The sequence below is a fragment of the Drosophila santomea genome, chromosome 2L (genome assembly GCF_016746245.2).
Source record: "Drosophila santomea strain STO CAGO 1482 chromosome 2L, Prin_Dsan_1.1, whole genome shotgun sequence".
In the NCBI taxonomy this organism is placed as follows: Eukaryota; Metazoa; Arthropoda; class Insecta; order Diptera; family Drosophilidae; genus Drosophila; species Drosophila santomea.
The window spans coordinates 24,956,105-25,028,193 of record NC_053016.2 but is presented as its reverse complement, the minus strand read 5'-3'; the positions used below and the strand labels follow the sequence as shown (position 1 = coordinate 25,028,193).

General features: G+C 41.4%; 1 protein-coding gene across 1 annotated transcript; it reads left to right on the top strand.

Annotated features, from left to right (window-relative positions):
* Window positions 1–23,882: 23,882 nt before the first annotated feature.
* LOC122756501 (uncharacterized protein K02A2.6-like) lies at window positions 23,883–31,917 on the top strand. Its single transcript, XM_044006321.1, has 3 exons — window positions 23,883–23,910; window positions 24,003–24,541; window positions 29,122–31,917. The coding sequence occupies exons 1-3, from the start codon at window positions 23,883–23,885 to the stop codon at window positions 31,915–31,917; spliced, it is 3,363 nt and encodes a 1,120-aa protein (XP_043862256.1).
* Window positions 31,918–72,089: the final 40,172 nt, after the last annotated feature.

Genomic DNA, 72,089 nt, shown 5'->3' with positions numbered 1-72,089 from the left:
CAACTTTGCTGCTTCCAAAAGGCCACGACTTTGTCTGATATTATGTTGGTTGAATTGGTGTGATCTTCCTAGAATCGCAGATGCGCTGGTGAAATCGGACGCGTTAGCCAAATAGATTCTTCGAATTATGCTTGGTGGGAAATTATGTAGACGAGCTTGCTTATTGTAATTTATAACCAGATAAGCAAAATAGACGATAGGAAAGAATTTTTGTTAAATATAATAACCTCGAAAATATATAAGCCCAAATTGAGATTAATAGAAACTTAAAAACCGTATACCACGCAAATGAATTTAATAAAGTGGAAGTAGAAACCACAAATTACACATGATTACATTCCTGCTGTTAGGTATTTTAATTTTAATTATAATATATACCAAATTACATACCAAATGCCCGTTAAAAATTGTTGGCAGCAGGGCAGATAACTTTGAAACACTAAAGAACACATACAAGAAATAAAAAAGGCAAAGAATATATAAAAAGTAATAATTTTAAAAAACAAAACAAAAATAAATAATTAAAATGAAAACCCAAAAATATTTACTATTTCTCTTTTCATATAATGTCCGAAGTAATAGAGAAAACTCTATCAGGAAACCCTTGTTTATAGAAAGGGCAGTACATACCCATGTTTGACGTTACTGCAGCCCATTATTTGCTCAAAGATTAAGAAATGTATAGTTTTATCAACGTTACCATACCTGTGTGTTAAAGAAATCATTGAGGACAAAACATCTATCTATCTAGCAATCACGATTTAATTAGTACGCCTACATAGTTAATTTTTTCGCCGTTTTCAAAGATATCAATTGTGAGGAGTTGAAACTCCGCACAAATGCGGATGGTGATCGCATGAGGAGGGCCTGCCGTTGCCAGTTACGCAACAAAACAAAGCGTAGTAACGGCAGTGCGAAGCCCGGAGAAAAAGAGTTTGGAGACTCTGGGCTGGAGAAAGAGAGTTTGGAGACTCTAGAGGAAGAGAGTTTGGAGACTCGGGAAATGGAGAGAGAGAGGGTGGAGACTCCGGACTTACTGAGAAGAGAGTTTGGAGAGTCAGCAGGCTCAAAGGCAAATAACGGGACACATCGAACTTTGGACCGGGCCAACGGTAAAATCGTGGACTTTGGATCCGTAGACTGGAGACCAAAGGGGTGAACCGTTAGAGGAGGCCTATATAAAGAGGCCGAACGCTGAAAGCGAGACAGTCAGTCGAGGAGAACAAGTGTACGAATTAACAACGTGAAATCGAAGTCAGCAGAGGAGCTACAGCCGTGGTAGTCAACAAGGAGCAAGATCGCTACGTCAAGACGTTCGGGACGAGAAGGTCTCCGAATTGAGACGCAGGTAGCTGAGGTCCAGTACGACGAAGCACGAGTAGCCCAGAAGCGCCCAACAGGCGAAGCCAAACCAAGGAGGGCCCAGGATAAGCGGCAGGGATTGTGGTGTAGACCCGGAGAACTCTGCAGGAGACCGCGAACTTGAACCAGGCGATCGCCTAGGTGTGTTCGTGCGATCCGAACAGGCGTGATACCGGCGCCACCAGTCCGAACCAGACGTGGGTTGACGTGTTGCTGTTCCACAGGCGTTTGCCTTGGGGATCCCAGCCGTTAGCCGCCGTGAGTCTGCGTAAGACGAAAATTCTCAGCCCAAGCGACGAGCGCCCAACAACGAAGGTCCGCCACATTCAGGACGACAGGAGCGGCGAGACAGCGGAACGAGGCCGGAGAACAAACCGTCCAGCACCAAGGCCGGATAATCAGATTCCTTTGTAAGACTAAGCACAAAATAAAGATCCAAGAACGAAACTGCGAGTGTTATTACTGGTAACCGGGTGATCACGTTATTCTATAAATTTGGTGGGACGAACGCGCAAACTCTTCTGAGCTAGCCGCACGTATTACGTAGCGAGCAGGCAAACAAAGTTAGTTCGTTACAAAATGAATTGGCAGACAATGATAAAAGAGCTAAAAGAGACCTTATATTAAAGTAAATGTTTCAACCATCTACGATAGCCCAATCACTTTTGAAGTTGCTGAAAAGATATTCACGATCTTCCATTCCAGCTGTATTAGAGCTAAAGAAGTGGAGGATGAAGAAAGATGACAGTGCGGCGCGATTCAAATTTCAGTATAGTAGAATAGAAATAAATCACAATGACAGACACTGCTGCAATGTCCAGGAAATATGGGCGACAGATTTCGTTCACAATCACACAATCTGACGGAAAAAAAGGTTTATCTAAATATATTCCTAACAGCCCTTCGCCTAACAGATATAACAAAAGGATATCAAGAAATGTAAGCTGCCGAAGTTATAAAAACAAAAATAATTGGTCCGTTAACATACAAAGTTGAAAATGAAAGGACAATTAGCGGAATTATTAGTGTACGAAAATCATTAATGTATTAAAAGCCAATCACCTGATGTCATTAAGGTAAAGCTACGATAAACACGACAGCACGGCAGAAAAAGAAAACCTACTTAGGTTGCTTGAAGCAGTCTACATAGATTCAAATAATGCAGCTAAGTTTTCCACTACGGAAAAGATATCCGATCAATGATAAAGAATTGTAAGTACGATAAGCTTAAACTATATGAAAAGCAGGAAATTTAAACACGATGAACAGCGTGATTAAAAAATACATACACTGCTGCACAGAAATTACCTGCAAGTCGAATTGCGTCTCTTTCTAAAACAATAAAGATCAGTATCGGGGAAGTAATAACCGAGGCAATTACCAAAACAGAGCTAACGGTCAATGAAATTACAATAACTATAACAATTATAGAGACTGAGGTGGTTATCGTGGCGGAAATAGAATAACAATAGAAATACAGGTATAAAGGTAACCAAAACATAATTATGGATATAACAAAAATAACGTCCGAAATATTCAGACGGAAAACCAAGAGACCCCCTTGAAACAGTAAGGCTATATATAAAATCAATCTCAATAGATAATTAACTAAAACAACAAGGGAGAACGAGTTACCGCCTCAGCATTTACCCTCGGCGGTCCCCCGCCGAAACCCCCTCGACAGCCGGCGGTTTAGACGACACCTAATACTTTATAGCGGCCACTAAAAACGCTGACCTAGCCATGCTACACATACAGAATCGCAATCGGTCGCATCAGCAGAATTGTAATAAACAAATTGTAACAAACCAAACTGTGAAAGAACAAGGAAACAAATAAAATATCATTCTGGACTTAAAGCTCAACCAACTTAGACGTCTTATTCTACTGGCGCAGCCGGTAGGATCCAGGCTGAAGGACGGGTTCAGAAGGAAATGAGAAGGCCGAGAAATTGAAGGATTCGTGGAAACCAAGGATGATAAGGAGTAATCATGTCAGTGTAAGAAAAGGCAAGTGAGTAGAGGCAAATAAAGTAAATAAAAATTATTTAAGCAATGGGAACAGTAAAAACAAGTAAAAACAAGAGAGAACGCTATAGTCGAGTTCCCAACTATCTGATACCCGTTACTCAGCTAGTGGAAGTGCGAAGGAGAGTCTTCAACACTGACAGTTTTTAGCGGTTTGTGGGCGTTAGAGTCGGCGTGGTAAAAAGTTTTTTGTCAAATTGATAGAAATTTACAAGACTAATACAAAAAGGAAAAAATATCAAAACATTTTTCAAAAGTGTGGGCGTGGCAGCTTTGGGCGTTAGAGTGGGCGTGGCAACATGAATCGACAAACTTGCGCTGCTTCTATGTCTCTGGAGTCTGTATGCTTATTCTCAACTTTCTAGCCTGAGATCGCGACGTTCATACGGACGGACAGATGGACGGACAGACGGACAGGGCCAGATCGGCTCGGCTATTGATCCTGATCAAGAATATTTATACTTTATATGGTCTGTACAGGTATTCCTGCACTTGCAAAGAATATTTTACATTTATTCTACCTTTGTTTTACCGAGATTTGATGACCGTTTCCATAGAGACCATTACCAAGAGCATTTGTATCTTTTGCGCCATTGTGCGGCGGGTGCACGCTTCAGAATCCGGCTCTAGCTCTTCGGCGTTGGGGGTGTTGGTCTTGCTTTTGCAGATACCTTTTCGGTACAGACAATAATGAATAACATTGAGAATTGATCGTGCTTGCGACAAAAATGAGGTAGTATACAAAATCGGAGGAAGAAAATAAATATATTCGGAAGAAGACCGATCTAGAAGAGGAGGAAAATAATGAGAAATTTGTTGGTAGCGAAAGGGTGTAATTGTGTCCGCAAATTGCCCTACCCTACCTGCGACCACTTTCCTTAAGAGCATGGCTTTGGTGGCCTATTTTTGTGCCCTAGGTCCGGAAAAACATCAGTCGAGTTCAGTATTTAAATTTTTAGATATTTATTCCCTTTTTCACTTTTGGGACTACAAACTAATAACAATGTGCATAGGACCTAATAATAAGTACATAATAAGTGGAAATAAATTCGATTTGCGTAAGCTATCTATATCTAGATTTACGTAAGTGAAAGAAAAATAGAAAATTTAAAAAAATAAGGTAGAGCTATAATTAAGTAGATGCTTAAATACACCACCTCGTGGTGTAGTGGATAGCGCAACTACCTGCTAACCACGGGGTCGTGGGTTCAAACCCCACCCATGACGAGAGCATGGCCACACAAAAACTTCCTCTCTGAAATGCTTTTTTAACTTATTACAACAATTTTCGGCAACTTCCACTTGCCCCAACGCCCCACCCCCCTCCTCACTACATGGGAGAAAAAACGGGGGCACCCACATAGTACCAAGCGCACCCTGTGTTTTTCTGCGAACAGCAACAACACCCAGCAGGGCGAGCGCGTTACCAGACTGTTCGCGTTTTCTACGAATAACAACACAACACCGTAGACGCCAATCCCCGATGGCGACAGGTGGCAGCCCCACCACTGGGATAAGCCGCATCTGGCCAATCACCAGATCGGTCGAAAAACTTACAACGATTACTGAAACTAAAACGAGAAGTTTAAACATAAAACGGATTTAGATGGAAAGCTCTCGCAGTTCCCGAGAGGAATAAAAAAGAATTAAAAAAAAAAAAGAGATGATTAATTATTGCCTATACTTTTAAAACTATTTATTTAAATTTTTCTTGTTTAAGTTTTTATTCAGCGTCGCTCTTCTTTACGTTATTCTTGTTTCATAAATTAGTTCTCAATTCAGTTTGTTTAATCAGTAAATGGCAAATGTAAAAAGGACGTTCGGGGGTAAATTCGGTTTGACTATAATTAATATGTACAGTTAACTTCAGAAATGTCATATTTTTGTTCCCGGTGTATTATGCATCTAAAGAATACATCTGGCGGTAAACACTATTCAAAATATACTGGATGCAAAGTTTTAACTCCAAAATATCTTCACAAAAAATATATATGTACATATATAAATTTTAAATAAATTTACTTATTTATATTTGTTTATTTAGTTTCCATGTTTTACTCGGTGTATAATTTATAATTTAATTTGGGGGTTTGGAGGAGAAAACGTGGAGAGCGAGAGGGTGACGTCACGATCTGGACAAGGACGGCAAGTCAACGGTAGGCGTCGACGTACCAGGGAAAGGAGAATAACGATACAAGCTGGACTTTGGACCGGGTCAACGCTAAAGCCGTAGACTTTGGAGCCGGAGACTAAAAACACAAGGAATAAACCGTTAAAGAAGGCCTATATATGCAGGCCGAACGCTGGAAACTGGACAGTCAGGGAGAACGAGTATACAAGTCAACAACGAAAAGAAACAAAGTCAGCAGAGGAACTACAGCCGTGATAGTCAACACGGTCCGCAACACTCCGGATGACAATAGCCCAGCACTTGTTCACCCTAGTCTGGGAACGGTGACCCATGTGGCCGCGGCAGTACCAGGCGAGGGTCCAACACTACGACGGGAGAGCAGAGACGTCCGGATAATCACATCACATTATAAAGCTAGGCCCGAATAAATACCAAAGAAACAAAAACTGCAAGTGTTGTTATTGGTAACCGGGTGATCACGTTTTAATATAAATTTGGTGGGACGAACACACGAAATTTACTGAGCTAGCCGCACGTATTCCGTAGAGAGCAGACCAATAAAATCAGTTCGTTACAATGCTCAATCAGCTGTTCTTACAAACTCCGGCTAAACTCGAATGTATAACTTCAAAAATTCAAATTAATTAATGTTCAGTTTTGTAAGTGTTTCTCCTTTGCTAAGGGTTTAGTTAAGACATCTTCCAAGTTATACGTTGTAAGGACATATTCGATCTTGATCTTCTTTTCTGCTACTTGTTCTCGGACAAAATCGAATCGAATGTCGATGTGTTCACTTTGTTTATGAACCATATGGTTGGTGGCAATAGCAATTGCCGCTTTGTTGTCCCATTTCCGAAAGAATGCTACGTTGGAAAGCAATCTCTTTGGCGCCCTGGCACATGGCAATGTGCCACCACGCTCTGCTTGTAACGTATCACATCCGAGAATAAAGCCAGGCATGGTGTTCGATGGGTATCGAGCGCACGCGAGCGATGGTCCGGCTGCTGCTTGTCGGTAAAAGGGGGTGGTGGTCTTGCTGCGATCCCATATTTGCCTATTTCTGATTATAATACTTATTTTCGTGTGCTAGACAAGCTAACCTGATCCGGAAGTAGGAGAATTCACATTACAGACAACTAGAAGAGGAAAACATGTTCAAATGGTTCACGCCAAACCGATCTCGGCCAGCCTCCGATGTTGTTGGAGGCCTTCGCTGACCCGCCATGCCAATGGCCATCTCATCAACATAATTTTCCCTGATGGCCCCTTCTGAAACCTAATCTATTCGCAAGGGCCTCATGCTAGCTGCGGCAAAAACTTAGAGAATTACCACATTATAAATTGGATTTTATTACTAGTACATATAAACATTCTTAAAGCTAGGCATATAAGATAAATAGGAACGAAAGTGTAAAAAGATGAATTTTGGATATAATTAAATTATTGGTTTTGGAATGCATGAAAAGTGAGGATAAAAAATATACAAAAAAAATTTACAAGAAAATTACAAGATAATAATATGCATGAATTTAAATAGTAACTGTTTCGGATTTCGCTCAGTGTATTTATGTTTATTTCTTTTGCATTTCCTTTATGATTCTTTACGTTAGTATTTATCTGAGCGTTTCAAGGGAAAAAACAATAGGGACATCTTCGTGAATGTCTTTAGGGCTAAACTCACGTTAATTTGGCCAATATAATCAATATGGTTTTCTTTGGTGACTCACCCTTTTCTCTTGTAACTTCCATCGGAGAAAGCGCTATCGGCGACGGCAGCTATTTCTTTGGGAGTAAAGCTTTTCTTTTTGATTATAAAATATAAAAATATTGATTATTTCACACACATTCTTATGAGGTATCCCTGTTATTTTTTTTTTTCTCTGTTAAAGTTGGGACTTTTTTTTTCCGTGTGACTTACAAATGTAACACAAACATAACACAAATCAAAGAAATCCGACACTCCTCCCCACATTAATTTGCACATTACTTTTTCACAATAATAAAAATTCTTAACCTAATTTACAAAAACATAATTATCTTTTTTTTCCCGTAGTTAGGTTTTTTTTTTTCCTTTTCTTTTTCTTTGATCTTTTTACTTTCTTTTAAATTGCCCTAAATGCGGGTCTTATATTAGTTATTAGTTTTAAATGGCGTTCAGCGCATTTGCGAGCGGATCGGAATTTTTCTTTCGATTTTCAATATTTATAAATAATGCTGCTGGTGAAGCGCGCGAGCCAACTGACTAAAATCCACTAATCGCGGCTACTTCTTCCGCGGTCGGTTGGCCTTCCTTGGTCGCAGATTTTTGCTCTGCCCTTTTTGGGTAGCTGCAGCCGAAGATTCGTTGTCCGCTTTGCCTTTTTATTTCTTTTGTGCCCTTACTAAAAAACTACATTTGCTAGCGCTGCCTGGCTGCCGCGCTTCTTCCTTCCGGATCAGTTTGCTGGTTATATTTTGTTCTTCTTAAAACCCACAGCTCTCCGCCGGTTCAAACTGTTTGCCAATCTGGTTCGCCTCTGGGACTTGCACTTATTTGGCTCAAATTGCCCACACACACCAAACGAACTTTCTCCGCCGATCTTAAACTTGAGAATGGCTGCTGATGACGCCAGAATAAGACGGCAACCTAGCATCTGCCAGATTTGTAGAGATTTTTCTCTCTCAGGGAAATCTGACAATTGGCCCTGTAAGACACGTGACCCTGCCGCTAATCCCTTCACGCATTATGCAGGTGGTGCACGCCTCGCAATATGACACCTAGATGGCGTTGCAGTTTTAGCTCTGTGGCGACACTGATATATTGGTAGCGTCACCTACAAAATACTAGATTTAAGCGATACGGTAACCTTTTACATTTAAGCGTCATTCTCTCGATACGACTTGATACGCGCGCATTGTGTGTGCCTTATTATAATAAAGCTTTGTAATAAAAGATATATGTACGCAAGCGAAGTAAATGGCGAAACTAACATCGCCAAAGTGGTGACCCCGACTAGCGCAAATTGTGCGAGAATCTGAAAACAATATTTCGTACTATTGTGAAATTCAAGTGCACGCACACCCACACACATACGTTGACCCAAGTCAATGCGCAACAGCCGTTATAATTTGCGAAATTTACAACCAAGACGCCTAAATTTCGACGACGAAAGCGATCAAGAGAATCTGTCCACCGCCATGCCGGACCCGAACCCTGATTTCTCCGCTCAAATTCGAGAACTCCAACAACAGCTCGAGGCACTTTGGACAAACGTTCCTGCGAACAGAGATGAGACGCCGCGCACGCACACACGTGTTACCGTGCATTTGCCAAAATTCACACACAACAACCCGCACCTGTGGTTTGCTCAAGTGGAGCGATCATTCCGTTTGCACCACATTGTCGACGACACTGACAAGTTCGACTTGGTGACACTGCATTTGGAAGAAGATGTGGTTTTGGCTGTGGAGGATTTGGTCACTCGTCCACCGTCAGACAACAAATACGCAGCAATCAAAACTCGCTTGCTGCAGAAGTTCGCTGAATCGCCCGAGTCAAAACTGCGACGACTACTTCAAGGAGGAGGTGCCACCGGATTAAAGCCTTCGGAAATCTTGGCAAATATGCGACGCTTGGCCCCGGATCCTGGCAGCGAAAACATCATTCACACCCTATTCCTGGCTGAGATGCCAGCCTCCATTCGTCCGCTGCTCACCGTATGGGATGAGTCGGACTTGGACAAGCTTGCGAAGATTGCAGACAAAATGCTCGAAGCCGTTAGCACGAACGCCTCGTTTGCCATCGGCACATCTTCAACTGCTGTTCCTCCAGCAAATCCGGCTATCTGCGCAGTTGCCCCTGCAGATCCTTTGAAAGAACTTTCTGACAATTTACGTTCGCTCATGCAAGATGTCACGGCATTGAAAAAGGATGTCAAGCGCATCCAATCACACAACCGATCACGCAGTTCATCTCGTGGCGCCAGACCAGCGGACAATTCCGGTCAACAGACTTCAGGAGCACAGGAAAATCTTTGTTTTTACCACAAGCGCTTTGGTGACAACGCAAATAAATGCCGACCACCATGCGCACGCTCCACGTCGTTAAACTAGAGGAGCTGCCGCCTGACGCGCTGGTCAGCGGCAGCCAGGACAGCAGCAGCGATCCATCAGTTCAGTCAGCTGTTCCACGGGAGCAGCGTTTGCACGTCACCGATCGTACCTCCAACATCAGATACCTCATCGATTCTGGATCTGTGGTTTCAGTTGTACCTCGCACGCTGGTTAAACAGAAAACCACCCAAGCCGATCTGACGCTATACGCAGCAAACCAGACCATCATTCACACCTATGGTAGGTACATAACTAATCTGGACTTGGATCTCAGACGCAACTTCACCTGGCCATTCATCATTGCGGACGTACACACACCTATAATTGGAGCAGACTTTTTAGCCGAATTCCAGCTTCTTATTGATCTCAAAAACAGATGCCTTATTGACTCGGTCACAGGACTGTCAACAACCGCGCGCCTAGCACAGGCGAATCAAACATCCGTTTCCACTGTGCAGGGAATTTCTAAATTTCGAGACCTTCTGCAAGAGTTTGTGGAAGTCACTAAACCGTCATCGAAGCATACAAAGCAACATGATGTACAACACCATATCGAAACATATGGGACCACCGTTTCTGACCGACCACGACGCTTATCTGGAGATAAACTTGCAACTGCGAAAAAGGAAATCAACTTTCTGATTGAGCAAGGCATATGTCGTCCCTCCAAAAGTCCTTGGTCCAGCCCACTCCACATGGTCACCAAAAAAGATGGTGGCTGGAGGGCATGCGGCGATTATCGTAAGCTCAACCCGATTACGATACCAGATCGCTATCCGATTGCACACATTCACGACTTCACCGAACAGCTACATGGTGGGAAAATCTTCTCAACGCTTGATTTGGTAAAGGCGTACTACCAAATTCCCATGGCGGAAGAAGGCATCCAGAAGACGGCCGTATGCACCCCTTTTGGACTCATAGAATTCCAGTACATGCCTTTCGGGTTAAAAAATGCGACACAGACGTTCCAGCGTTTTATGGACAATATTTTTCGCGGCATGGACTTTGTATATTGCTACATAGACGATATACTTATAACTTCGAAATCGATCTCCGATCACGAAGAACATCTTCGAGCAGTGTTATCAGTCCTGCAGAAACACGGGCTAAGCATCAATCTGAGCAAATGTCAACTAGCGCAAACGCAAGATAATTTTCTCAGCTACACGATTAACGAACACGGCATCAAACCACCGTCCAGTCGCATCGATGCCATCCTCAATTATGCTCGTCCTGAAACTATCAGCCAACTAGGCCGTTTCTTAGGCGTTATAAACTACTATCGCAGATGCCTACCTCGATCATCGCACACTCAGGCACCGCTGTCCGCGCTGCTAAGAAATGTAAAGAAGAACGAACAACGACAAATCGTCTGGACTACAGAACTCATTTCAGCCTTCGAGAGTTGCAAGCAGAGCATAGCAGACGCAGCGCTCTTATCATTTCCTGCACCGAAATCTGAACTACAGCTGGTTTGTGACGCATCGGACCTCGCAATCGGAGCAGTTCTGGAACAACGCACTAGTCATGACTGGCAACCTCTAGGATTTTTCTCCAAGAAGCTCACCGACACTGAGAGAAATTACTCCACGTACGACCGAGAGCTACTTGCCATATACGAGGCAATCAAATATTTCAGACACCTCGTCGATGCACGCATTTTTGTGATAAAGACTGATCACAAGCCATTGGTTTACGCATTCCAACAGCGCCCTGAAAAAGCATCACCTCGACAGCTGCGGCATTTAAATTATATTTCGCAATTCTCGACGACCATCCTTCACATAAAAGGAACAGAAAATATTGTCGCAGACGCTTTTTCGAGGCTTTGCACTATCACGATGCCCACAGCGATCACTGCGGCGCAACTCGAGGAGGAGCAAGCCTCGGATTTTGAGTTGACACGCATCTTGCAAGGAACTACTTCCTTAAAGCTCAAGAAAGTTTGTTTCGGTGGAGAACATTCAATATACTGTGACGTATCCACACCAAATCTCCGTCCTTTTGTACCGCAATCTCTTCGCAAACAGGCTTTCTCATATATCCACAATCTTTCGCATCCCAGCGGACGAGCAACTGCCCGTCAAATCAGACAGAAGTTTGTCTGGCCTTCGATGAACAAAGATGTCCTCAAATGGTGTAGATTTTGTCTCCCATGCCAGCGCTCCAAAATTCACAAGCACAATCACCTTCAGCCGGAGAAGATCGCTGTGCCAAATGGAAGATTCGACCACGTCCACCTGGATATAGTTGTTATGCCTTTACAACAAAACTATCGCTATTGTCTTACAATGATTGACCGTTTCTCACGATGGCCAGAAGCAGTATTACTCACTAATATCACGGCCGATACGATAGCCATGGCGTTCTGGACACACTGGATATCCCGTTTTGGATCACCCAAAACAATCACTACTGATCAAGGCGCGCAGTTTGAATCTGCAGTTTTCAAACAACTAGCCAACCTGATCGGAAGCAAGCATATTCACACTACGGCCTACCATCCGCAATCAAACGGACTTATAGAGAGGTGGCACAGATCCTTCAAATCGTCCTTGATGTGCAGCAGTGGCACGCCGTGGCCTCAACTATTACCAACTGTGCTACTTGGCCTTCGTACCTGCTTCAAAGAAGACATAAAATCATCTGCAGCTGAAATGTTATATGGAGACCAATTCGACTGCCAAACGAATTCTTCGCCAACATGGATGAAACTGTGGATCCTACGACATTCCTGAGCAGTTTTCGAGAGCACATGCAGAAAATTCGACCAACTCCCACATCGCACCATATTAAAGAAAAAATGTTCCTACTGAAGGGAATTGACAAATGCACCCATGTATTTCTCCGCATAGACGCTGTAAAGCAACCTCTGGAGCCTCCTTACACCGGACCGTACGAAGTCATCAAACGCGACAACGACCGAGTTTTCACCATACGAATCGACGGGAAGGACTCAGCAGTATCAGTCGACCGCCTCAAGCCTGTTTTTCTAGTCAAGGACGACAAGCAGTTCGACTCGGAGGAATCCAACCCCACTCCTCAAAGGACTTACGAAAAACGGCGTAAGGTAACATTTGCGAGCCAAGGATCGTGACGGATTCACTGGAAGGGGAGTACTGTGGCGACACTGATATATTGGTAGCGTCACCTACAAAATACTAGATTTAAGCGATACGGTAACCTTTTACATTTAAGCGTCATTCTCTCGATACGACTTGATACGCGCGCATTGTGTGTGCCTTATTATAATAAAGCTTTGTAATAAAAGATATATGTACGCAAGCGAAGTAAATGGCGAAACTAACATCGCCAAAGCTCTGCCGCAAGTGCCACATGCTTTTAAGCTTTCCAAGCCACTGGAGCTAACATAAGTACGTAGCCGCTGTATGACTTCCGATCAGATGATTCTGAACCCCAGTCTGCATCTGTGTAACAAATAAGATTGTCTAAATTATTACCAAACTTAGTTATACCTTTAAAAACTCCTTTCAAGTATATTAACACTCGTTTTGCTGTTACGTGTTCCAGGTGCGGATGGTTATTGTGCTGAGACAATTACCGTGTGAGTAATATCTTGCCTCGAAACCATTGACAAATAGTTTAGAGCTCCTATTAAAGCTCCGACTGCAATCCTTATCCGTGCATTGCTCTAAAGCAGTTCCTATCGAAAAAGGTGTTGGTGGTTTACATTGGTCCATATCCCATTCTTCTAATAAGCCCTGTGTATATCTATGCTGATGAATGGATATTTCGCCTTTAAATTAATCTCTCCCGATTTCCAAACCTAAATAATAATTTACGGGTCCTCGGTCAACTGCCTCTATATGCTCGTTCAGTTTCTTTACAATCATCTACATATATGGCAATTATATATAAGTTAACGACTTGCTCTCGCCCGGAGCCAATGACCCGTTCTGGTTAAAGTAAACAACCTGCCTTAGCCGAGCCCCGCAGTCGCCCCTCGCCCTTGCGATTAACATGATCGCAACCGCAGCAAAAACAACGGAAGCGGCAACGGGAGCGCAGTGCCAGCGATCATATGCTGCGTAAGCGTTTCCATGCCGGCACATCGACGGCGAGTTCGTGCAACGTCAACGTTCTCGCGCAGAAATGCAATGCGAGCGCTCTTGCGAAAGCGCTCCGACGACCGGCATAAGCGCGTGTGCAGCGTAAGCACTTTTACGCCAGCACCGGCGGTTACCCAGGTGGGTTGGCCGCTCGATGGGGGCAGACCCGATTTGGCGACGACAACGAGCGGTACTGGAACTCCAACATAGAACCTGAATAAAGCAGATTATATTAACGAATGAACTTGAGTTGTCTTTGGGAAGGGATAACAGCCAAGGTTCTCCTACATCGTGGATACGAACTTGCGTTCTTGCATAAGTAACGGACGAGAGTAATATGGAATTCTGTTACAGGTAAAAGTATATGTTCAACTATGACGCCAGCAAGGAGGCTGGCGTTAACTTATATATAGTCTTTCGAATTTCGATCATATTCCACTCATGACCTGCTAGCTTTAGGCCATACATATAGCCCCCGGTATTGCTTCATCAATAAAATTCTGCGGCTGTCTCATGTATAAATCTTCTTGTAGACTTCCATTTAAATACGCCGCCACGATATCAATGTGATTGATATATAGTTTAAACTTTACTGCAATCGCAGTATCAGCATGCTACCATCAGCATGCCGTTTTGTTGTAAACACCCATTTGCATACTAAAATTTTTGAATCAAGTCTCACTTACAAACTACAGCATAGGGTAACGAAACAAAAAGCTCAATCAGCTGTTATACATATAAGTTTCTCTAAAACTGTACATGAAATTAAAATCGTAGGTTTTAAATATATACGCGCGGCTGCTATTCCAACGTCGGTTGCTTCTCTAGGCTTCTGTTAGTCAATGGGAAGAGGTGAGACGGCTTAAAAGGGTGCTCCCCGGGACGTCTTGACTGCCGTTCTTTTTTTTTACCGCCTAGAGAGAGCCTTTGCGTAAGTTAAGCTGATCACTTTTCCCCGATATTTACTAACCTTAGCATGCCCTGGTCGACCCTTGGGTGGCGCTGCTGCTCGTTGACTGCGCCTGGCAAAGATTTTCAAATATTAAATTTCTGCCTGAGAAAACACACGCAAAAATTTAAACCGCGAACCGTTTTAACGGTGGAGAAAAATCTTTTATTTTTTTCCACCCCCCAGATTAAAAATTTAACCAAAAAAAATGCATAGCTACATATTTGGGACCTAACAGCTAGTGGTTTGCAGATGCGCTGCAGAGCGTTGGCATTGGCCGGCTTATACATGAGTATCTGCTCATACATAAGAAAGCGTGAGAGAGGATGTATATGCATGCATAGTGAATGTGCGCTCAGACAGTGGAATCTGCTGACACTTGCACTTTCACATGCTCAGGCTTAAGGCTGATCGAGTTTCTTAGCTGGGCTGGATAATCTTTGCGCTTTAGTCTGCTGTGACTACATACACGCGTGAGCGACTTCGCGAGAGGATTTTCGTGTGCGGCGAGCTTTGCTTGATGTTTACTCTTTCTCATGTGGATTTCCTTGTTGACGAGGTTTATGTTGAGGTCTCTATGGATGCTTTCGCTGCGTAGGTACCATGGTGCCCCAGTGATAGTTCGCAGAATCGCTGACTGAGGACGCTGTATAATTTCAATGTTGGTTTTGGACGCGTTTCCCCATAATTCACAGCCGTATGTCCAAATGGGTTTCAGCGCGGTATTGTAGAGAAGTACTTTGTATTCCAGACTAAGCGGAGAGTTGCAATTAATAAGCCAGTGGAGATTGCCTGCTTTAAGCTTCATATGAGTCCTTTTAGATTCTATATGTCGCCGCCAGGTGAGGCGTCTATCTAGGTGAACCCCGAGATATGTTACTACGTCTGATTGTGGGATGAGTGTATTGTTTAGGGTACATGGTGGGCAGGTTTGTCTATTCAGTGTGAATGTTACATGTCTGCTTTTGGTCTCGTTTATCTTAATGCGCCAGTCCGCAAACCATCTCTCCACTGTTTTAAGATGACAGTCAAGTTTTTCTGTTGCCTTTGATGGGCATTTGGATCGGCTGATTATTGCGGTATCGTCAGCAAACGTAGAGGTTGTGAGCTGATAGTTTGTAGGCATGTCTGCTGTATATAAAGTGTAAAGAACGGGGCCCAGCTCACTTCCTTGGGGAACTCCAGCATTGATGACGCGGTCGTGTGAAGTCGAACTGTTACACCTGATTGAGAACACTCTTTTGAAGAGATAAGATTCGAACACTTTGTGGGTATTCTGGGGAAGCAGTTTTGTTATCTTGTACATTAGTCCTTCCAGCCAGACTCGGTCAAATGCTTGTGCGACATCTAAGAATATTGCTGAGCAGTATTCCCGGTGCTCAAAAGCAGTACGAATTTCGTTTGTGATGCGATTTACCTGTTCGATCGTTCCATGATTTTTGCGAAAACCAAATTGATGGGATGGTATTGTGTTTCGCATTCTTAAGTAGGGAGCTAGGTGTTTTAAGAATGCCTTTTCAAACAGTTTCGAGAGACACGATAGGAGACTGATTGGTCTGTAGGATGAGGGTTGCGTTTTGTCTTTGCCTGGTTTGGGAATCATCACTATGACCGCCTTTTTCCACCTTTGGGGATAGTATCCAAGTCTCATAATATCGTTAAAGAGATTGCATAAGGTCAGAACCGCACACGGTGGGAGTTCTATGATCATTTTTGGTGTCACCAAGTCGTGTCCAGGTGATTTTTTGGGCTCAAGATCTTTTATTATAGATGCTATCTCACGTTTTCTAAATCTCATTGGATTTATTGGTGGCTGGATTTTAATTGCTACAAGTAGGACAAATGAGTTGCTAGCAGTATTTGGTTGGAATACGCCTTGAAGGTGATCGGCGAATGCACTTGCTCTATCTTGTTCGCTGCGTATCCAGCTTCCTGAGGGGCCTCGCAGTGGAACGACTGTTTCTGCTGGTGGCTGCATATCTTTGTGTGCCTTCCACAAAGGGTTCTTCTTGCTGGTGGGCGATAGTTGTTCGATATATAGATGCTGGTCGTTTGCTTCCTCAAGCTTAAGTGCCCTGGTTAGTCTACGTGTTGCTATTTTTAGCTGTTCCTTAGCCTTTGGGGATCTGTGATTCTGCCATTCTCTTAGTTTTCGTTTTTCAAGTACTAGCTGTTCGATTTTGCGAGTTGTCTTGGTATGATTTGTCATTTTGTGTGTGTCTGGAGGGGTAGAGGCCTTGGCTGCAGCAACAAGATTTTCCTCCATCGATTCGGTCAGGCGGTCAATATCCTCATGGGTAGACACTGATTGAGTTGGTACCATGTGAGTACAAACAAATTTCGTGTACCTTACCCAGTTGGTCCTGTTGCCTGTCAGCCTGTATGTGTACTCAGTTGTATGTGGTCGATGCCTGAGAGCAAGTAAAACTGGTGAGTGACCTGATGATAGTTCTGCAAGTGACTCAGCCGTAACTTTACTCAGCCGGGACTTTATGTTTACGTAACCCCTGTATTACTCTGTTCAAGTAGGTACAATGTGTACTCGCACAATGATGTTCTTTTGGACTACCCTGCCTCCAATGAGGACAGTCGTTCCCAGGTCTGCTCCTATGCGTTTTTTTTTTGAGTATAAGGGAGTTTGTTTATTATATTACTAATATTATATTATATATATTATATATATTATATATATATATTACTAATATTATATTATTAAACTAACATTTTCAGACCATATTTCAATTATAAAAACAGGGGCGTGCTTGGTTTTATAAAAAGGTGGTCAAAGGAATTTTATGATCCTTACATGACCAAAACCTTATTCATTTCTCTGGCCCGTCCGATTTTTGAGTATGGATCACCTGTTTGGAGTCCAAAATACGTAGTTCATTCGGACCGAAATGAATCGGTTCAAAAGGACTTCTTGCTGTTTGCCTTACGGTGCCTAAACTTATCGCGTCCATATTGTCGCGAACCGAGCCGTACTATACACTGTAGCGCCCCTCTGTATTCTTACTCGTGATACACTTAAAATGATTTTTCCAATGCGGTAGTCCTCCTCTGTTTGGTGGCGGTTGTCTTCCTAACTCTGCTCTAACTGGAAGCTTTATTCTCCCCCAATGCCGTTACTACGCTCTGATTTGTTGTGTAACTGTTTATCTGTCCGCAGTTGATCTCTGAATTTGTGCGATGTGTTTAAGTCCTTAAAGCAGATAAGCTCGATCTGGGTAACAAAAAGTTTGTCATGCTGATTCTTTGGAAAGTGTTTCAAAGAAAATAAAAGACAAATTATAGTCAAAGGCCAAGTGTGCTGCAGACAAATCTACACTCGCAGAGTGTCGTTGTCGTGATAGTGTAGTAAGCCATGATTCACACACCAATGGATGAAACACAACTAAAGCTGAAGGTGGTATTGTGGCCGTTCTTTTTGTAGTACACGTATCCATTGCTTCTTATATTACACAGGCACACATGAATAACATCTCCAACTTTAAGCCACCTTGATGGAATCGGATAACCTATTGAGACTTTAATTTGGGGTCTGTTGTATGGATATTTGATAGATATTCCTCATCCATGGGATAAGGGCCCTTTGCTTTTATTATTATTTTATCAACAATTTCTGTTCGTGCTTACAATTCTCTAATTGTCTGCTGAACACAGATGATCTCAAAATCTATATGACAATTAACACAATTAAAGACAGCTTCTTGCTTCAGTATTGTATGGACAGAATTTGCAAATGATGCACTAAAAATAAAAAGACTTTAAATATAAACAAATGCAATGTTGTTACATATAGCAAATGCTTGTCAACAATTTCCAAAGAACCTTTGTCCTTGTTAGATGAGATTATTGACTTGGTAGTTTTTTAGAAGAAATTCCAGTTTTCTACGTATTTGAATTACTTATATTCTTCCAAAGGCGTATGTGCTTAGGATTGTTAGGCGAAATGCCATGCAGCACACAGATCCTTACTTGCGTCTATCTGTGTACTCTGCCTTCGTATGTTCTAGGGTGGAATATGCTTCCATTATTTGGAGCACAACTTTGCTGCTTCCAAAAGGCCACGACTTTGTCTGATATTATGTTGGTTGAATTGGTGTGATCTTCCTAGAATCGCAGATGCGCTGGTGAAATCGGACGCGTTGGCCAAATAGATTCTTAGAATTATGCTTGGTGGGAAATTATGTAGACGAGCTTGCTTATTGTGGTTTATTATCATAAATCGTAGTATCTTCCCTAACCAATTTATAACCAGATAAGCAAAATAGACGATAGGAAAGAATTTTTGTTAAATATAATAACCTCGAAAATAGATAAGCCCAAATTGAGATTAATAGAAACTTAAAAACCGTATACCACGCAAATGAATTTAATAAAGTGGAAGTAGAAACCACAAATTACACATGATTACATTCCTGCTGTTAGGTATTTTAATTTTAATTATAATATATACCAAATTACATACCAAATGCCCGTTAAAAATTGTTGGCAGCAGGGCAGATAACTTTGAAACACTAAAGAACACATACAAGAAATAAAAAAGGCAAAGAATATATAAAAAGTAATAATTTTAAAAAACAAAACAAAAATAAATAATTAAAATGAAAACCCAAAAATATTTACTATTTCTCTTTTCATATAATGTCCGAAGTAATAGAGAAAACTCTATCAGGAAACCCTTGTTTATAGAAAGGGCAGTACATACCCATGTTTGACGTTACTGCAGCCCATTATTTGCTCAAAGATTAAGAAATGTATAGTTTTATCAACGTTACCATACCTGAGTGTTAAAAAAATCATTGAGGACAAAACATCTATCTATCTAGCAATCACGATTTAATTAGTACGCCTACATAGTTAATTTTTTCGCCGTTTTCAAAGATATCAATTGTGAGGAGTTGAAACTCCGCACAAATGCGGATGGTGATCGCATGAGGAGGGCCTGCCGTTGCCAGTTACGCAACAAAACAAAGCGTAGTAACGGCAGTGCGAAGCCCGGAGAAAGAGAGTTTGGAGACTCTGGGCTGGAGAAAGAGAGTTTGGAGACTCTAGAGGAAAAGAGTTTGGAGACTCGGGAAATGGAGAGAGAGAGGGTGGAGACTCCGGACTTACTCAAAGGCAAATAACGGGACACATCGAACTTTGGACCGGGCCAACGGTAAAATCGTGGACTTTGGATCCGGAGACTGGAGACCAAAGGGGTGAACCGTTAGAGGAGGCCTATATAAAGAGGCCGAACGCTGAAAGCGAGACAGTCAGTCGAGGAGAACAAGTGTACGAATTAACAACGTGAAATCGAAGTCAGCAGAGGAGCTACAGCCGTGGTAGTCAACAAGGAGCAAGATCGCTACGTCAAGACGTTCGGGACGAGAAGGTCTCCGAATTGAGACGCAGGTAGCTGAGGTCCAGTACGACGAAGCACGAGTAGCCCAGAAGCGCCCAACAGGCGAAGCCAAACCAAGGAGGGCCCAGGATAAGCGGCAGGGATTGTGGTGTAGACCCGGAGAACTCTGCAGGAGACCGCGAACTTGAACCAGGCGATCGCCTAGGTGTGTTCGTGCGATCCGAACAGGCGTGATACCGGCGCCACCAGTCCGAACCAGACGTGGGTTGACGTGTTGCTGTTCCACAGGCGTTTGCCTTGGGGATCCCAGCCGTTAGCCGCCGTGAGTCTGCGTAAGACGACAATTCTCAGCCCAAGCGACGAGCGCCCAACAACGAAGGTCCGCCACATTCAGGACGACAGGAGCGGCGAGACAGCGGAACGAGGCCGGAGAACAAACCGTCCAGCACCAAGGCCGGATAATCAGATTCCTTTGTAAGACTAAGCACAAAATAAAGATTCAAGAACGAAACTGCGAGTGTTATTACTGGTAACCGGGTGATCACGTTATTCTATAAATTTGGTGGGACGAACGCGCAAACTCTTCTGAGCTAGCCGCACGTATTACGTAGCGAGCAGGCAAACAAAGTTAGTTCGTTACAAAATGAATTGGCAGACAATGATAAAAGAGCTAAAAGAGACCTTATATTAAAGTAAATGTTTCAACCATCTACGATAGCCCAATCACTTTTGAAGTTGCTGAAAAGATATTCACGATCTTCCATTCCAGCTGTATTAGAGCTAAAGAAGTGGAGGATGAAGAAAGATGACAGTGCGGCGCGATTCAAATTTCAGTATAGTAGAATAGAAATAAATCACAATGACAGACACTGCTGCAATGTCCAGGAAATATGGGCGACAGATTTCGTTCACAATCACACAATCTGACGGAAAAAAAGGTTTATCTAAATATATTCCTAACAGCCCTTCGCCTAACAGATATAACAAAAGGATATCAAGAAATGTAAGCTGCCGAAGTTATAAAAACAAAAATAATTGGTCCGTTAACATACAAAGTTGAAAATGAAAGGACAATTAGCGGAATTATTAGTGTACGAAAATCATTAATGTATTAAAAGCCAATCACCTGATGTCATTAAGGTAAAGCTACGATAAACACGACAGCACGGCAGAAAAAGAAAACCTACTTAGGTTGCTTGAAGCAGTCTACATAGATGATGGGTTAGATTCAAATAATGCAGCTAAGTTTTCCACTACGGAAAAGATATCCGATCAATGATAAAGAATTGTAAGTACGATAAGCTTAAACTATATGAAAAGCAGGAAATTTAAACACGATGAACAGCGTGATTAAAAAATACATACACTGCTGCACAGAAATTACCTGCAAGTCGAATTGCGTCTCTTTCTAAAACAATAAAGATCAGTATCGGGGAAGTAATAACCGAGGCAATTACCAAAACAGAGCTAACGGTCAATGAAATTACAATAACTAAAACAATTATAGAGACCGAGGTGGTTATCGTGGCGGAAATAGAATAACAATAGAAATACAGGTTCATATAAAGGTAACTGTGGCGACCGGCGTTGCCAACAACCAAGAATCGGGAGAGCAGCGACGGGAGAGACGCTACCGATCGCCTAGTGTCTGAGTGAGAGAATGTATTACTCCTGAGAGTACTGCCAAGCAGCGTGGATGTGCGAATACCATAGATCTGAATAAACGAACTGAATATATAACGGGTGTTTTTTTAGAGGTATAGAACTTTAAATTGCAATAAAACAACGATGGATTATTCGATTGACATGAATTTTATTGACATGAAAGATAATCTTGTGGCATTACATTTTAAATATGATTTCTGGCATATGACCGCCACGGCTGGCTCGGATGTAGTCCAATCTGGACGTCCAATTTGCAATGACTTTTTCCAACATATTTGGCCGTATATCGGCAATAACACGGCGAATGTTGTCTTCCAAATGGTTTAGCGTTTGTGGCTTATCCGCATAGACCAATGACTTTACATAGCCCCACAAAAAGTAGTCTAGCGGTGTTAAATCACAAGATCTTGGAGGCCAATTCACAGGTCCAAAACGTGAAATTAGGCGGTCACCAAACGTGTCTTTCAATAAATCGATTGTGGCACGAGCTGTGTGACACGTTGCGCCGTCTTGTTGGAACCACAGCTCCTGGACATTATGGTCGTTCAATTCAGGAATGAAAAAGTTAGTAATCATGGCTCTATACCGATCACCATTGACTGTAACGTTCTGGCCATCATCGTTTTTGAAGAAGTACGGACCAATGATTCCACCAGCCCATACAGCGCACCAAACAGTCAGTTTTTCTGGATGTAACGGTGTTTCGACATACACTTGAGGATTAGCTTCACTCCAAATGCGGCAGTTTTGTTTGTTGACGTAGCCATTCAACCAGAAGTGCGCTTCATCGCTAAACAAAATTCGCTTATGAAAATCGGGAACAACAGCAATCTCGTTTTGGGCCCATTCGACGAATCTACGCCTTGCTTGATGATCGTTTGGTTTCAATTCTTGCACGAGTTGGATTTTGTAAGCACGCAAACCAAGATCCTTCCGCAAAATCTTCCATAAAGTGGATGGACACAGATCCAATTCCTGTGCTCGATGGCGGATGGACTCATTCGGGTCTTCCTCAATGCTACGCTCTACAGCAGCAATAGCTTCTTCTGTACGCACCGTACGGCGTCTCTGGGGATGCGAGTTATCAATAAGAGTAAACGCGGTGCGAAAACGGTCCATGGTTAATCGAATTAACTGCTCTGATGGACGATTTTGTCGACGATAAAATGGACGTAGTGCGCGATACGTATTCCGCACAGAACCATTATTTTCGAAATAAAATTGCACTATTTGCAAGCGTTGTTCAGGCGTGAGTCTATTCATGACGAATTGCCAAACCAAACTGAGAATAAATCACTTGACAGCTGTTAAATCGGTCGCCATCTTGAACAGTAATGCCAACTTAAAGTTCTATACCTCTAAAAAAAACACCCGTTATAACTATAAATCATAACGCGTGTTACTCTTAGTAAGTGGAGCATTACATTGGCGACGAGTGGAAAAATCGGTAAATGATAATGATAATAACTAAAACTTTGGTAAATTTGATGAATTAGGAAAAAGGCGCGAAATTACGGTAAACGAGTGGCGTGATATAGGCTGTGCGTGAGTGTGTGTATGATGGAACGTGCCTACCGGCATATACATACATAAAAATGTGGAAAAAGAGGAGAGAAGGAAAAAGCTGCGTGAGTGCAGATTGCACGTTGCCAACATAAAATGACGTTAAGCACAAAGCGGAATGAGTAATTTTATATGCACAATTTTTCGCTCACTCTCATACAACACACATGCCGACAACACAATCCGACACTCAGATTACTCTTCGCAAGCTTAAGAGAAAGTAAGTTAGAGAGACACTCTCTAGCAACCAGGATATAAGAAAAATAACCAATAAGGGTAATACTCTTTACAAGCTTGAAAGGTGAGCTGGAGAGAAATTTCTCTAGCAACCAAAGAGTTGCAAGGGCCGAGTACGCATTATAAGCTCTAAGAGAGGAGCCGAGTAGTGGTACAAGCCAAAGCATATTTTGAAGAAAAAAGAATAGAAACAGAACACGAAATATATAAATAAATAAATATTTTAATAATTTAAAAAAAAAATTTACTTTAAAAAAAAAAAAAAACGGAGGAAAAAGGAAAAATATTACAAGCTTTTAAGAAAGAGCTGGGTAAACGGTTTGAGTTGCAAACAAGGAGGTTAAAAGTCGGGTGGAGCAGTATTCTCTCCACAAGCCAAAAGAATTCATAAAATTTAAAAGGAAAAACGGAAACAACAAAACCCCAAATGTAAATGGGAAGTATTATTGAACTGAGGCTGGGTAATAATTACAAGCTCCTAAGAGAGCCGGGTATTAATTACAAGTCAAGTCGTAAATCTAATAATGTCTTTCGTCGTAAACTCCAATTCTAGGTCCCGTATTGAAAATGACCGACAGTGTCATTAAACCGTTTCTGTGCGAGGTGATCGACAAGGCAATCCTCCGAAATGAATGGGAGAAGTGGTTGAGGGCGTTTACAATATACCTCGAGGCCGAGGGTATTGATACCGAGAAGCAGAAGAGGAGTAAGCTACTGCTTTTGGGAGGAGTCCAGCTACAGTCAGTAGTATACTCTCTACCTGGTGCGCTGGTGGAGCCCAGCGACGGAAATAAAGAAGACATCTATAAAATCCTCATCGATCATTTAAATAAACACTTCTCACCGAAGCAGAACTCAACGTTTGAAAGACATCTATTCAGAGGCCTGACACCGTTGGACACAGAAAGCTTTGGTGATTTCATGCTGCGACTCCGCCAACAAATGCAACGATGTGCATTCGGATCCTCAAAAGCGGAGATTGAGAATATATGTCTAAAGGATAAAATCATAGATGTGTGGGCACCTCTAGACCTCAAGAAAAGACTTCTGGGAAAGGAGTATTCACTAGAGGAAGTGATCGAAGCATGTCAGGTTGAGGAGCAGATCAACAAGGAATCAAAAGAAATTACATTTTTTTTTTTTTTTTTTTTTTTACGCGCGAGTCCCACGGCCACACCTCCCGCCCAACCGACCGAGGGGCGCTGCCGTGTATCGTACGGCTCGAATCGCTGGAAGATAGACGCGATATAGAAGACAGTAAAGGACGAGGAAATATATGTATGCTAGTAGTAATATCTAAGAATTCGTTAAGTACGTTAGTATTGATCGCTTTAAAAACGGCAGAGAGTCAGAATTAGAGATAATAGGATAGAATCTATTATAGTCAGAACATAATACTCTGTAGGGATCATGCAACTCATAGTTAGATCTACAATGATTTAAAATTAGAGGTACGTAATTTCTAGTAAATCTGCTTGGAACATTGAAGTTTAGCCGACTAACCAAGTCGGGACTATCCACTTCACCACGAATAAGGTTAAAAATAAAGACTGTTCCAAGCATCGTTCTACGGTTAGCTAAGGAGGGTAAGTTAATTAACATTAATCTATTCGAATAAGGAGGTAATCTACGGTTAGCATCCCAATTAAGCCGCCGTAAGGCAAAAAGTAAGAAGTTCTTTTGAACCGATTCAATGCGGTCCGAGTGAACTTCATATTGTGGACTCCAAACAGGTGATCCATACTCGAGGATCGGACGGACTAGAGAAATAAATAATGTTTTGGTCATTATAAAACCAAGCACACCCCTGGCATTATTGACAATAGACGAAATATGGTCTGAAAATTTAAGTTTAGGGTTCAGAAGAACACCAAGATCATCAACATGTGTTATTCTGTCCAAAGAGCACCCACTTAAAGTGTAAGTTGCGTGCATTGAGTTGGCACGACAAAAGGTCATAACTTTACACTTAGAGCCATTTAAGTTTAATACGTTATCACGGCACCAGGTTTGAAAGCAATCTAGATCGGATTGTAAGTCCAAATGGCGAGAAATGTCCTTATATTGCAAGCATAATTTTACATCATCAGCGTACATTAGTACACGCGAATGATTTATTATTAAGGGAAGGTCGTTAATAAATAAGGTAAAAAGGAGCGGACCTAGGTGGCTCCCTTGTGGGACGCCGGATGTGACTCGGAGAATACAAGAAAGAGAATTTTTAAAGAGGACCCGTTGCGTCCTGCCATTTAGATAACTTAGAATCCAATTTAGGAGATCAACAGGGAAACCTAATAAATCAAGTTTTTTTATTAAAAGTGAATGATTAACAGAGTCGAATGCTTTACTGAAATCCGTATAAATGACATCTGTTTGAAGATTATTTTTGAAACCCTGTACTACGAAGGAGGTTAGCTCCAGAAGGTTAGTAGTTGTTGATCTGCGTTTCATGAACCCATGCTGACATGGTGAAATAATTGACCTACAAAGGTGCTGCAAATGAGGAGTGATAACGTTTTCAAAAAGCTTAGGGATAGCAGACAATTTGGAGATTCCTCTGTAATTGCTTGCATCCGATTTGCTACCTTTTTTATGGAGAGGGATCACAAAGGACTCCTTCCATATTTGGGGGAACTGAGTAGATTCCAGTTTTAGTAGAGGTTTGCACAAGTAGAGGTAAGCACACAGCCAGGAATTCCGTCGGGACCTGGCGAATAGACAGGCTTAACTCGCTGAAGATCATAAAGCAGTGAGCTTTGAGAACCGGTATTTTTAAATTTTATATAAAGTCTGGACTTAACATTTCTTAGATGTGTCAACTCTTTATTAAACCAAGGAGGTTTGTTAGAGGTAGACGGATAGTACATCGGAACACAAGAGTTGAAGAATGATTTAATTGCATTATAAAAAATATCTATGGCATCGGCCATTATGTTGCAAGAATATAGATCGGACCAATTAAAGCCAGATATAAAAAGATTTAGCCTCTGAAAGTTTGCCTTACGAAAACAATGAATTCGTTTGGTTGACTTTTCTGGCCTCTCTTTTATTACGGTACCTGTGTCGATTGTCACCTCGAAAGTTGGATGGTATGGATCTTCAGGTTGGCTAAGAGGTGCTACTCTAGTCAGAAACACACTTTCAGGACTTGAAACAAAACATAGATCCAATAAACGACCAAGAGAATTTCGAATATAATTAACTTGCGACAACGATATGTCAAGCAAGCCGTCAATAAAGTCATGCTGTGCTATAGGCAAGAGAATATTCGACTGTTCCTCTGTGGACCACTTAGTGCCTGGTATATTAAAGTAAAGGACAACTAGTTCGTCCCTATCGGACAGTCTGTTTGTAACGGATTGGATAGCGGACAAATGGTTAATATATTCAGGAAATTCAGAAGACGGCGGAATGTACGAGCACGTAATATAAACATAGCTATCAGAAAATGATAGCTTTACGCATAAGAATTCTAAGTTACGGAACTCGTCAAATAGTACCTCCACTGACGTGAGGGTAGACCAAACAGCAATTAGGACTCCACCTCCTGGAGGGACGATCATGCCTGTATACTGTGTACATACCTGTGAAAACTTCGGAGTTAAGTATCTCCGGTTTTAACCAAGTCTCTGTAAACACAATAATATGGGATGCAAAGGAAAGACTATTAGAATACAAATTAGTAAGCTTACTACACAAGCCTCTTACATTTTGATAGCAGATAGTGAGACTAGATTTTAGTTTTTTGAAGATAAAGAAGTAGAAGTAGTAGAGGAGGATGGGGCAGTGATCTGGCCACTTGTGGGAAGTTTAATTCCCACGGGCCCTATTTTTCTATTTTTAATCTTAGCTTCAAACTCTTTCACAATCATACTTTCCGGCCAAAAATCACCAGAACATATGGTTGAGAATAGCTCATTTGGGACAGTTATCTTGAAAGATGAGATGTCCCTAGCATAAGAAAAGTTAAATTTTTCCACTTTTATGTTGTCGGCTTTTGTTTTGTCTTGTATATAAGAAAGTACATTAGATGATGTTTGATCAGGGGAAAGCCGAGAAACAAAAATTTGTTTCTTTAGTGGAACCACCGAGAGGGGTTTTGGCACTGCAGGTTGTATTTCTGAAGTGCCAACTTGTGCCGGTAGTCCGGACTCAATATTCCTTTGTGGTGGTAAACAATTCGGGCGGGTGGAATCACCGGTTGAGAAACCAGTGTGGACAAAACGGAAACTGTAGCAGTCCCAGGCTGGAAACCCTCCACAACCGATTGATCGGATTGCGCCGAATCTTTTTTAGCTGCCGATCTAAGCAACATTTGAGGGTTTGCTGCGATCGTCAACTGATCAGCTGTGGAGTCCTGTTGATCACTTGCCGAAGGTTGCGGGGCATTCCCCTTAGGCAGCCTACCACCAGCGGCTTTCTTGCGCTTTGGAGATTCTTCTAATAGTTTAAGGCTATTAAATTGCGAATCAAGCGCAGAAAGAAGATCATCAGCTCGACGAAAACTATCTCTAGCCACGCCAAAACTGCTGATCAGTCCTTTCAAGCCACCTTTAGTTTGGCGCATAAAGAGTTGCATTTCATTCGCAACTCCTAGGCAAGTATCACAACAGTATTTTAGATTAGGGCCTTTAGCTAGGTCATCACTTGTTCGGCCGTTAAAACCAGCGCACTTAGTGTGCACCAGTCTATCACATAGCCAACAGGTCATTTTTGACTGATCAGGCTTTATTACCTGACGGCATTTGTTATGGAAGCAGACAACATTGGATTCCATGTTTAATTGGGTTTTGACCACTGTACCAAAAGACAAAATCAGAAAATGTACCGCAAGAGCGCTGTGTGCACTTTAAGATTTTGTGTGGGAGAGCGAGAGAGCGGGTGCACCGTGCAGTTAATTACAAAAACAACACCAAACAGCACTACGGACAACGCACGAAAAAGAGAGTAAACAAAACGCAAAGACAGAAAGAGAACAGATTGAATTAATTTATTAAAATAATGCACATATAACAAAAGATTCACTCGCGAAGCGAACGGCACTTTAACTAGTACGGATTACGAAATTGAATTATTAAAGAATTTGTTGAATTCCACCGCTGGATTTAGCAAAACAAAAATAAATTCGGAGCGCAGAAAAAAAACACGACCGTTCGCTTTGAAGCACAATTTCCATCAAGACCAATTGCGGAACCCATCTGTAAAATTACACATCGTGGTTTTAAACAGAGTGGGGAGTGCCCCAGATGTGGAAAATTCGGACACACACACAACGACCCATCATGTCCGGCAAGAAATGTGACTTGCAATAAATGCTCGAAGCCTGGACACTTTGCCAGGAAGTGCCGAACTAACTTGAACGGCCGATTCCTTAAGTCCCAAAGGAATAACCTGTCGAAGAGGAGGCCACCAGCTCCAAACTCAAAAAGGGCGAGGCACATTGCTTTAAAGTGTCAAGCGAAGATGAAGAGGAGTTCATACGATGCCGAGTGGGAGGCCGTGAAATTTCTTTGATTATTGACTCGGGGTGCAAGATTAACCTTATCAGCCACGCGGACTGGTCTCTGCTAGTGAAGAGAAAAGCCACAGTCTTTAACGTAAGAACTCATACAGAAAATCAATTCCGAGCCTATGCCTCTAATAAATTACTACTAGTAATGTATATTTTCGAGGCCCCAATTTCCGTTGAGCCGGGTACCGAAGAGATTGCCTCATTTTACGTGATTGAAATTGGAGAACAATCTCTGCTGGGCCGAGACACGGCTATAGAATTAAAAGTCCTCCGACTGGGAAGAAACATTAATCGTATTGAGGAAATGGAGCCTTTTCCAAAATGGAAAAACTTTGAAGTAAGCCTTTCCATAGATTATGATGTGAAACCCGTTCAACAACCAGTGAGACGAATCCCGGCAGCGCTCGAGGACAAAGTCATGGAAAAACTGGATGAAGCCCTGAGTCGAGATATAATTGAACCAGTCACGGCCCCGAGTGCTTGGATATCTCCCATCGTGCTTGCGTTTAAGGAGAACGGGGACATCCGCTTATGTGTCGACATGCGACTGGCAAACAAAGCAATCCTACGGGAAAACTACCCATTACCAACTTTCGACTGCTTTATGACCAGACTCAAAGAGGCTAAATTCTTCGCACGCCTAGACCTCAAGGACGCCTATCACCAACTGGCCCTTGATGAGTCGACCCGGGAAATAACAACGCTCATAACTCCAAGGGGACTTTTCCGCTATAAGCGTTTGATGTTTGGAGTAAATTCTGCTCCCGAAATTTTTCAACGCCTTCTCGAGCAGATGCTATCTGCGGTACCTAACGCCATGAACTTCATCGATGATGTCATCATCTTTAGCGCAACTGACCTCGAAATCGACAGCGCCGTAAAAGAAGTATGCCAGATCTTCCAGGAAAATAATGTCCTACTGAATAAAGAAAAGTGCATCTGGAAGACAAGCAAACTAAAATTCCTCGGACATATTTTATCCGACAAGGGAATAGAAGTCGACCCTGAGAAAATTGACGTCATCCGATCTTTCAGAGACCCAAAGAACAAAGAAGAAACGCGGAGCTTCCTCGGTTTGGTGACCTACGTCGAGAAGTTCATTCCGGACCTTGCAAGTCATACAGATCCTCTAAGAAAACTGCTGAAAACTGAAAGCAAATTCACCTGGGGCGAAGCCGAGAAAAATGCTTTCAGCAACCTAAAGAATCTCCTATCCAAGGTACCCAAATTATCATATTTCAATGCAAGGCATCGAACACGAGTGATTGCGGACGCCAGCCCGGTTGCCCTTGGGGCTGTGTTATTGCAAATCAAAGTCGACAACGAACCTTTAATAATTACCTTTGCTAGCAAGGCCCTGTCGGAGGTGGAGAAACGCTACTCCCAAACTGAAAAAGAGAGCCTAGCGCTGGTTTGGGCAGTGGAGAAATTTTACTACTATCTGGCAGGCCTGCACTTCGAACTCGTAACTGATCACAAGCCCTTGGAAGCCATTTTCAAACCAACATCCAAGCCCCCAGCTCGCATTGAAAGGTGGCTGCTGCGGCTCCAGGCATATACGTTCACCGTTATCTATAAATCCGGAAGAGACAACATATCAGATGCGTTGTCTCGACTCTGTCAACTACCGGCGGTAGAACCAATCGACCACAAGACGGAATACAGCATCCTTCGCGTCGTACAGAGCTCTATCCCAAGATCTATGACAATTCATGAAATAGCAGAGTTTTCCAAGAGGGATGAAGAGATTATGGATGCAATCAGTTGCCTGGAGAACGATTCCTGGAAGCCCGATAGTTCAGTGGGCTTCTACCCGTTTCGGTATGACCTTTCAGCGGTTGGCTCGCTCCTTTTGAGGGGAAACCGCCTAGTCGTGCCAACATCTCTGAGAGTAAAAATACTGGAGATAGCCCACGAAGGACATCCCGGCGAGACAGCAATGAAACGCCGCCTGCGATTCAAAGTATGGTGGCCACAAATAGACAGAGAGGCAGAAAAGTTTGTCAAAGCTTGCAGAGATTGTTGCCTGGTATCACAAGACATCAGGCCACCCCCTATGGACAGGAATCCTTTTCCCACTGGCCCTTGGATTTGGGTAGCGTCGGATTTACTAGGTCCGCTTCCCAACAATGAATATGTTCTAGTCTTCATTGACTATTTCTCACGAAATATGGAGCATAAGTTTTTTAAAACCATATCTTCAACGACCCTGGTAGAGGTAATGAAAGAGATCTTCTGTAGACTGGGATATCCTGAGCACCTACGAACGGATAATGGACGCCAATATGTGAGCGAGGAGTTTTCTAACTACTGCAAAGCGTGCGGCATTAAACAAGTTCGAACCCCACCGTATTGGCCGCAAGCAAACGGGGAAGTTGAAAACATGAACAGAGCCCTTGTAAAACGCTTAAGAATAGCATACGCAAATGGGAAAAACTACAAAGAGGAAATCCAAAAATTCGTTCTTATGTACAACGTAACCCCACATGGAACAACAGGGTCTGCGCCCACAAAGCTGATGTTCAACAGAGTCATCCGTGACAAAATACCGGGCATTGGGGATATCTACGAGAATACCTTAGACTCTGGAGAGAGAGATAAAGATATTATTGAAAAAAATAAGGGAAAGCAGGCAGCCGACAAAAGAAGAGGGGCAAAGGAAGTCGATATAGAAGTGGGCGACAAGGTGCTTTTGAAAAACGTAGTGTTCCCAAAAAATCTTACATCAAACTTCGACAAGACGGAATTTACGGTTTTAGAACGACACAATAATATTGTGGTGATCGAAGGGGGTGGTAGAAAACTAACAAGAAATGCCTCACATCTTAAGAAAGTTCCTCCTGCCCAACGCCGCAACCAGATGACAGCTTACCGGAATCAACACCTACCTCGGAGAACGCAGTACTCCAGCCCACAGAAGGAAGCCTCGGGATCCAGCCACCCCTGCCGCCATTAAAGCTAAAACATGTTAATAAAGGAGGGATGTGGCGACCGGCGTTGCCAACAACCAAGAATCGGGAGAGCAGCGACGGGAGAGACGCTACCGATCGCCTAGTGTCTGAGTGAGAGAATGTATTACTCCTGAGCGTACTGCCAAGCAGCGTGGATGTGCGAATACCATAGATCTGAATAAACGAACTGAATATATAACGGGTGTTTTTTTTAGAGGTATAGAACTTTAAATTGCAATAAAACAACGATGGATTATTCGATTGACATGAATTTTATTGACATGAAAGATAATCTTGTGGCATTACATTTTAAATATGATTTCTGGCATATGACCGCCACGGCTGGCTCGGATGTAGTCCAATCTGGACGTCCAATTTGCAATGACTTTTTCCAACATATTTGGCCGTATATCGGCAATAACACGGCGAATGTTGTCTTCCAAATGGTTTAGCGTTTGTGGCTTATCCGCATAGACCAATGACTTTACATAGCCCCACAAAAAGTAGTCTAGCGGTGTTAAATCACAAGATCTTGGAGGCCAATTCACAGGTCCAAAACGTGAAATTAGGCGGTCACCAAACGTGTCTTTCAATAAATCGATTGTGGCACGAGCTGTGTGACACGTTGCGCCGTCTTGTTGGAACCACAGCTCCTGGACATTATGGTCGTTCAATTCAGGAATGAAAAAGTTAGTAATCATGGCTCTATACCGATCACCATTGACTGTAACGTTCTGGCCATCATCGTTTTTGAAGAAGTACGGACCAATGATTCCACCAGCCCATACAGCGCACCAAACAGTCAGTTTTTCTGGATGTAACGGTGTTTCGACATACACTTGAGGATTAGCTTCACTCCAAATGCGGCAGTTTTGTTTGTTGACGTAGCCATTCAACCAGAAGTGCGCTTCATCGCTAAACAAAATTCGCTTATGAAAATCGGGAACAACAGCAATCTCGTTTTGGGCCCATTCGACGAATCTACGCCTTGCTTGATGATCGTTTGGTTTCAATTCTTGCACGAGTTGGATTTTGTAAGCACGCAAACCAAGATCCTTCCGCAAAATCTTCCATAAAGTGGATGGACACAGATCCAATTCCTGTGCTCGATGGCGGATGGACTCATTCGGGTCTTCCTCAATGCTACGCTCTACAGCAGCAATATCTTCTTCTGTACGCACCGTACGGCGTCTCTGGGGATGCGAGTTATCAATAAGAGTAAACGCGGTGCGAAAACGGTCCATGGTTAATCGAATTAACTGCTCTGATGGACGATTTTGTCGACGATAAAATGGACGTAGTGCGCGATACGTATTCCGCACAGAACCATTATTTTCGAAATAAAATTGCACTATTTGCAAGCGTTGTTCAGGCGTGAGTCTATTCATGACGAATTGCCAAACCAAACTGAGAATAAATCACTTGACAGCTGTTAAATCGGTCGCCATCTTGAACAGTAATGCCAACTTAAAGTTCTATACCTCTAAAAAAAACACCCGTTATAACTATAAATCATAACGCATGTTACTCTTAGTAAGTGGGTCATTACAGTAACCAAAACAAAATTATGGATATAACAAAAATAACGTCCGAAGTCAGACGGAAAACCAAGAGACCCCCTTGAAACAGTAAGGCTATATATAAAATCAATCTCAATAGATAATTAACTAAAACAACAAGGGAGAACGAGTTACCGCCTCAGCATTTACCCTCGGCGGTCCCCCGCCGAAACCCCCTCGACAGCTGGCGGCTTAGACGACACCTAATACTTTATAGCGGCCACTAAAAACGCTGACCTAGCCATGCTACACATACAGAATCGCAATCGGTCGCATCAGCAGAATTGTAATAAACAAATTGTAACAAACCAAACTGTGAAAGAACAAGGAAACAAATAAAATATCATTCTGGACTTAAAGCTCAACCAACTTAGACGTCTTATTCTACGGGCGCAGCCGGTAGGATCCAGGCTGAAGGACGGGTTCAGAAGGAAATGAGAAGGCCGAGAAATTGAAGGATTCGTGGAAACCAAGGATGATAAGGAGTAATCATGTCAGTGTAAGAAAAGGCAAGTGAGTAGAGGCAAATAAAGTAAATAAAAATTATTTAAGCAATGGGAACAGTAAAAACAAGTAAAAACAAGAGAGAACGCTATAGTCGAGTTCCCAACTATCTGATACCCGTTACTCAGCTAGTGGAAGTGCGAAGGAGAGTCTTCAACACTGACAGTTTTTAGCGGTTTGTGGGCGTTAGAGTTTTTTGTCAAATTGATAGAAATTTACAAGACTAATACAAAAAGGAAAAAATATCAAAACATTTTTCAAAAGTGTGGGCGTGGCAGCTTTGGGCGTTAGAGTGGGCGTGGCAACATGAACCGACAAACTTGCGCTGCTTCTATGTCTCTGGAGTCTGTATGCTTATTCTCAACTTTCTAGCCTGAGATCGCGACGTTCATACGGACGGACAGATGGACGGACAGACGGACAGGGCCAGATCGGCTCGGCTATTGATCCTGATCAAGAATATTTATACTTTATATGGTCGGAAACGCTTCCTTTTGTCTGTACAGGTATTCCTGCACTTGCAAAGAATATTTTACATTTATTCTACCTTTGTTTTACCGAGATTTGATGACCGTTTCCATAGAGACCATTAGCAAGAGCATTTGTATCTTTTGCGCCATTGTGCGGCGGGTGCACGCTTCAGAATCCGGCTCTAGCTCTTCGGCGTTGGGGGTGTTGGTCTTGCTTTTGCAGATACCTTTTCGGTACAGACAATAATGAATAACATTGAGAATTGATCGTGCTTGCGACAAAAATGAGGTAGTATACAAAATCGGAGGAAGAAAATAAATATATTCGGAAGAAGACCGATCTAGAAGAGGAGGAAAATAATGAGAAATTTGTTGGTAGCGAAAGGGTGTAATTGTGTCCGCAAATTGCCCTACCCTACCTGCGACCACTTTCCTTAAGAGCATGGCTTTGGTGGCCTATTTTTGTGCCCTAGGTCCGGAAAAACATCAGTCGAGTTCAGTATTTAAATTTTTAGATATTTATTCCCTTTTTCACTTTTGGGACTACAAACTAATAATAATGTGCATAGGACCTAATAATAAGTACATAATAAGTGGAAATAAATTCGATTTGCGTAAGCTATCTATATCTAGATTTACGTAAGTGAAAGAAAAATAGAAAATTTTAAAAAATAAGGTAGAGCTATAATTAAGTAGATGCTTAAATACACCACCTGGTGGTGTAGTGGATAGCGCAACTACCTGCTAACCACGGGGTCGTGGGTTCAAACCCCACCCATGACGAGAGCATGGCCACACAAAAACTTCCTCTCTGAAATGCTTTTTTAACTTATTACAACAATTTTCGGCAACTTCCACTTGCCCCAACGCCCCACCCCCCTCCTCACTACATGGGAGAAAAAACGGGGGCACCCACATAGTACCAAGCGCACCCTGTGTTTTTCTGCGAACAGCAACAACACCCAGCAGGGCGAGCGCGTTACCAGACTGTTCGCGTTTTCTACGAATAACAACACAACACCGTAGACGCCAATCCCCGATGGCGACAGGTGGCAGCCCCACCACTGGGATAAGCCGCATCTGGCCAATCACCAGATCGGTCGAAAAACTTACAACGATTACTGAAACTAAAACGAGAAGTTTAAACATAAAACGGATTTAGATGGAAAGCTCTCGCAGTTCCCGAGAGGAATAAAAAAGAATTAAAAAAAAAAAAGAGATGATTAATTATTGCCTATACTTTTAAAACTATTTATTTAAATTTTTCTTGTTTAAGTTTTTATTCAGCGTCGCTCTTCTTTACGTTATTCTTGTTTCATAAATTAGTTCTCAATTCAGTTTGTTTAATCAGTAAATGGCAAATGTAAAAAGGACGTTCGGGGGTAAATTCGGTTTGACTATAATTAATATGTACAGTTAACTTCAGAAATGTCATATTTTTGTTCCCGGTGTATTATGCATCTAAAGAATACATCTGGCGGTAAACACTATTCAAAATATACTGGATGCAAAGTTTTAACTCCAAAATATCTTCACAAAAAATATATATGTACATATATAAATTTTAAATAAATTTACTTATTTATATTTGTTTATTTAGTTTCCATGTTTTACTCGGTGTATAATTTATAATTTAATTTGGGGGTTTGGAGGAGAAAACGTGGAGAGCGAGAGGGTGACGTCACGATCTGGACAAGGACGGCAAGTCAACGGTAGGCGTCGACGTACCAGGGAAAGGAGAATAACGATACAAGCTGGACTTTGGACCGGGTCAACGCTAAAGCCGTGGACTTTGGAGCCGGAGACTAAAAACACAAGGGATAAACCGTTAAAGAAGGCCTATATATGCAGGCCGAACGCTGGAAACTGGACAGTCAGGGAGAACGAGTATACAAGTCAACAACGAAAAGAAACAAAGTCAGCAGAGGAACTACAGCCGTGATAGTCAACACGGTCCGCAACACTCCGGATGACAATAGCCCAGCACTTGTTCACCCTAGTCTGGGAACGGTGACCCATGTGGCCGCGGCAGTACCAGGCGAGGGTCCAACACTACGACGGGAGAGCAGAGACGTCCGGATAATCACATCACATTATAAAGCTAGGCCCGAATAAATACCAAAGAAACAAAAACTGCAAGTGTTGTTATTGGTAACCGGGTGATCACGTTTTAATATAAATTTGGTGGGACGAACACACGAAATTTACTGAGCTAGCCGCACGTATTCCGTAGAGAGCAGACCAATAAAATCAGTTCGTTACAATGCTCAATCAGCTGTTCTTACAAACTCCGGCTAAACTCGAATGTATAACTTCAAAAATTCAAATTAATTAATGTTCAGTTTTGTAAGTGTTTCTCCTTTGCTAAGGGTTTAGTTAAGACATCTTCCAAGTTATACGTTGTAAGGACATATTCGATCTTGATCTTCTTTTCTGCTACTTGTTCTCGGACAAAATCGAATCGAATGTCGATGTGTTCACTTTGTTTATGAACCATATGGTTGGTGGCAATAGCAATTGCCGCTTTGTTGTCCCATTTCCGAAAGAATGCTACGTTGGAAAGCAATCTCTTTGGCGCCCTGGCACATGGCAATGTGCCACCACGCTCTGCTTGTAACGTATCACATCCGAGAATAAAGCCAGGCATGGTGTTCGATGGGTATCGAGCGCACGCGAGCGATGGTCCGGCTGCTGCTTGTCGGTAAAAGGGGGTGGTGGTCTTGCTGCGATCCCATATTTCTATTCTGATTATAATACTTATTTTCGTGTGCTAGACAAGCTAACCTGATCCGGAAGTAGGAGAATTCACATTACAGACAACTAGAAGAGGAAAACATGTTCAAATGGTTCACGCCAAACCGATCTCGGCCAGCCTCCGATGTTGTTGGAGGCCTTCGCTGACCCGCCATGCCAATGGCCATCTCATCATCATAATTTTCCCTGATGGCCCCTTCTGAAACCTAATCTATTCGCAAGGGCCTCATGCTAGCTGCGGCAAAAACTTAGAGAATTACCACATTATAAATTGGATTTTATTACTAGTACATATAAACATTCTTAAAGCTAGGCATATAAGATAAATAGGAACGAAAGTGTAAAAAGATGAATTTTGCATATAATTAAATTATTGGTTTTGGAATGCATGAAAAGTGAGGATAAAAAAATATACAAAAAAAAATTTACAAGAAAATTACAAGATAATAATATGCATGAATTTAAATAGTAACTGTTTCGGATTTCGCTCAGTGTATTTATGTTTATTTCTTTTGCATTTCCTTTATGATTCTTTACGTTAGTATTTATCTGAGCGTTTCAAGGGAAAAAACAATAGGGACATCTTCGTGAATGTCTTTAGGGCTAAACTCACGTTAATTTGGCCAATATAATCAATATGGTTTTCTTTGGTGACTCACCCTTTTCTCTTGTAACTTCCATCGGAGAAAGCGCTATCGGCGACGGCAGCTATTTCTTTGGGAGTAAAGCTTTTCTTTTTGATTATAAAATATAAAAATATTGATTATTTCACACACATTCTTATGAGGTATCCCTGTTATTTTTTTGTTTTTCTCTGTTAAAGTTGGGACTTTTTTTTTTCCGTGTGACTTACAAATGTAACACAAACATAACACAAATCAAAGAAATCCGACACTCCTCCCCACATTAATTTGCACATTACTTTTTCACAATAATAAAAATTCTTAACCTAATTTACAAAAACATAATTATCTTTTTTTTCCCGTAGTTAGGTTTTTTTTTTTCCTTTTCTTTTTCTTTGATATTTTTACTTTCTTTTAAATTGCCCTAAATGCGGGTCTTATATTAGTTATTAGTTTTAAATGGCGTTCAGCGCATTTGCGAGCGGATCGGAATTTTTCTTTCGATTTTCAATATTTATAAATAATGCTGCTGGTGAAGCGCGCGAGCCAACTGACTAAAATCCACTAATCGCGGCTACTTCTTCCGCGGTCGGTTGGCCTTCCTTGGTCGCAGATTTTTGCTCTGCCCTTTTTGGGTAGCTGCAGCCGAAGATTCGTTGTCCGCTTTGCCTTTTTATTTCTTTTGTGCCCTTACTAAAAAACTACATTTGCTAGCGCTGCCTGGCTGCCGCGCTTCTTCCTTCCGGATCAGTTTGCTGGTTATATTTTGTTCTTCTTAAAACCCACAGCTCTCCGCCGGTTCAAACTGTTTGCCAATCTGGTTCGCCTCTGGGACTTGCACTTATTTGGCTCAAATTGCCCACACACACCAAACGAACTTTCTCCGCCGATCTTAAACTTGAGAATGGCTGCTGATGACGCCAGAATAAGACGGCAACCTAGCATCTGCCAGATTTGTAGAGATTTTTCTCTCTCAGGGAAATCTGACAATTGGCCCTGTAAGACACGTGACCCTGCCGCTAATCCCTTCACGCATTATGCAGGTGGTGCACGCCTCGCAATATGACACCTAGATGGCGTTGCAGTTTTAGCTCTGCCGCAAGTGCCACATGCTTTTAAGCTTTCCAAGCCACTGGAGCTAACATAAGTACGTAGCCGCTGTATGACTTCCGATCAGATGATTCTGAACCCCAGTCTGCATCTGTGTAACAAATAAGATTGTCTAAATTATTACCAAACTTAGTTATACCTTTAAAAACTCCTTTCAAGTATATTAACACTCGTTTTGCTGTTACGTGTTCCAGGTGCGGATGGTTATTGTACTGAGACAATTACCGTGTGAGTAATATCTTGCCTCGAAACCATTGACAAATAGTTTAGAGCTCCTATTAAAGCTCCGACTGCAATCCTTATCCGTGCATTGCTCTAAAGTAGTTCCTATCGAAAAAGGTGTTGGTGGTTTACATTGGTCCATATCCCATTCTTCTAATAAGCCCTGTGTATATCTATGCTGATGAATGGATATTTCGCCTTTAACTTAATCTCTCCCGATTTCCAAACCTAAATAATAATTTACGGGTCCTCGGTCAACTGCCTCTATATGCTCGTTCAGTTTCTTTACAATCATCTACATATATGGCAATTATATATAAGTTAACGACTTGCTCTCGCCCGGAGCCAATGACCCGTTCTGGTTAAAGTAAACAACCTGCCTTAGCCGAGCCCCGCAGTCGCCCCTCGCCCTTGCGATTAACATGATCGCAACCGCAGCAAAAACAACGGAAGCGGCAACGGGAGCGCAGTGCCAGCGATCATATGCTGCGTAAGCGTTTCCATGCCGGCACATCGACGGCGAGTTCGTGCAACGTAAACGTTCTCGCGCAGAAATGCAATGCGAGCGCTCTTGCGAAAGCGCTCCGACGACCGGCATAAGCGCGTGTGCAGCGTAAGCACTTTTACGCCAGCACCGGCGGTTACCCAGGTGGGTTGGCCGCTCGATGGGGGCAGACCCGATTTGGCGACGACAACGAGCGGTACTGGAACTCCAACATAGAACCTGAATAAAGCAGATTATATTAACGAATGAACTTGAGTTGTCTTTGGGAAGGGATAACAGCCAAGGTTCTCCTACATCGTGGATACGAACTTGCGTTCTTGCATAAGTAACGGACGAGAGTAATATGGAATTCTGTTACAGGTAAAAGTATATGTTCAACTATGACGCCAGCAAGGAGGCTGGCGTTAACTTATATATAGTCTTTCGAATTTCGATCATATTTCACTCATGACCTGCTAGCTTTAGGCCATACATATAGCCCCCGGTATTGCTTCATCAATAAAATTCTGCGGCTGTCTCATTGTCTTCTTGTAGACTTCCATTTAAATACGCCGCCACGATATCAATGTGATTGATATATAGTTTAAACTTTACTGCAATCGCAGTATCAGCATGCTACCATCAGCATGCCGTTTTGTTGTAAACACCCATTTGCATACTAAAATTTTTGAATCAAGTCTCACTTACAAACTACAGCATACGGTAACGAAACAAAAAGCTCAATCAGCTGTTATACATATAAGTTTCTCTAAAACTGTACATGAAATTAAAATCGTAGGTTTTAAATATATACGCGCGGCTGCTATTCCAACGTCGGTTGCTTCTCTAGGCTTCTGTTAGTCAATGGAAAGAGGTGAGACGGCTTAAAAGGGTGCTCCCCGGGACGTCTTGACTGCCGTTCTTTTTTTTTACCGCCTAGAGAGAGCCTTTGCGTAAGTTAAGCTGATCACTTTTCCCCGATATTTACTAACCTTAGCATGCCCTGGTCGACCCTTGGGTGGCGCTGCTGCTCGTTGACTGCGCCTGGCAAAGATTTTCAAATATTAAATTTCTGCCTGAGAAAACACACGCAAAAATTTAAACCGCGAACCGTTTTAACGGTGGAGAAAACTCTTTTATTTTTTTCCACCCCCCAGATTAAAAATTTAACCAAAAAAAATGCCTAGCTACATATTTGGGACCTAACAGCTAGTGGTTTGCAGATGCGCTGCAGAGCGTTGGCATTGGCCGGCTTATACATGAGTATCTGCTCATACATAAGAAAGCGTGAGAGAGGATGTATATGCATGCATAGTGAATGTGCGCTCAGACAGTGGAATCTGCTGACACTTGCACTTTCACATGCTCAGGCTTAAGGCTGATCGAGTTGGATAATCTTTGCGCTTTAGTCTGCTGTGACTACATACACGCGTGAGCGACTTCGCGAGAGGATTTTCGTGTGCGGCGAGCTTTGCTTGATGTTTACTCTTTCTCATCTGGATTTCCTTGTTGACGAGGTTTATGTTGAGGTCTCTATGGATGCTTTCGCTGCGTAGGTACCATGGTGCCCCAGTGATAGTTCGCAGAATCGCTGACTGAGGACGCTGTATAATTTCAATGTTGGTTTTGGACGCGTTTCCCCATAATTCACAGCCGTATGTCCAAATGGGTTTCAGCGCGGTATTGTAGAGAAGTACTTTGTATTCCAGACTAAGCGGAGAGTTGCAATTAATAAGCCAGTGGAGATTGCCTGCTTTAAGCTTCATATGAGTCCTTTTAGATTCTATATGTCGCCGCCAGGTGAGGCGTCTATCTAGGTGAACCCCGAGATATGTTACTACGTCTGATTGTGGGATGAGTGTATTGTTTAGGGTACATGGTGGGCAGGTTTGTCTATTCAGTGTGAATGTTACATGTCTGCTTTTGGTCTCGTTTATCTTAATGCGCCAGTCCGCAAACCATCTCTCCACTGTTTTAAGATGACAGTCAAGTTTTTCTGTTGCCTTTGATGGGCATTTGGATCGGCTGATTATTGCGGTATCGTCAGCAAACGTAGAGGTTGTGAGCTGATAGTTTGTAGGCATGTCTGCTGTATATAAAGTGTAAAGAACGGGGCCCAGCTCACTTCCTTGGGGAACTCCAGCATTGATGACGCGGTCGTGTGAAGTCGAACTGTTACACCTGATTGAGAACACTCTTTTGAAGAGATAAGATTCGAACACTTTGTGGGTATTCTGGGGAAGCAGTTTTGTTATCTTGTACATTAGTCCTTCCAGCCAGACTCGGTCAAATGCTTGTGCGACATCTAAGAATATTGCTGAGCAGTATTCCCGGTGCTCAAAAGCAGTACGAATTTCGTTTGTGATGCGATTTACCTGTTCGATCGTTCCATGATTTTTGCGAAAACCAAATTGATGGGATGGTATGTGTTTCGCATTCTTAAGTAGGGAGCTAGGTGTTTTAAGAATGCCTTTTCAAACAGTTTCGAGAGACACGATAGGAGACTGATTGGTCTGTAGGATGAGGGTTGCGTTTTGTCTTTGCCTGGTTTGGGAATCATCACTATGACCGCCTTTTTCCACCTTTGGGGATAGTATCCAAGTCTCATAATAGCGTTAAAGAGATTGCATAAGGTCAGAACCGCACACGGTGGGAGTTCTATGATCATTTTTGGTGTCACCAAGTCGTGTCCAGGTGATTTTTTGGGCTCAAGATCTTTTATTATAGATGCTATCTCACGTTGTCTAAATCTCATTGGATTTATTGGTGGCTGGATTTTAATTGCTACAAGTAGGACAAATGAGTTGCTAGCAGTATTTGGTTGGAATACGCCTTGAAGGTGATCGGCGAATGCACTTGCTCTATCTTGTTCGCTGCGTATCCAGCTTCTTGAGGGGCCTCGCAGTGGAACGACTGTTTCTGCTGGTGGCTGAATATCTTTGTGTGCTTTCCACAAAGGGTTCTTCTTGCTGGTGGGCGATAGTTGTTCGATATATAGATGCTGGTCGTTTGCTTCCTCAAGCTTAAGTGCCCTGGTTAGTCTACGTGTTGCTATTTTTAGCTGTTCCTTAGCCTTTGGGGATCTGTGATTCTGCCATTCTCTTAGTTTTCGTTTTTCAAGTACTAGCTGTTCGATTTTGCGAGTTGTCTTGGTATGATTTGTCATTTTGTGTGTGTCTGGAGGGGTAGAGGCCTTGGCTGCAGCAACAAGATTTTCCTCCATCGATTCGGTCAGGCGGTCAATATCCTCATGGGTAGACACTGATTGAGTTGGTACCATGTGAGTACAAACAAATTTCGTGTACCTTACCCAGTTGGTCCTGTTGCCTGTCAGCCTATATGTGTACTCAGTTGTATGTGGTCGATGCCTGAGAGCAAGTAAAACTGGTGAGTGACCTGATGATAGTTCTGCAAGTGACTCAGCCGTAACTTTACTCAGCCGGGACTTTATGTTTACGTAACCCCTGTATTACTCTGTTCAAGTAGGTACAATGTGTACTCGCACAATGATGTTCTTTTGGACTACCCTGCCTCCAATGAGGACAGTCGTTCCCAGGTCTGCTCCTATGCGTTTTTTTTTTGAGTATAAGGGAGTTTGTTTATTATATTACTAATATTATATTATATATATTATATATATTATATATATATATTACTAATATTATATTATTAAACTAACATTTTCAGACCATATTTCAATTATAAAAACAGGGGCGTGCTTGGTTTTATAAAAAGGTGGTCAAAGGAATTTTATGATCCTTACATGACCAAAACCTTATTCATTTCTCTGGCCCGTCCGATTTTTGAGTATGGATCACCTGTTTGGAGTCCAAAATACGTAGTTCATTCGGACCGAAATGAATCGGTTCAAAAGGACTTCTTGCTGTTTGCCTTACGGTGCCTAAACTTATCGCGTCCATATTGTCGCGAACCGAGCCGTACTATACACTGTAGCGCCCCTCTGTATTCTTACTCGTGATACACTTAAAATGATTTTTCCAATGCGGTAGTCCTCCTCTGTTTGGTGGCGGTTGTCTTCCTAACTCTGCTCTAACTGGAAGCTTTATTCTCCCCCAATGCCGTTACTACGCTCTGATTTGTTGTGTAACTGTTTATCTGTCCGCAGTTGATCTCTGAATTTGTGCGATGTGTTTAAGTCCTTAAAGCAGATAAGCTCGATCTGGGTAACAAAAAGTTTGTCATGCTGATTCTTTGGAAAGTGTTTCAAAGAAAATAAAAGACAAATTATAGTCAAAGGCCAAGTGTGCTGCAGACAAATCTACACTCGCAGAGTGTCGTTGTCGTGATAGTGTAGTAAGCCATGATTCACACACCAATGGATGAAACACAACTAAAGCTGAAGGTGGTATTGTGGCCGTTCTTTTTGTAGTACACGTATCCATTGCTTCTTATATTACACAGGCACACATGAATAACATCTCCAACTTTAAGCCACCTTGATGGAATCGGATAACCTATTGAGACTTTAATTTGGGGTCTGTTGTATGGATATTTGATAGATATTCCTCATCCATGGGATAAGGGCCCTTTGCTTTTATTATTATTTTATCAACAATTTCTGTTCGTGCTTACAATTCTCTAATTGTCTGCTGAACACAGATGATCTCAAAATCTATATGACAATTAACACAATTAAAGACAGCTTCTTGCTTCAGTATTGTATGGACAGAATTTGCAAATGATGCACTAAAAATAAAAAGACTTTAAATATAAACAAATGCAATGTTGTTACATATAGCAAATGCTTGTCAACAATTTCCAAAGAACCTTTGTCCTTGTTAGATGAGATTATTGACTTGGTAGTTTTTTTTAGAAGAAATTCCAGTTTTCTACGTATTTGAATTACTTATATTCTTCCAAAGGCGTATGTGCTTAGGATTGTTAGGCGAAATGCCATGCAGCACACAGATCCTTACTTGCGTCTATCTGTGTACTCTGCCTTCGTATGTTCTAGGGTGGAATATGCTTCCATTATTTGGAGCACAACTTTGATGCTTCCAAAAGGCCACGACTTTGTCTGATATTATGTTGGTTGAATTGGTGTGATCTTCCTAGAATCGCAGATGCGCTGGTGAAATCGGACGCGTTGGCCAAATAGATTCTTAGAATTATGCTTGGTGGGAAATTATGTAGACGAGCTTGCTTATTGTGGTTTATTATCATAAATCGTAGTATCTTCCCTAACCAATTTATAACCAGATAAGCAAAATAGACGATAGGAAAGAATTTTTGTTAAATATAATAACCTCGAAAATAGATAAGCCCAAATTGAGATTAATAGAAACTAAAAAACCGTATACCACGCAAATGCATTTAATTAAGTGGAAGTAGAAACCACAAATTACACATGATTACATTCCTGCTGTTAGCTATTTTAATTATACCCGTTAAAAGGGTATACTAGATTCGTTGAAAAGTATGTAACAGGCAGAAGGAAGCGTCTCCGACCATATAAAGTATATATATTCTTGATCAGGATCAATAGCCGAGTCGATCTGTCCATCTGTCCGTCCGTCTGAACGTCGCGATCTCAGGAACTACAAAAGCTAGAAAGTTGAGATTAAGCATACAGACTCCAGAGACATAGACGCAGCGCAAGTTTGTCGATTTATGTTGCCACGCCCACTCTAACGCCCGAAAACCGCCCAAAACTGCCACGCCCACACTTTTGTTAAATGTTTTCATATTTTTTCATTTTTGTATCGGTCTTGTAAATTTCTATCGATTTGCCAAAAAAATTTTGCCACGCTCACTCTAATGCCCACAAACCGCCCAAAGCTGCTACGCCCACACTTTTGAAAAATGTTTTGATATTTTTTCATTTTTGTATTAGTCTTGTAAATTTCTATCGATTTGCCAAAAAACTTTCTGCCACGCCCACTATAACGCCTACAAACCGCCAAAAACTGTGTTTAAGGCTCTCCTTCTCCCTTCCACTATCTGAGTAACGGGTATCAGATAGTCGGGGAACTCGACTATAGCGTTCTCTCTTGTTTTAATTATATATTTTAATTATATATGTATATATTACCAAATTACATACCAAATGCCCGTTAAAAATTGTTGGCAGCAGGGCAGATAACTTTGAAGCACTAAAGAACACATACAAGCAATAATATAGGCAAAGAATAATATAAATAAAATATAAAAAGTAAAAATTAATTAATAATTTTAAAAAACAAAACAAAAATAAATAATTAAAATGAAAACCCAAAAATATTTACTATTTCTCTTTTCATATAATGTCCGAAGTAATAGAGAAAACTCTATCAGGAAACCCTTGTTTATAGAAAGGGCAGTACATACCCATGTTTGACGTTACTGCAGCCCATTATTTGCTCAAAGATTAAGAAATGTATAGTTTTATCAACGTTACCTTACCTGAGTGTTAAAGAAATCATTGAGGACAAAACATCTATCTATCTAGCAATCACGATTTAATTAGTACGCCTACATCGTTAATTTTTTCGCCGTTTTCAAAGATATCAATTGTGAGGAGTTGAAACTCCGCACAAATGCGGATGGTGATCGCATGAGGAGGGCCTGCCGTTGCCAGTTACGCAACAAAACAAAGCAGTGCGAAGCCCGGAGAAAGAGAGTTTGGAGACTCTGGGCTGGAGAAAGAGAGTTTGGAGACTCTAGAGGAAAAGAGTTTGCAGACTCGGGAATTGGAGAGAGAGAGGGTGGAGACTCCGGACTTACTCAAAGGCAAATAACGGGACACATCGAACTTTGGACCGGGCCAACGGTAAAATCGTGGACTTTGGATCCGGAGACTGGAGACCAAAGGGGTGAACCGTTAGAGGAGGCCTATATAAAGAGGCCGAACGCTGAAAGCGAGACAGTCAGTCGAGGAGAACAAGTGTACGAATTAACAACGTGAAATCGAAGTCAGCAGAGGAGCTACAGCCGTGGTAGTCAACAAGGAGCAAGATCGCTACGTCAAGACGTTCGGGACGAGAAGGTCTCCGAATTGAGACGCAGGTAGCTGAGGTCCAGTACGACGAAGCACGAGTAGCCCAGAAGCGCCCAACAGGCGAAGCCAAACCAAGGAGGGCCCAGGATAAGCGGCAGGGATTGTGGTGTAGACCCGGAGAACTCTGCAGGAGACCGCGAACTTGAACCAGGCGATCGCCTAGGTGTGTTCGTGCGATCCGAACAGGCGTGATACCGGCGCCACCAGTCCGAACCAGACGTGGGTTGACGTGTTGCTGTTCCACAGGCGTTTGCCTTGGGGATCCCAGCCGTGAGTCTGCGTAAGACGACAATTCTCAGCCCAAGCGACGAGCGCCCAACAACGAAGGTCCGCCACATTCAGGACGACAGGAGCGGCGAGACAGCGGAACGAGGCCGGAGAACAAACCGTCCAGCGCCAAGGCCGGATAATCAGATTCCTTTGTAAGACTAAGCACAAAATAAAGATCCAAGAACGAAACTGCGAGTGTTATTACTGGTAACCGGGTGATCACGTTATTCTATAAATTTGGTGGGACGAACGCGCAAACTCTTCTGAGCTAGCCGCACGTATTACGTAGCGAGCAGGCAAACAAAGTTAGTTCGTTACAAAATGAATTGGCAGACAATGATAAAAGAGCTAAAAGAGACCTTATATTAAAGTAAATGTTTCAACCATCTACGATAGCCCAATCACTTTTGAAGTTGCTGAAAAGATATTCACGATCTTCCATTCCAGCTGTATTAGAGCTAAAGAAGTGGAGGATGAAGAAAGATGACAGTGCGGCGCGATTCAAATTTCAGTATAGTAGAATAGAAATAAATCACAATGACAGACACTGCTGCAATGTCCAGGAAATGTGGGCGACAGATTTCGTTCACAATCACACAATCTGACGGAAAAAAAGGTTTATCTAAATATATTCCTAACAGCCCTTCGCCTAACAGATATAACAAAAGGATATCAAGAAATGTAAGCTGCCGAAGTTATAAAAACAAAAATAATTGGTCCGTTAACATACAAAGTTGAAAATGAAAGGACAATTAGCGGAATTATTAGTGTACGAAAATCATTTATGTATTAAAAGCCAATCACCTGATGTCATTAAGGTAAAGCTACGATAAACACGACAGCACGGCAGAAAAAGAAAACCTACTTAGGTTGCTTGAAGCAGTCTACATAGATGATGGGTTAGATTCAAATAATGCAGCTAAGTTTTCCACTACGGAAAAGATATCCGATCAATGATAAAGAATTGTAAGTACGATAAGCTTAAACTATATGAAAAGCAGGAAATTTAAACACGATGAACAGCGTGATTAAAAAATACATACACTGCTGCACAGAAATTACCTGCAAGTCGAATTGCGTCTCTTTTTAAAACAATAAAGATCAGAATCGGGGAAGTAATAACCGAGGCAATTACCAAAACAGAGCTAACGGTCAATGAAATTACAATAACTATAACAATTATAGAGACCGAGGTGGTTATCGTGGCGGAAATAGAATAACAATAGAAATACAGGTATAAAGGTAACCAAAACATAATTATGGATATAACAAAAATAACGTCCGAAATATTCAGACGGAAAACCAAGAGACCCCCTTGAAACAGTAAGGCTATATATAAAATCAATCTCAATAGATAATTAACTAAAACAACAAGGGAGAACGAGTTACCGCCTCAGCATTTACCCTCGGCGGTCCCCCGCCGAAACCCCCTCGACAGCCGGCGGTTTAGACGACACCTAATACTTTATAGCGGCCACTAAAAACGCTGACCTAGCCATGCTACACATACAGAATCGCAATCGGTCGCATCAGCAGAATTGTAATAAACAAATTGTAACAAACCAAACTGTGAAAGAACAAGGAAACAAATAAAATATCATTCTGCACTTAAAGCTCAACCAACCTAGACGTCTTATTCTACTGGCGCAGCCGGTAGGATCCAGGCTGAAGGACGGGTTCAGAAGGAAATGAGAAGGCCGAGAAATTGAAGGATTCGTGGAAACCAAGGATGATAAGGAGTAATCATGTCAGTGTAAGAAAAGGCAAGTGAGTAGAGGCAAATAAAGTAAATTAAAATTATTTAAGCAATGGGAACAGTAAAAACAAGTAAAAACAAGAGACAACGCTATGGTCGATACCCGTTACTCAGCTAGTGGAAGTGCGAAGGAGAGTCTTCAACACTGACAGTTTTTAGCGGTTTGTGGGCGTTAGAGTCGGCGTGGCAAAAAGTTTTTTGTCAAATTGATAGAAATTTACAAGACTAATACAAAAAGGAAAAAATATCAAAACATTTTTCAAAAGTGTGGGCGTGGCAGCTTTGGGCGTTAGAGTGGGCGTGGCAAAATTAATCGACAAACTTCCGCTGCTTCTATGTCTCTGGAGTCTGTCTGCTAATTCTCAACTTTCTAGCTTTTGTAGTTCATGAGATCTCGACGTTCATACGAACGGACAGACGGGCATGGCCAGATCGACTTCCTTCTGCCTGTTACATACTTTTCAACGAAACTAGTATACCCTTTTACTTTACGAGTAACGGGTATAATAATGAATAATAATAATCCAAGTAACAACGAAAACAAATGAGTAGAACGTATATACATATAATTGTGGTTCAAACCCAAATGTGGAGAGTGGAGATTTAAATAAAATTAATTGAAAGAGTTGAGTAGAAACGTTATGCATAAAAATAACTTAGTTTGAAAAGCGAATGAGCGGTCGCGGTTTGATGGCAACCTTCCAACTATGCACCGAACTTCTACGACAACCACCGAGTTCGTTCGGCATGACAGCGGCCGACGCTCGTTGGCTCGGGCGTATCGCTTGTAAGGAACACACTCATAGAGCGTTGTCCACCTCAACACACTCTGTCTACTATTTTGACCGGCATGCTCAGAAAAAATGGGCGTGGGTTTTGTGTTAAGATGAACAAGAGTGTCACAGCTACAATACTGTAGACAGAGATACGATAGATGCAAAGAAAGTGTACCTATTGAAGATGAGGCCCAGATGTTATTTGCCTCATTCTATACCCACCCTACCTGTGAAATCCATTCGGACTCCACCCTTTTACAACCGCTGCTTTACATACCCTTTGGTGCCCAACAAGACATCAGTTGCTATGCCGTACTTACGCACTTTCCATCGATGTCAGCAGGCCTGATGATTGTTGATGATCTGCTGTATGTATTAATATAAATTGGGAAAACCACATATATATTTGTCAGATCTCCCACAAGTTAAGCTAAATTAGAATCGTAGAGGTTTATAAGTAAATATTTTTAGGCAAAATTAACACATATATGAACAACTATTCTAAAGATACTCAAAACTGGACACGATCATTCGAGTTGTGGCTGCTTCAGGTTCGCAGCATACGCAGCGGCAAAACCAGCAGCCTGGGTCTCGTGTTGTGCACAAATATTCTCGGAATGCGCACCGATGAAGAAGAAGTGACGCTGATCCGATGTGTGCGACAAGGACGGCAACGCAATTCAATGTGTGCGATGAAAACAAAAAAAAAGATGCACACCAAGCCGATGTGTGCATAAAATGGGTGCACGGCGATCTGCTCCTTGCTTGCGGCGATGAAGAGTAGAAAAAGAACGCGAACTCAGGGGTGGCCTGTGATCTGCACTTGGTTGGCAGCAGAAAAGGAAAAGCCCAGCTTTCCGCTGCACGCGCCGTGTGCTCCTGATGCAAGCAGTTGTGAATCTTTCTTCGATCGATGAAGCCACTGTAAATTTCACACGTGGTCAAAAGTTGAGGGCGAACAACAATGCAAGCCGCCTTGGCGACGCGGCCAATAAGACTTATACCTCCAAATGTGGGACAGGCAGCAGACGCAGTTAAAGTTAGATCACGATTTAAACTATCACTTGGCAGTATTTCCCTTGAAAAACTCTTATCCGGTCTACACGATGCTCGTGGATTTATAATCAGGGACTTTGCAGAAAGTTAAACTGCCCTCGATCACGCCTTCCAGAAAAGAGAACGAAAGTATGAAAATCAAGTTTGACCGTAGCTTGCCACAATCCTACTCGGGAATTTTGTGGTAATATTGGGCAATATTCAATTTTGCCAGGATTTGAATTAGGCTATAATGGTTCGTTACCAAATGAGTGCGATAGCACATATAAGGTTGCCATTTTGGCTCGACTGCCACAACCACAGATTTGATTTTTAGTCGCTGTGACTAACAATAAAAACTGAAAAAAGAGTCAAAAGCAATTACCAAATGTCCTTGGCATGAAATCTACCAAGTTCCTTGCCGTTCATGTCCTCTAAGAGATATATTGACTGACCAATCCTTTCTTTGACTCGGGCCTTAATACCGACAGGAGCGAGTTTCGCGTTAAAATTATTCGCTGCATTACTTAGTACGAAATTTCTTTTAACAACTTCTTGACCAACCTCAAAAGATCGGGGTCGTGCTCGGAGATTGTAAAACTTTTGGTTTGTCTCATAAGCCTTATTCAAATGTTTGGCAATGTTGGAGTAAATTCTTTGAAATTCGTCAGTCCTTGAAAATTTTACGTCACCTTCTGCGAGTAAATTAAGTTTGCGCAACAGTTTGTAGTCATTACCGTGGGATATCATGTGTTTACCGAAAACAACATGATAAGGCGATATACCAATAGATTGGTGAATCGAGTTACGAAGAGAACAGTTGATGCTACTGAGGAACACGTCCCATTCGCGTTGGTCAGAGCGAATGTAAGCTCTTAAAGCAGCATTTATAGAACGGTTAACTCTCTCAGCTCCGTTGGATTGTGGAGCATATGCACCAATAAAAATATGACGAACGCCATATTTCGAAAGAAAGTCAGAGAGATCACGGGTACACCAAAGCATGAAAATATTTCATCCCGCAATATATTGATGATCACTTTAGTGATGAACTTTTTCACAGCTTTTAAAAAGGTAAATTTGGAAAAGTGATCCAGAATAATCAATATACCAATGTTGCCGGATTTGGATCTGGGAAATGGGCCGATAAAATCAAGATAAAGTCTTTGAAAAATTGTATCGCTTTGCACTTGTACTCCCATTGGTGGTTTTAAAGAACGATTGGGATATTTAGTGGTCTGACACGTCTCGCAATTTTGAATGTAATGACGAACGTTGATAACCATGTTTGGCCAGTAGAAACGCCGTCTAATACGCTCCAAGCATTTAGCCATTCCACAATGTGCAGATGTTGGTTGATCATGAGCCGAACTCATTACGCTATGACGCAACGACTCAGGTACAAGCAATTTCCAGCAATCGTGTGGTGAAGCTTCAGTACAATTTGGGAATGATAAATATAATCATCATAACTTGAAAATCAGGTAATTTTAAAGACACTAATTTATCTCTGAGAGCAGAGTACTCTTCCGATTGAAATGCACTGGAAGATAAATCAATTTCGGGATGAATTTCAAGGTCTATTGCAGCAATATCGTCAACATCCTCGAACGATCGAGACAAAGCGTCCGCAACCACATTTTCTGTTCCCTTGCGATGCTCGATTTCGAAGGAATAACCCTGAAGTTTGATATCCCATCTTGCCAATCTCCCGCTTGGATCTGATTGGTTCATTAGCCATCGAAGACTTGAGTGGTCGGTGACTACTTTGAAACTATGACCGTCAATGTACATTCTGAACTTCCTAATTACCAGAACTCTAGCCATGCATTCGATTTCTGTAACTGTATAGTTACGTTGGGCTTTATTCAGCTTCTTAGACATGAATGCTATTGGACGTTCACAACCGGAATCATCACATTGAGCTAGAACTGCACCCACTCCATGTAGTGAAGCATCACACTGCAGGATAAATGGTTTGTCATAATTGGGATGAATGAGACAAGGAGCAGAGCATAACTTGTCTTTGATATTGTCAAAAGCTTCTAGAGCATGATCGTTCGAACTGAAGGATTTGCCACGCAACTGTTCTGTAAGACTGAAAATGACTGTGGAATAATTAGATATGAATCGCTGGTACCAACCAGTCATACCAAGAAATCGTCTTAGTTGTTTTTGGGTCTTTGGAACCGGAAATTCGCTCACAGAAGCGATTTTGTTTGGATTTACTTGTAGTGTGCTTTCGCCAACCAGGTAACCGAGATAGTCTACTGTTTTTAGGCAGAACTGACTTTTCTGGACATTAATTGTCAATCCAACTTTACGCAATTGGGTGGCTACTTCGGACAAATGCAAGAGATGGTCTTCGAAATTGTTTGACAAAACAAGCAAATCGTCGAGGTAGACTAATACATGCGATTTTAATTGATAGGGTATAACGAGGTCCATCAAACGGCACATGGTTTGTGGAGCGTTTGACAATCCAATAGGCATTCTCTTGAACTGATAAAGGGGCCTATTTGGAACGGTGAAAGCAGTCTTGGAACGGGATTCTTGATCTAAAAAGATCTGCCAAAAGGCACCTTTGAGGTCAATTTTGGAAATGCAATGTACCGGCGGAAGACGACTTAGCAGTCCATCCATAATTGGGATTGGGTATGCGTCCTTTACTGTGACTGCATTTAATTTTCTTGCATCGAGACAAAATCGCACCTTGCCTGGTTTGATATGCAAGGTAACTGGAGATGACCAAGGCGATGAAGGTGCCTCTTCAATGACATCCATCTTAATCATGCGATCGATTTCTATACACAAAAGTTTTTCTTTAGCAGGCGAAAGTGAATAAAATCGTTGTTTGATTGGTTTCGCATTGGATGTATCGATATTGTGCTCTATCAGGTTAGTCAATCCTAAGCCATCGTTCTCGAACGATAAGAAAAAGTCTATTACTTTCTGCAATTTTGATTTTTGTGAATCAGACAATCGTACGCGAGTACGGGTTCAAAGTTGATTTCGTTGATCGAAACTGTTTGCTTAATAGAAATTCCAAACGTATACCAGAAATCCATTTCGCATATTACGCTTTGCTTTATGGAAGGAACTATTAAGAATTCGGTTATTATCAACTGAGTTGTAAGTCAAGGGAATTTGTATAGTGCCTGCAACATTTTGCGTTTGGCCATCAGCAGTTCGTACAACCGATTTAAATTTATTAAATGGCTTAGCTGATATTAATTGCTGTGCTAGCTCACCACCTATAACACTTTTGTTGGCTCTTAAAACGGTTGAATGATCGTTTACGAATCCAAAATTTGCGAATTCGCCGTGATGATCGATGTTTTCGATGATGAAGTCAATTGCCCCTAAAGATTCACAATTTACGATTTGCATACTCCAGCAATCGCAAATGATATGGATTAAAAGTTTGGGTTAATGTTACGTCAGGTTGAGTTGAAGGCAGAATGGAATGAACATCATTTGCCACAGAATCTGGTTCTGTTTGTATTTTCGAGGCTAACGGCGGAAATCCGTTTTGTTCGAACAACGAATGCCCTGCTGGTAGTTTTCCGATGCCGATTTCCATTTTGCGCAGCTGGGCTTATACACCTCCGGTGTTCTGCATCCATAACAAAAAATACGGCGTGTTTTAAGGCAATTCTGGTAACCGTGACCTGATTCATCGCAGTTCCAGCACTTAATTTTCTCAGAAGTCCTAACGACACAAATCTCGTCCTCGACAGCCTGTTCTTCTTCAGACTGATCTTCGGAATCATCTTCATGCAGAATTGCGTTAGCAAAACGCTTGCTTGTTCAGACGTTGGATTGGCTTTGTCCGGGTGCTATGAAAGAAATCTTCGTGACGATGACATTCCTTACGCAATGTTGCTAAGTTTGGGGTGTCTATGGGAAGTAATTCGTGCTTGATCTCCGGTTTGAGATTATGACGAACTTCTACAGTAATCTCACTGTCCTGTATTGGTACACGAAGGGAATCTGGAATGGAAAGCATTGCATCCAAAAAGTCATCAAAATTTTCTGTGCTACCCTGTTTGCGGCGACGCATAGCAATTTTAATTTCACGATCAGATCTCTGATCTTGATATCTTTCCTTTAAACGCCTGCATAACACGTTCCAATTCATGTTATCCACCGATCTATGAACACGCCAATAAAATGCTAAGGCCGGTCCTGCAAACAGTAAATTAGCGAATTATGAAAGAAGTTCGAAGTTTCCGTTCAGGCTTTGCGAAGTGAGAATATTTACGCGGTAAATAAAATCCTCAATGGCAATGTCGTTGGCTGAACCGCTGAATTTAATACGTCAATTTGATATAATGTTGGTCTATCCAAAGAAAGATCACTTCGATCGCTACGAAAGTCTGGTGAAGTCCTAACATGTCAATTGTTATTTCTTTCTGAGTTTATTTCGGGAACGTCTCGACCGAAATTATTTTGTATGTCTTGCTGCAGCTCACTGTGTCCATTATTTACAAATGTGGATTTATTCAATTGAGTGAACGCCATAGTGATTTGTTCTGTCACTGATTGTAGCATGCTTGCTTGAAAGGCCTGCATTGAACTTTGGACTATTTGCTCAACACGGTCTTCTGTCACAACTCTGGAATCTGATTTATTCCCGCTACAAATTTCCTGTTGGGAATTTGGATCAGACTTCTCATTCTGCTTGGCTGTATTCCGAGAACCTGAACGGGTCATCATCTTGTTACCTTGAGATTTAGTTGACAGAGGCAAATGAGATCCTAACTCGGATTGAGAACATAGCTGGCCACATATGTGGCATTTGTCATGGTTCTTAAGGTAATTGTCAAGGCAAAGTTTGTGACAAGAATGTTTACAACGGGTTTCAACCAAATCCAGATTACGTATTGGCACGTTGCAGATGGTGCATGTCACCAAAGCATCAGTCTCTAAGTCAACTAAATTTTCATTACTTCGCATCATCATTTTCGAAGTTTTAGAATACAAACTGGTGAATATATAAAGTCTAACAATTCCTCTCGTTAGAACAAGAAAGATAAGCGATAAGATCAAACGATCAATAGTAGGCAAAAACATATTGAGTAAGCGCTAAGATCCAACGATCAACGCTAAGCGACAAAAAGATCAAAATGCGTGTCTTACCCTGAGTAGTATAGCAGTCGGTTTTATAATTCAATAGGTAAGTTAATTACTTTGCGGTTAGCAAGGTAAAAAAATAATAAAATAAATTGGAGTTCAGTTAAGAACGACTTTATTTGTATAAATCCAATTTGCAACTAAATTACCCTAAGCTGTCCCTAGCAAGCTGTGAGTCTTTGGCTGTGAGCTGCGCTGCCCTTGGTGGCAGAGGATCGGCGTCGGCTCCGTAGCTTTCCAATGGGCCACGACATCGGCTGATGTTTTGCTGGTCAAATCAGTGCAGTCTTCTTGGAATCACTTGCATTGGTGGGAGCGGAAGTTGTTACCAATCAGATTCTTCGAACTCTACTTGGCAGCTCGGCGTGTGCAGGAAATTATCTAATTCTGCTTGGCAGCTCGGCGTGTGCAGGAAATTATGCAGACGCTGAGCTTGCAGATTGAAGCTTGCTTATTGGGGTTCATTGTTCTGGATTTAAACATTTTTGTTGTTAACTGGTACGAAGATATTGTGTGAATACAGAGTTGTAAAATAAATGTCATTCATTTATTTATGAGCTCTTACCAATTAGAAGAGTAACTAGCCGAATCTATCCAGCTAGAAAAATCTCGATCCTAAATGATAAGAAGGTAATTATTGAATAGTGAAATCCTGGTATAGAACCGACTTTAAATCAGAACTAGAATTCCTAAGAATCAATTACTCAAATTAGAATGTTTTTTTAGCTATAATGTTCGATTATTACCGAACTGATAGAAAAAAACATATAAAAGCATAACATTTCCTCCAGTATGGCTCCGAAACTCTCCAGAGACCATAAATTCCAGGACGAAATATGAAATACCTAACTGAAACTAAAAGTGGATGGATTGTTTATTAACGGGAAGCTCGGCTGTCAAACGACAAGTGCCTAATCAGGCATCGGGCTGGCCCGAACGTTAGGCGCCAATTATAACTGTAACGAACACACTCATAGAGCGTTGTCCACCTCAACACACTCTGTCTACTATTTTGACCGGCATGCTCAGAGAAAATGGGCGTGGGTTTTGTGTTAAGATGAACAAGAGTGTCACAGCTACAATACTGCGGTAACAAGCGGTTAAGAACTAGACAATAAAGTGTACCTATTGAAGATGAGGCCCAGATGTTATTGGCCTCATTCTATACCCACCCTACCTGTGAAATCCATTCGGACTCCACCCTTTTACAACCGTTGCTTTACATACCCTTGCCCAACAAGACATCAGATTAGTTCATTTTTGAACCCATATAATTGAAGATAAAGATTATATTTCGATACATTTTCCTAAACCTAATCCTTAAACTAAAAATTACGTTATTTACGTTAAGGAAATCTCTTATTGAGTAATTTTGCTTATTTACGACAAAAGTAAGGACAAATAATTAAGATAGGAATGCAAATATTGGTATTTAAAATTACATTACTACTTTTGTTTGTTTGGCTTACTTTACATTAGAATTATGTATGATTAATTGATATTTAAACTTTAAACTTCTTTAAATTAAGTGATCTACGATTAATAAAGGCCAGGTATTTTTAGAACACTATTTAGGAATATCTGGCTTTATATATGCATGTGTGTTTTTATTATTTTTGTTTGTTCACGGCTATGCCGTACTTACGCACTTTCCATCGATGTCAGCAGGCCTGATGATTGTTGATGATCTGCTGTATGTATTAATATAAATTGGGAAAATCACTCCCACAAGTTAAGCTAAATTAGAATCGTAGAGGTTTATTAGTAAATATTTTTAGGCAAAATTAACACATATATGAACAACTATTCTAAAGATACTCAAAACTGGACACGATCATTCGAGTTGTGGCTGCTTCAGGTTCGCAGCATACGCAGCGGCAAAACCAGCAGCCTGGGGCTCGTGTTGTGCACAAATATTCTCGGAATGCGCACCGATGAAGAAGAAGTGACGCTGATCCGATGTGTGCGACAAGGACGGCACCGCAATTCAATGTGTGCGATGAAAACAAAAAACAAGATGCACACCAAGCCGATGTGTGCATAAAATTGGTGCACGGCGATCTGCTCTTTGCTTGTGGCGATGAAGAGTAGAAAAAGAACGCCAACTCAGGGGTGGCCTGTGATCTGCACTTGGTTGGCAGCAGAAAAGGAAAAGCCCAGCTTTCCGCTGCACGCGCCGTGTGCTCCTGATGCAAGCAGTTGTGAATCTTTCTTCGATCGATGAAGCCACTGTAAATTTCACACGTGGTCAAAAGTTGAGGGCGAACAACAATGCAAGCCGCCTTGGCGACGCGGCCAATAAGACTTATACCTCCAAATGTGGGACAGGCAACAGACGCAGTTAAAGTTAGATCACGATTTAAACTATCACTTGGCAGTATTTCCCTTGAAAAACTCTTATCCGGTCTACACGATGCTCGTGGATTTATAATCAGGGACTTTGCAGAAAGTTAAACTGCCCTCGATCACGCCTTCCAGAAAAGAGAACGAAAGTATGAAAATCAAGTTTGACCGTAGCTTGCCACAATCCTACTCGGGAATTTTGTGGTAATATTGGGCAATATTCAATTTTGCCAGGATTTGAATTAGGCTATAATGGTTCGTTACCAAATGAGTGCGATAGCACATATAAGGTTGCCATTTTGGCTCGACTGCCACAACCACAGATTTGATTTTTAGTCGCTGTGACTAACAATAAAAACTGAAAAAAGAGTCAAAAGCAATTACCAAATGTCCTTGGCATGAAATCTACCAAGTTCCTTGCCGTTCATGTCCTCTAAGAGATATATTGACTGACCAATCCTTTCTTTGACTCGGGCCTTAATACCGACAGGAGCGAGTTTCGCGTTAAAATTATTCGCTGCATTACTTAGTACGAAATTTCTTTTAACAACTTCTTGACCAACCTCAAAAGATCGGGGTCGTGCTCGGAGATTGTAAGACTTTTGGTTTGTCTCATAAGCCTTATTCAAATGTTTGGCAATGTTGGAGTAAATTCTTTGAAATTCGTCAGTCCTTGAAAATTTTACGTCACCTTCTGCGAGTAAATTAAGTTTGCGCAACAGTTTGTAGTCATTACCGTGGGATATCATGTGTTTACCGAAAACAACATGATAAGGCGATATACCAATAGATTGGTGAATCGAGTTACGAAGAGAACAGTTGATGCTACTGAGGAACACGTCCCATTCGCGTTGGTCAGAGCGAATGTAAGCTCTTAAAGCAGCATTTATAGAACGGTTAACTCTCTCAGCTCCGTTGGATTGTGGAGCATATGCACCAGTAAAAATATGACGAACGCCATATTTCGAAAGAAAGTCAGAGAGATCACGGGTACACCAAAGCATGAAAATATTTCATCCCGCAATATATTGATGATCACTTTAGTGATGAACTTTTTCACAGCTTTTAAAAAGGTAAATTTGGAAAAGTGATCCAGAATAATCAATATACCAATGTTGCCGGATTTGGATCTGGGAAATGGGCCGATAAAATCAAGATAAAGTCTTTGAAAAATTGTATCGCTTTGCACTTGTACTCCCATTGGTGGTTTTAAAGAACGATTGGGATATTTAGTGGTCTGACACGTCTCGCAATTTTGAATGTAATGACGAACGTTGATAACCATGTTTGGCCAGTAGAAACGCCGTCTAATACGCTCCAAGCATTTAGCCATTCCACAATGTGCAGATGTTGGTTGATCATGAGCCGAACTCATTACGCTATGACGCAACGACTCAGGTACAAGCAATTTCCAGCAATCGTGTGGTGAAGCTTCAGTACAATTTGGGAATGATAAATATAATCATCATAACTTGAAAATCAGGTAATTTTAAAGACACTAATTTATCTCTGAGAGCAGAGTACTCTTCCGATTGAAATGCACTGGAAGATAAATCAATTTCGGGATGAATTTCAAGGTCTATTGCAGCAATATCGTCAACATCCTCGAACGATCGAGACAAAGCGTCCGCAACCACATTTTCTGTTCCCTTGCGATGCTCGATTTCGAAGGAATAACCCTGAAGTTTGATATCCCATCTTGCCAATCTCCCGCTTGGATCTGATTGGTTCATTAGCCATCGAAGACTTGAGTGGTCGGTGACTACTTTGAAACTATGACCGTCAATGTACATTCTGAACTTCCTAATTACCAGAACTCTAGCCATGCATTCGATTTCTGTAACTGTATAGTTACGTTGGGCTTTATTCAGCTTCTTAGACATGAATGCTATTCACAACCGGAATCATCACATTGAGCTAGAACTGCACCCACTCCATGTAGTGAAGCATCACACTGCAGGATAAATGGTTTGTCATAATTGGGATGAATGAGACAAGGAGCAGAGCATAACTTGTCTTTGATATTGTCAAAAGCTTCTAGAGCATGATCGTTCGAACTGAAGGATTTGCCACGCAACTGTTCTGTAAGACTGAAAATGACTGTGGAATAATTAGATATGAATCGCTGGTACCAACCAGTCATACCAAGAAATCGTCTTAGTTGTTTTTGGGTCTTTGGAACCGGAAATTCGCTCACAGAAGCGATTTTGTTTGGATTTACTTGTAGTGTGCTTTTGCCAACCAGGTAACCGAGATAGTCTACTGTTTTTAGGCAGAACTGACTTTTCTGGACATTAATTGTCAATCCAACTTTACGCAATTGGGTGGCTACATCGGACAAATGCAAGAGATGGTCTTCGAAATTGTTTGACAAAACAAGCAAATCGTCGAGGTAGACTAATACATGCGATTTTAATTGATAGGGTATAACGAGGTCCATCAAACGGCACATGGTTTGTGGAGCGTTTGACAATCCAATAGGCATTCTCTTGAACTGATAAAGGGGCCTATTTGGAACGGTGAAAGCAGTCTTGGAACGGGATTCTTGATCTAAAAAGATCTGCCAAAAGGCACCTTTGAGGTCAATTTTGGAAATGCAATGTACCGGCGGAAGACGACTTAGCAGTCCATCCATAATTGGGATTGGGTATGCGTCCTTTACTGTGACTGCATTTAATTTTCTTGCATCGAGACAAAATCGCACCTTGCCTGGTTTGATATGCAAGGTAACTGGAGATGACCAAGGCGATGAAGGTGCCTCTTCAATGACATCCATCTTAATCATGCGATCGATTTCTATACACAAAAGTTTTTCTTTAGCAGGCGAAAGTGAATAAAATCGTTGTTTGATTGGTTTCGCATTGGATGTATCGATATTGTGCTCTATCAGGTTAGTCAATCCTAAGCCATCGTTCTCGAACGATAAGAAAAAGTCTATTACTTTCTGCAATTTTGATTTTTGTGAATCAGACAATCGTACGCGAGTACGGGTTCAAAGTTGATTTCGTTGATCGAAACTGTTTGCTTAATAGAAATTCCAAACGTATACCAGAAATCCATTTCGCATATTACGCTTTGCTTTATGGAAGGAACTATTAAGAATTCGGTTATTATCAACTGAGTTGTAAGTCAAGGGAATTTGTATAGTGCCTGCAACATTTTGCGTTTGGCCATCAGCAGTTCGTACAACCGATTTAAATTTATTAAATGGCTTAGCTGATATTAATTGCTGTGCTAGCTCACCACCTATAACACTTTTGTTGGCTCTTAAAACGGTTGAATGATCGTTTACGAATCCAAAATTTGCGAATTCGCCGTGATGATCGATGTTTTCGATGATGAAGTCAATTGCCCCTAAAGATTCACAATTTACGATTTGCATACTCCAGCAATCGCAAATGATATGGATTAAAAGTTTGGGTTAATGTTACGTCAGGTTGAGTTGAAGGCAGAATGGAATGAACATCATTTGCCACAGAATCTGGTTCTGTTTGTATTTTCGAGGCTAACGGCGGAAATCCGTTTTGTTCGAACAACGAATGCCCTGCTGGTAGTTTTCCGATGCCGATTTCCATTTTGCGCAGCTGGGCTTATACACCTCCGGTGTTCTGCATCCATAACAAAAAATACGGCGTGTTTTAAGGCAATTCTGGTAACCGTGACCTGATTCATCGCAGTTCCAGCACTTAATTTTCTCAGAAGTCCTAACGACACAAATCTCGTCCTCGACAGCCTGTTCTTCTTCAGACTGATCTTCGGAATCATCTTCATGCAGAATTGCGTTAGCAAAACGCTTGCTTGTTCAGACGTTGGATTGGCTTTGTCCGGGTGCTATGAAAGAAATCTTCGTGACGATGACATTCCTTACGCAATGTTGCTAAGTTTGGGGTGTCTATGGGAAGTAATTCGTGCTTGATCTCCGGTTTGAGATTATGACGAACTTCTACAGTAATCTCACTGTCCTGTATTGGTACACGAAGGGAATCTGGAATGGAAAGCATTGCATCCAAAAAGTCATCAAAATTTTCTGTGCTACCCTGTTTGCGGCGACGCATAGCAATTTTAATTTCACGATCAGATCTCTGATCTTGATATCTTTCCTTTAAACGCCTGCATAACACGTTCCAATTCATGTTATCCACCGATCTATGAACACGCCAATAAAATGCTAAGGCCGGTCCTGCAAACAGTAAATTAGCGAATTATGAAAGAAGTTCGAAGTTTCCGTTCAGGCTTTGCGAAGTGAGAATATTTACGCGGTAAATAAAATCCTCAATGGCAATGTCGTTGGCTGAACCGCTGAATTTAATACGTCAATTTGATATAATGTTGGTCTATCCAAAGAAAGATCACTTCGATCGCTACGAAAGTCTGGTGAAGTCCTAACATGTCAATTGTTATTTCTTTCTGAGTTTATTTCGGGAACGTCTCGACCGAAATTATTTTGTATGTCTTGCTGCAGCTCACTGTGTCCATTATTTACAAATGTGGATTTATTCAATTGAGTGAACGCCATAGTGATTTGTTCTGTCACTGATTGTAGCATGCTTGCTTGAAAGGCCTGCATTGAACTTTGGACTATTTGCTCAACACGGTCTTCTGTCACAACTCTGGAATCTGATTTATTCCCGCTACAAATTTCCTGTTGGGAATTTGGATCAGACTTCTCATTCTGCTTGGCTGTATTCCGAGAACCTGAACGGGTCATCATCTTGTTACCTTGAGATTTAGTTGACAGAGGCAAATGAGATCCTAACTCGGATTGAGAACATAGCTGGCCACATATGTGGCATTTGTCATGGTTCTTAAGGTAATTGTCAAGGCAAAGTTTGTGACAAGAATGTTTACAACGGGTTTCAACCAAATCCAGATTACGTATTGGCACGTTGCAGATGGTGCATGTCACCAAAGCATCAGTCTCTAAGTCAACTAAATTTTCATTACTTCGCATCATCATTTTCGAAGTTTTAGAATACAAACTGGTGAATATATAAAGTCTAACAATTCCTCTCGTTAGAACAAGAAAGATAAGCGATAAGATCAAACGATCAATAGTAGGCAAAAACATATTGAGTAAGCGCTAAGATCCAACGATCAACGCTAAGCGACAAAAAGATCAAAATGCGTGTCTTACCCTGAGTAGTATAGCAGTCGGTTTTATAATTCAATAGGTAAGTTAATTACTTTGCGGTTAGCAAGGTAAAAAAATAATAAAATAAATTGGAGTTCAGTTAAGAACGACTTTATTTGTATAAATCCAATTTGCAACTAAATTACCCTAAGCTGTCCCTAGCAAGCTGTGAGTCTTTGGCTGTGAGCTGCGCTGCCCTTGGTGGCAGAGGATCGGCGTCGGCTCCGTAGCTTTCCAATGGGCCACGACATCGGCTGATGTTTTGCTGGTCAAATCAGTGCAGTCTTCTTGGAATCACTTGCATTGGTGGGAGCGGAAGTTGTTACCAATCAGATTCTTCGAACTCTACTTGGCAGCTCGGCGTGTGCAGGAAATTATCTAATTCTGCTTGGCAGCTCGGCGTGTGCAGGAAATTATGCAGACGCTGAGCTTGCAGATTGAAGCTTGCTTATTGGGGTTCATTGTTCTGGATTTAAACATTTTTGTTGTTAACTGGTACGAAGATATTGTGTGAATACAGAGTTGTAAAATAAATGTCATTCATTTATTTATGAGCTCTTACCAATTAGAAGAGTAACTAGCCGAATCTATCCAGCTAGAAAAATCTCGATCCTAAATGATAAGAAGGTAATTATTGAATAGTGAAATCCTGGTATAGAACCGACTTTAAATCAGAACTAGAATTCCTAAGAATCAATTACTCAAATTAGAATGTTTTTTTAGCTATAATGTTCGATTATTACCGAACTGATAGAAAAAAACATATAAAAGCATAACATTTCCTCCAGTATGGCTCCGAAACTCTCCAGAGACCATAAATTCCAGGACGAAATATGAAATACCTAACTGAAACTAAAAGTGGATGGATTGTTTATTAACGGGAAGCTCGGCTGTCAAACGACAAGTGCCTAATCAGGCATCGGGCTGGCCCGAACGTTAGGCGCCAATTATAACTGTAACGAACACACTCATAGAGCGTTGTCCACCTCAACACACTCTGTCTACTATTTTGACCGGCATGCTCAGAGAAAATGGGCGTGGGTTTTGTGTTAAGATGAACAAGAGTGTCACAGCTACAATACTGCGGTAACAAGCGGTTAAGAACTAGACAATAAAGTGTACCTATTGAAGATGAGGCCCAGATGTTATTGGCCTCATTCTATACCCACCCTACCTGTGAAATCCATTCGGACTCCACCCTTTTACAACCGTTGCTTTACATACCCTTGCCCAACAAGACATCAGATTAGTTCATTTTTGAACCCATATAATTGAAGATAAAGATTATATTTCGATACATTTTCCTAAACCTAATCCTTAAACTAAAAATTACGTTATTTACGATAAGGAAATCTCTTATTGAGTAATTTTGCTTATTTACGACAAAAGTAAGGACAAATAATTAAGATAGGAATGCAAATATTGGTATTTAAAATTACATTACTACTTTTGTTTGTTTGGCTTACTTTACATTAGAATTATGTATGATTAATTGATATTTAAACTTTAAACTTCTTTAAATTAAGTGATCTACGATTAATAAAGGCCAGGTATTTTTAGAACACTATTTAGGAATATCTGGCTTTATATATGCATGTGTGTTTTTATTATTTTTGTTTGTTCACGGCTATGCCGTACTTACGCACTTTCCATCGATGTCAGCAGGCCTGATGATTGTTGATGATCTGCTGTATGTATTAATATAAATTGGGAAAATCACTCCCACAAGTTAAGCTAAATTAGAATCGTAGAGGTTTATTAGTAAATATTTTTAGGCAAAATTAACACATATATGAACAACTATTCTAAAGATACTCAAAACTGGACACGATCATTCGAGTTGTGGCTGCTTCAGGTTCGCAGCATACGCAGCGGCAAAACCAGCAGCCTGGGGCTCGTGTTGTGCACAAATATTCTCGGAATGCGCACCGATGAAGAAGAAGTGACGCTGATCCGATGTGTGCGACAAGGACGGCACCGCAATTCAATGTGTGCGATGAAAACAAAAAACAAGATGCACACCAAGCCGATGTGTGCATAAAATGGGTGCACGGCGATCTGCTCTTTGCTTGCGGCGATAAAGAGTAGAAAAAGAACGCCAACTCAGGGGTGGCCTGTGATCTGCACTTGGTTGGCAGCAGAAAAGGAAAAGCCCAGCTTTCCGCTGCACGCGCCGTGTGCTCCTGATGCAAGCAGTTGTGAATCTTTCTTCGATCGATGAAGCCACTGTAAATTTCACACGTGGTCAAAAGTTGAGGGCGAACAACAATGCAAGCCGCCTTGGCGACGCGGCCAATAAGACTTATACCTCCAAATGTGGGACAGGCAACAGACGCAGTTAAAGTTAGATCACGATTTAAACTATCACTTGGCAGTATTTCCCTTGAAAAACTCTTATCCGGTCTACACGATGCTCGTGGATTTATAATCAGGGACTTTGCAGAAAGTTAAACTGCCCTCGATCACGCCTTCCAGAAAAGAGAACGAAAGTATGAAAATCAAGTTTGACCGTAGCTTGCCACAATCCTACTCGGGAATTTTGTGGTAATATTGGGCAATATTCAATTTTGCCAGGATTTGAATTAGGCTATAATGGTTCGTTACCAAATGAGTGCGATAGCACATATAAGGTTGCCATTTTGGCTCGACTGCCACAACCACAGATTTGATTTTTAGTCGCTGTGACTAACAATAAAAACTGAAAAAAGAGTCAAAAGCAATTACCAAATGTCCTTGGCATGAAATCTACCAAGTTCCTTGCCGTTCATGTCCTCTAAGAGATATATTGACTGACCAATCCTTTCTTTGACTCGGGCCTTAATACCGACAGGAGCGAGTTTCGCGTTAAAATTATTCGCTGCATTACTTAGTACGAAATTTCTTTTAACAACTTCTTGACCAACCTCAAAAGATCGGGGTCGTGCTCGGAGATTGTAAGACTTTTGGTTTGTCTCATAAGCCTTATTCTAATGTTTGGCAATGTTGGAGTAAATTCTTTGAAATTCGTCAGTCCTTGAAAATTTTACGTCACCTTCTGCGAGTAAATTAAGTTTGCGCAACAGTTTGTAGTCATTACCGTGGGATATCATGTGTTTACCGAAAACAACATGATAAGGCGATATACCAATAGATTGGTGAATCGAGTTACGAAGAGAACAGTTGATGCTACTGAGGAACACGTCCCATTCGCGTTGGTCAGAGCGAATGTAAGCTCTTAAAGCAGCATTTATAGAACGGTTAACTCTCTCAGCTCCGTTGGATTGTGGAGCATATGCACCAGTAAAAATATGACGAACGCCATATTTCGAAAGAAAGTCAGAGAGATCACGGGTACACCAAAGCATGAAAATATTTCATCCCGCAATATATTGATGATCACTTTAGTGATGAACTTTTTCACAGCTTTTAAAAAGGTAAATTTGGAAAAGTGATCCAGAATAATCAATATACCAATGTTGCCGGATTTGGATCTGGGAAATGGGCCGATAAAATCAAGATAAAGTCTTTGAAAAATTGTATCGCTTTGCACTTGTACTCCCATTGGTGGTTTTAAAGAACGATTGGGATATTTAGTGGTCTGACACGTCTCGCAATTTTGAATGTAATGACGAACGTTGATAACCATGTTTGGCCAGTAGAAACGCCGTCTAATACGCTCCAAGCATTTAGCCATTCCACAATGTGCAGATGTTGGTTGATCATGAGCCGAACTCATTACGCTATGACGCAACGACTCAGGTACAAGCAATTTCCAGCATTCGTGTGGTGAAGCTTCAGTACAATTTGGGAATGATAAATATAATCATCATAACTTGAAAATCAGGTAATTTTAAAGACACTAATTTATCTCTGAGAGCAGAGTACTCTTCCGATTGAAATGCACTGGAAGATAAATAAATTTCGGGATGAATTTCAAGGTCTATTGCAGCAATATCGTCAACATCCTCGAACGATCGAGACAAAGCGTCCGCAACCACATTTTCTGTTCCCTTGCGATGCTCGATTTCGAAGGAATAACCCTGAAGTTTGATATCCCATCTTGCCAATCTCCCGCTTGGATCTGATTGGTTCATTAGCCATCGAAGACTTGAGTGGTCGGTGACTACTTTGAAACTATGACCGTCAATGTACATTCTGAACTTCCTAATTACCAGAACTCTAGCCATGCATTCGATTTCTGTAACTGTATAGTTACGTTGGGCTTTATTCAGCTTCTTAGACATGAATGCTATTGGACGTTCACAACCGGAATCATCACATTGAGCTAGAACTGCACCCACTCCATGTAGTGAAGCATCACACTGCAGGATAAATGGTTTGTCATAATTGGGATGAATGAGACAAGGAGCAGAGCATAACTTGTCTTTGATATTGTCAAAAGCTTCTAGAGCATGATCGTTCGAACTGAAGGATTTGCCACGCAACAGTTCTGTAAGACTGAAAATGACTGTGGAATAATTAGATATGAATCGCTGGTACCAACCAGTCATACCAAGAAATCGTCTTAGTTGTTTTTGGGTCTTTGGAACCGGAAATTCGCTCACAGAAGCGATTTTGTTTGGATTTACTTGTAGTGTGCTTTCGCCAACCAGGTAACCGAGATAGTCTACTGTTTTTAGGCAGAACTGACTTTTCTGGACATTAATTGTCAATCCAACTTTACGCAATTGGGTGGCTACTTCGGACAAATGCAAAAGGCATTCTCTTAAACTGATAAAAGGGCCTATTTGGAACGGTGAAAGCAGTCTTGGAACGGGATTCTTGATCTAAACAGATCTGCCAAAAGGCATCTTTGAGGTCAATTTTGGAAATGCAATGTACCGGTGGAAGACGACTTAGCAGTCCATTCATAATTGGGATTGGGTATGCGTCCTATACTGTGACTGCATTTAATTTTCTTGCATCGAGACAAAATCGCACCTTGCCTGGTTTGATATGCAAGGTAACTGGAGATGACCAAGGCAATGAAGGTGTCTCTTCAATGACATCCATCTTAATCATGCGATCGATTTCTATACACAAAAATTTTTTTCTTTAGCAGGCGAAAGTGAATAAAATCGTTGTTTGATTGGTTTGGCATTGGATGTATCGATATTGTGCTCTATCTAGTTAGTCCATCCTAAGCCATCGAACGATGGGAAAAGTCTATTACTTTCTGCAATTTTGATTTTTGTGAATCAGACAATCGTACGCGAGTACGGGTTCAAAGTTGATTTCGTTGATCGAAACTGTTTGCTTAATAGAAATTCCAAACGTATACCAGAAATCCATTTCGCATATTACGCTTTGCTTTATGGAAGGAACTATTAAGAATTCGGTTATTATCAACTGAGTTGTAAGTCAAGGGAATTTGTATAGTGCCTGCAACATTTTGCGTTTGGCCATCAGCAGTTCGTACAACCGATTTAAATTTATTAAATGGCTTAGCTGATATTAATTGCTGTGCTAGCTCACCACCTATAACACTTTTGTTGGCTCTTAAAACGGTTGAATGATCGTTTACGAATCCAAAATTTGCGAATTCGCCGTGATGATCGATGTTTTCGATGATGAAGTCAATTGCCCCTAAAGATTTGCAATTTACGATTTGCATACTCCAGCAATCGCAAATGATATGGATTAAAAGTTTGGGTTAATGTTACGTCAGGTTGAGTTGAAGGCAGAATGGAATGAACATCATTTGCCACAGAATCTGGTTCTGTTTGTATTTTCGAGGCTAACGGCGGAAATCCGTTTTGTTCGAACAACGAATGCCCTGCTGGTAGTTTTCCGATGCCGATTTCCATTTTGCGCAGCTGGGCTTATACACCTCCGGTGTTCTGCATCCATAACAAAAAATACGGCGTGTTTTAAGGCAATTCTGGTAACCGTGACCTGATTCATCGCAGTTCCAGCACTTAATTTTCTCAGAAGTCCTAACGACACAAATCTCGTCCTCGACAGCCTGTTCTTCTTCAGACTGATCTTCGGAATCATCTTCATGCAGAATTGCGTTAGCAAAACGCTTGCTTGTTCAGACGTTGGATTGGCTTTGTCCGGGTGCTATGAAAGAAATCTTCGTGACGATGACATTCCTTACGCAATGTTGCTAAGTTTGGGGTGTCTATGGGAAGTAATTCGTGCTTGATCTCCGGTTTGAGATTATGACGAACTTCTACAGTAATCTCACTGTCCTGTATTGGTACACGAAGGGAATCTGGAATGGAAAGCATTGCATCCAAAAAGTCATCAAAATTTTCTGTGCTACCCTGTTTGCGGCGACGCATAGCAATTTTAATTTCACGATCAGATCTCTGATCTTGATATCTTTCCTTTAAACGCCTGCATAACACGTTCCAATTCATGTTATCCACCGATCTATGAACACGCCAATAAAATGCTAAGGCCGGTCCTGCAAACAGTAAATTAGCGAATTATGAAAGAAGTTCGAAGTTTCCGTTCAGGCTTTGCGAAGTGAGAATATTTACGCGGTAAATAAAATCCTCAATGGCAATGTCGTTGGCTGAACCGCTGAATTTAATACGTCAATTTGATATAATGTTGGTCTATCCAAAGAAAGATCACTTCGATCGCTACGAAAGTCTGGTGAAGTCCTAACATGTCAATTGTTATTTCTTTCTGAATTTATTTCGGGAACGTCTCGACCGAAATTATTTTGTATGTCTGGCTGCAGCTCACTGTGTCCATTATTTACAAATGTGGATTTATTCAATTGAGTGAACGCCATAGTGATTTGTTCTGTCACTGATTATAGCATGCTTGCTTGAAAGGCCTGCATTGAACCTTGGACTATTTGCTCAACACGGTCTTCTGTCACAACTCTGGAATCTGATTTATTCCCGCTACAAATTTCCTGTTGGGAATTTGGATCAGACTTCTCATTCTGCTTGGCTGTATTCCGAGAACCTGACAAGAATGTTTACAACGGGTTTCAACCAAATCCAGATTACGTATTGGCCCGTTGCAGATGGTGCATGTCACCAAAGCATCAGTCTCTAAGTCAACTAAATTTTCATTACTTCGCATCATCATTTTCGAAGTTTTAGAATACAAACTGGTGAATATAAAAAGTCTAACAATTCCTCTCGTTAGAAAAAGAAAGATAAGCGATAAGATCAAACGATCAATAGTAGGCAAAAACATATTGAGTAAGCGCTAAGATCCAACGATCAACGCTAAGCGACAAAAAGATCAAAGCTAAGCGACTAAAAAGGTGAATGCGGGTCTTACCCTGAGTAGTATAGCAGTCGGTTTTATAATTCAATGGGTACGAAAATAGGGTGTGAATACAGAGTTGCAAAATAAATGTCATTCATTTATTTATGAACTCTTACCAATTAGAAGAGTAACTAGCCGAATCTATCCAGCTAGAAAAATCTCGATCCTAAATGATAAGAAGGTAATTATTGAATAGTGAAATCCTGGTATAGAACCGACTTTAAATCAGAACTAGAATTCCTAAAAATCAATTACTCAAATTAGAATGTGTTTTTAGCTATAATGTTCGATTATTACCGAACTGACAGAAAAAAACATATAAAAGCATAACTCTCTAGAGACCATAAATTCCAGGACGAAAAATGAAATACCTAACTGAAACTAAAAGTGGATGGATTGTTTATTAACGGGAAGCTCGGCTGTCAAACGACAAGTGCCTAATCAGACATCGGGCTGGCCCGAACGTTGGGCGCCAATTATAACTGTAACGAACACACTCATAGAGCGTTGTCCACCTCAACACACTCTGTCTATTATTTTGACCGGCATGCTCAGAGAAAATGGGCGTGGGTTTTGTGTTAAGATGAACAAGAGTGTCACAGCTACAATACTGTAGACCGAGATACGATAGATGCAAAACGATAACCAAACGGTTAAGAACTAGACAATAAAGTGTACCTATTGATGTACCTATTACCTATTATTGCCCTCATTCAATACCCACCCTACCTGTGAAATCCATTCGGACTCCACCCTTTTACAACCGTTGCTTTACATACCCTTGCCCAACAAGACATCAGATTAGTTCATTTTTGAACCCATATAATTGAAGATAAAGATTATATTTCGATACATTTTCCTAAACCTAATCCTTAAACTAAAAACAAGAGAGAACGCTATAGTCGAGTTCCCCGACTATCTGATACCCGTTACTCAGCTAGTGGAAGGGAGAAGGAGAGTCTTAAACACAGTTTTTGCCGGTTTGTAGGCGTTATAGTGGGCGTGGCAGAAAGTTTTTTGGCAAATCGATAGAAGTTTACAAGACCAATACAAAAATGAAAAAATATCAAAACATTTTTCAAAAGTGTGGGCGTAGCAGCTTTGGGCGGTTTGTGGGCGTTAGAGTGGGCGTGGCAAAAAGTTTTTTTGCAAATCGATAGAAATTTACAAGACCAATACAAAAATGAAAAAATATTAAAACATTTTTCAAAAATGTGGGCGTGGCAGTTTTGGGCGGTTTGTGGGCGTTAGAGTGGGCGTGGCAACATGAATCGACAAACTTGCGCTGCGTCTATGTCCCTGGAGTCTGTATACTTAATCTCAACTTTCTAGCTTTTGTAGTTCCTGAGATCTCGACGTTCATACGGACAGACGGACAGACGGACAGACGGACAGACGGACAGACGGACAGACAGACGGACGGACAGACGGACATGGCCAGATCGACTCGGCTACTGATCCTGAACAAGAATATATATACTTTATATGGTCGGAAACGCTTCCTTCTGCCTGTTACATACTTTTCAACGAATCTAGTATACCCTTTTACTCTACGAGTAACGGGTATAATTACGTTATTTACGTTAAGGAAATCTCTTATTGAGTAATTTTGCTTATTTACGACAAAAGTAAGGACAAATAATTAAGATAGGAATGCAAATATTGGTATTTAAAATTACATTACTACTTTTGTTTGTTTGGCTTACTTTACATTAGAATTATGTATGATTAATTGATATTTAAACTTTAAACTTCTTTAAATTAAGTGATCTACGATTAATTAAGGCCA

What these genes read in the sequence shown, in the direction of transcription:
- LOC122756501 (XM_044006321.1), top strand. Translation starts at nt 23,883, where the DNA reads ATGGGAAGTATTATTGAACTGAGGCTGG. An exon ending in TATTATTGAACTGAGGCTGG is followed by an intron (nt 23,911 to 24,002) that starts GTAATAATTACA and finishes CTCCAATTCTAG; the next exon opens with GTCCCGTATTGAAAATGACC. An exon ending in AAGTGATCGAAGCATGTCAG is followed by an intron (nt 24,542 to 29,121) that starts GTTGAGGAGCAG and finishes TATATTTTCGAG; the next exon opens with GCCCCAATTTCCGTTGAGCC.